Below are 72,089 nucleotides of genomic sequence, written 5' to 3' on the forward strand. Positions count from 1 at the left end.
TGACATCTGACACAAGATTTCATGTATTTTCAATAATGTGCGAAAACTTTATTGAGTTCACTCAACATCTATGAGGATTTATGCAGGATATTAAAAAAAATCAGTTCCTTTTTTACTTTTACCTTCAACAGAAGTACAGTAAGGTTTCTGGTGTCACAGCATTCTCATTCATTTTCATGCAATTTTTGGTAAAAATAGGATTCAGACCAAGGCTGAGTAAGTGCAGGAAATCTCTGAGGTATTTTATCCTTCTACTTGACAAGGCATTAAATGTTTGTTTTTTTCTACAATGCAAAAAAAGAAGACAGGTGTTTTGTCCATAGTTTTATTTCACCAGGAAGGTTTATACAGTTCTGCATAAAGGTCATTGTATGCATAGCCTGAAGTACAAAGCTCCCTTTGAAAACTCCAGCACAAAGACACTGCATATTGACAACATTAAACAACGATGTGGGTGGTATAGGGCAAAAAAACCCAAAAAAAACAAACCAAAAAAACAAAACAAAACCAAAACAGCATTCTTTCTATTGGAAAAGCATAATAAAACAAGGCACTTTCAGTAAATAAGTGAAGAACAGAAAAATGCTGTATCAAAGATTCCACAGAACTGACCCAGAGCGCTTTAACAAAATTCTGCAGTAATGAACAAGTAAAATACAAAAAGGCACTACATAATCCTCTCCCTGCAACTCCCATTTCTCAACCAATTAGCCAACTGAACTTGGCACAATGGAGTCTTAATTATAAAGTGCATCTCCTGTCGTAATACATTTTGAAAAATAGGCTATACAACATAGGAAACAACATCCCCATGTGTACAATATATTGAAACAAAAATACACTGCAACTAGATTCAATCTAGTTATGAACTGTGCAGGAAAAAATATGGCTTCTTTACAAGTCTTTCAATAGCCTCCATATAATCTGGAATATTTTTAAACAAACATGAATGCATTAGCAAGGCGGTAAGAGGTAGTGTTCTGAGTAAAAGGCAAATTTACAGATTTTGTTGTTACATGTTACAAGTATATAACAAAGATATCCCAGATTTTCAAAGCAGCATTACTGAACAAAAAGTATTACAGCATGCTATCTTGGGATGAAAATACACAGTGTTTTGGGGGTCTCAGATCAGTTCTTTCAGCAAAAATGACCATTTTACAACGTCCAACTATGATCCCATTGTGTAACTGCTTTTCTCTTGGTACTGGAAGTTTTCCTGTTGCATTGCATAAAACTTCCAGAGAAGCTTTCTTCAATTTTAGAATTGAAAACAAACATTTTTTCCATTCCTATACAAATGAGTCCATTTTTACTTTAGCAAGCATTATTTTATGGCTATAAGAAAACACAAATACCAAACAGATGAACACACCAAATGTGTCACAACAGTGGCAATATATGACATATGAGTTAGATGTGTTCCATGATTTAATGTGAAACTTTTGTCATTCTGCTAGGAAAGTCAGCCAAATTGTGTATACACACACTACCTAAACTTTAGCTGATTTTTAGCCCTTATTAGACTTCAATATATTAAATATATAAAGGCTAGATACAAACTGAAATCAAAGCAGCACTGGATATATTTCTTACATTAATAATTTGTAAGGATTTATGTAAACATTCAATATGTGCATTCTTGCTCTTTGCTGTGAATTCTTCACAGCTACTCTATGATCCTACCCACAGACACACCCTTAACATGAACCTTTCCCAGGTAACAGCCGCTGCTGCTCAGCTATTCTTCATCCGTGGTATAGGCGACTTCAGCAACTTCAATTTCTGGGACAGAATTTCCAGCCAAAGAGCCACTCCAGCATGGCTCATGGTTCTCTTTGTCTGAGCTGCAAAGACAGATCAATAAGTGCAAACTGGTATGATTTTCTATAGCCATTTTAGGCAGACAATCCACAAGACATTGACAAAGCTTTTTTAACTTATCACTTATTCCAGATGTAAAATTATCTATCCCTGAGGGCCTTTAGGCATCAGAGAGGTGCAGTAAAATGCTGAATTTCTCAGCTGTGCAGAATTGATGCAAGACTAAGCATTTCAAAACACATACTTTAAGAATAACTAAAATACAAATAAAATAATAGTATTTACCAGCTGTCCTCACCCAGGGTACCCTGGTCTGCTTCTACTGCAGAAGACTCCACCTCACCACTGCACTCACTCTCTTCTCCTGACATTTGACGAGTCATTTTTCCTAAAGATAAATCCCTACAACAGATAAGAACAGAGTACCACCAATCCATACAGCAAACATTTGTCACTGAAGAACTCTTTGTTTCATTTTAACCCTGGCAGCTTCTGCAAAAAGACTGGAAGTAACCTTTCAGTCTCACTCCTGCATGCCCCATTTCTTTGACTAGTACAGAGATGGCAGGGCTTGCCCTGGATAGCTATTTAAACAGTTCATTTGCTCCAGCTGCTTATTCCTGATTTAATTTCAGTCCTCTAAATCTCTGAGCTGCCAAGATGATTAGAGGGATGGAGCACCTTTCCTATGAGCAAAGGCTCAGAGAATTGGGATTGTTCAGCCTGGAAAAGAGAAGGCTTTGGGCTGACCTAATTGCAGCCTTCCAGTACCTGAAGGGAACCTAAAAGAAAGATGCAGAGAGACTTTTTACAAGAGCCTGTAGTGACAGGACTGTCCCTCAAGGGAGAATGGCTCCAAACTGAAAGAAGGTAGGTTTATATTGGGTATTAGGGAAAAAAATCTTTATGGGGATAGTGGTGAGGCACTGGTACAGGTTGCTCAAAGAAGTTGTGGATGCCCCATCCCTTGAAAAGCTCAAGGCCAGGCTGGATGGAGCTCTGAGCAACCTGGTCTAGCAGAAGGTGTCCTTGTTCATGTCAGGGGGTTGGGAATTAGATGATGTTTCAGGTCCCTTCCAACCCAGGCCACTTCATCATTCTCTGGTTGCATGACAATTTGGTAGCTTCACAAAATTCAAGTCCCAGAAAAGTGAGTATGACTTAAGGTAAAAAATTACATTCAGACTAAGCCACACACATCTTGCCTAAACGGCAGAAGGATTATAACCAAAATATAGTCAAAAGGAAGACAGCAGGATGACAAAAAGAATTCCTCAATAGTTTCTCAAGTTTCTCACTGTAACTTTACAAAACCACACACTAAGTTTCAAAGCAATACAAATACATTTTTCCATTAGTAATAAAGACAATTTTTTTCTTAATGGCAACACAAGATAATGGTCCAGCTAGCTTAGCTACAAATGGTCATGTAGATTGACCAAAGAAATCCTTTTTTCCAAACCATTTCTCTATGTGGAAAACTTACATCAATTTAGCATTGAATTGGAAACAAAAGCTTGTGATCCACTTTGCATTTAAAGTGATACTACTGCATTTCTTTCTTGTTTAAAATTGCTCTAACTACTGTTTTTATTATTTTATTTTAATGCATTTATAAAATGCATGCATTTTATGTAAAGCCTTATCAGCACTCTGTAACATGACTACCAGCCTATGTTTGAGCCAAATCCAGCAATAATATAATAGTAATCCTGCAGTTCTCAGGACCTGTCCTCTTCTGCCACACATCCATTGTAGGTACTTGGCCTTTAGAGCATGTAGGCATAAGATGCTTAATTATTGCTAGGCCATCAAACAAAAATTATACTTCAACAAGGCCAAAGACAGACACATTTCTTTTGGGTTCATTTACCATCAGCCAAGCTTAAGTTCTTCACTGAAAAAACTTGTGATCTTGTTTATTTTTACAGCCAGAAGTCACAGAAATTATTTTTCATCAAGATTTCAGACACTATGTGGCTGACTTTCACTAATTTTACAGGTCTGGGAAATTAGCAGTGTGTTTTTTAAAAAATGTAATCTATCTTCAGGGAAAACATTAAAATATCAAGTCCCTTTTTGCTATTCATGCCTTTTTATTTTCTGTCACACAATTTCCTATCATTATGTTTTAGCCAAATGCAAGTTATTTAACTTTTCCTGACTATTTCACTATTTAAGGCAGCAGCATGTAATAACTTTCTTATCAAACAGGGGAAGGATCTTCCAAATGTATTTATTTGCCTTCAGGAGTAAGCAACAAACTGAATATGGTATTCTGATCAGAATTTTCAGTCAGCCACAATAATTGCATTTAAAGCCTTTTCCAAAGGTAGTTCGCATTTTAAGGTGTGATTTGTTAGTCAACCTGGATATGTTGGACTCAGCAACCCATTCAGGTATTAAAAGTTATTTAAATTTTTTTTACAATAAATTTCTTCTCTGTCTCTGGTCTGACACACATGCAGAGGGGATCTTTTTTCATCTGATCTCATGTCAGGAAGAGATTCTTTACTGTGAGGGTGGTAGGCACTGGAACAAGTTGCCCAGAGAAGTGACTCCTCTATCCCTGAAGGTGTTCAAGGCTAGGCTGGATGGGGCCTTGAACTACCTGGTCTAGCAGAAACTGGATGACCTTTAAGGTTCCTAAATAATTCTATAATTCTGTGAAGTTCTAATGGGACCATAGGAATTCACTCTTTTGCTAAGGAAATGCTGCAATACTGACTCAGCAGCTCTAATGGGACACTGGATAGCACAACATCAATTCCTCAGCTCCTGCTACAGAATTTAGCAGACAGGTACTGTTTTCCCTTAGGTTTAAGTGGACAATCTCCCATACTATTTAAATGGAGCTTACAGCACCTCATTCCAAGCAATTCAGAACAAAACTAAATTATTACAGATATATAACTGCTTGATCACTATGCTCTGTCAAAGCTTTGAGTACAGACAGAATTTTATAACTCAAAGCAATTTCCCCACTCATCTCTAGCAGGGCATTTCACATTTTCAGCATTTCAAAAGCAGAACAAAATCTTGCTCTATCTTTACAGGAGTTAAAGGATTAGGAAACAATCACAGTTACTTTAGAGGGAAAAGATAGGACAAGCTTCTCAGTCATTTGTACTAAATAGCTTTTAGCCAGCATATGAGAAAGAGCTTACTGAAAATATTGCTTTGTGTGTGGTTATGTAGGGAAAATGGTTTCCAAGATACAGCTAAAGCTGGTTCTTGTGACTAGACAGAGAAAATGCTTTCATGGAGATAACGTCCTAAAACCCTTAAAATTTCTACATACCTAATTCTTCTTTCAACAGCATCGATATGAAGTTGCTTTTCAGTTAATAATTTCTTCAGTGATTCAACCTCCCTTTGTTTTTCAAGCAGTTCTTTTTGTAGGCGATAATTTGTTTCCTCCAGAGTTTCACAGAAAGCCTAAAAGACAAATTTAAGTGCATCTTCAATTTAACTTCAGTGAACTGCCTTTACTGACTTTTCTCTTAGAAATAACAACCTGTAACAGTATTATTGCTGCTTGTCTTCAGATTGATTACTATAAAAAGCTATGTAAATTAAAAAGAAATTCTTATCTTTATAAGGCTGCTTTGCTTTGAATGATGAATTTATTATGCTAAACTGCAATGCAAATACTTTAATCACATCATGTGGGAGAATGGATTGTAAAATAATGGAGATGGTGCTGTGGGCAACCTCACCCTGATGAGTTGCAGCTGCACTAACTACCAAAGAGTGGAAGTAGCCTTGCCCTTAACAGGTCACAGCTGTGTCCAGTAGGGATGTGTGTTATAAAAGAGTGAGCTGGCCAGCAGTGGAGAGAGGAAGGTGTCAGTCTTGCTGTCTGTGGGAATTCACAGAGGAAAGGTATGAATTATACTGTAGAGTAATAAACTGCTGATGCTTGCCTCCATTTTTGGTGTCAGTTGTGTGACCCCACCATCAATATAGTTTATTTGTCTCAAAACAAGAGAGATACCAGAAGAGTAGTTCCTGATTTTGAACCTTTTTGCCTATATGGAACATAAACTGAACTTCCTGCTTCCTTTTCTCACCCTAAGTTTTGTTTCCACATGACTTGAAAGTCAGTTTCAAAGTATCTATGTATTCCCATGATGCGAGGAATATTTGGATTAAATACATATTCTTTCCTTACCCAGGATAAAGACAAAGCTATACAGTTCTGTACCAAACACCTGTGACAAACAGGAAATCATGACAATCAGAAGATCAGGAAAAAAAAAAATTTGAAAACCTTTAATAGGATGCTGTGAACACTAACTACTCAGCCATGACAAATATGATATGCTGGCTCTCTGCTGAGCATGGCACGTCTGTATCACACACCCTGATGGATCTGCCAGTGAGCAATTGCAAAACCCAATGTGACGAGCCAGTGTCTAATGCAACATCCTCTGAATGCAGGAAGTGACAGAAGAACTGGCACAGAGCCTCCTCATCTATTACTGGAAAGCACAAGTCTTGCAATAGTACTGTGCAACTCTGACTTAATAATTTACATGTGCTCTATAAATAAGAGCCCCACATGGGAGGCTTTCTTGGCTTGCTATTACCTGCAACTAACCACCAACTCAGAGTCTACTGAATACAAACATTTTATACGAGCTCAATTAAGAGCAATGCTTTTAAGATCCTGTTTGTCCTGAAGTTTTAAAACAGGCTACAAACATCAAGAATATACTATCCTTTGCTTTAACTGAAGCAGTCTCATGATCTTTAAAATGTTAAGTCTTCCTGTAATTATACAATACAAACTAATGAGGAGTTTTCAATTCAGTAACCATATTTTTTCCATGGAATTTTAATTTATTTTAGACTCAGATAGCAAATTTATCTTTGTTGACAGGCACTTGAATACCAGTCATGAGTTAAGCCATAGCTTTATTCATGTCTACTAGAGCCAAGAACATGTGTCATGCAACTCACTCTTGACACAGCATTTATAGTGATTGCTTTAGCTATCACTCTGGTTAAGCAGTCATCCCATTTCAGCCAAGTCACTTAAGTAAATTTTTCTGCTCTTGGTAAAAATATTCAAGGTTGCTGATATCCTAACAGAAAATTGTTCATAATTTCCTAAAGAATATAATTAAGTTTATTATTTCAATCTTTAAATGTATGCACGTGAAAATTTTTCTACACCCAAAATAGATAAAAATATTGCACAAGTGTTGAAAACTGTTTCATTGTTGTGAGAACTGAATAAAGCCTTTGGGAAAAACTCATCTCTATCTGCAATCTGGGTATGAGCTTCCCAAGCAAAGACAGGCACTGTTCAAAACTGAGTAAGAAATCATCAATATATTCTGAAGGATGCTGCAATACCAGAAAAGTGAACCAAAGCTGAGAAAGGGAACAGTGTCTACTGAGCTATCTTGTTCTTTAGATAGCTGGACACCTGGAATCTGGAACAGTTCTATTACCCAGGCTGGACTAATTTTTCCTGAATTTCTGAAAGGACAACCAGGAGACAACTTTGCTTCTTTCTTCAGATCATGAAACAGAGATGGCTGGGAAAAGAGCTGCGGAAACAACTATCAAGGATATGACCAAAAAAAAAAAATTAGTGAATATTTTGCCTACTCTTCTGTGATTAAATTTCCTGACCTAATCAGCTTCTAATGGAGCAGGTATCTGTATCTCTCCCCTGGAAAAGATGTGTTTTGGCAAGTCCTTGGGATAATGGAATAGACATGAACCAAATAGAAGATATCCATATTTTCCATTATTAGGAAAACAAGATTTTTCCTGCAATGCTTTGGATGGTAATAGAAAGGCAAAACAGAAATTTTGAGATATCTTTAAAAAGGAACTCCAGGAATAAGTACATGAACCTTGGTGCTTTTCCTTTATAAGGCAGTTCAGGGCAAGAAAAAAAAAAGCAACAAACAGTAAGGGATAGATATAGATGCTTTTAGTGTGCAGGAGTTTAGGATTTCTCCTAACAATCAGAAGCAAGATAAAAAGCATGGCCACAACCAAGGATTTCAGGCTGAGCAGACTTCAAATCTCTTCAGAAACCTGCTTAAAGAAGAATCCATGGGAAAACACCTTGGAGCAAAGAGGAGTCCAGGAGAGCTAGCTGATATTTAAGGATCACCATCTGCAGGGTCAGTAAGGTTGCCCACCTGCAACCTTTGCTTGACTTTCGATTTCTCCTAACAATCAGAAGCAAGATAAAAAGCATGGCCACAACCAAGGATTTCAGGCTGAGCAGACTTCAAATCTCTTCAGAAACCTGCTTAAAGAAGAATCCATGGGAAAACACCTTGGAGCAAAGAGGAGTCCAGGAGAGCTAGCTGATATTCTGATATTTAAGGATCACCATCTGCAGGGTCAGTAAGGTTGCCCACCTGCAACCTTTGCTTGACTTTCTACTTGTTGAGAGAAACTTGTTGAGTTTCTCTCAACAAGTAGAAAGTCAAGCAAAGGTTGCAGGTGGGCTGTGTAGATGAGCAAGAGTCTCCTGAGCTCAGACATAAAAAGCAACTCTACCAGGAGTTACAGCATGGAGAGATGACACAGGAGGAATGTAAGGTTGCTGTCTGATCTTATAGGGACAGGATTATGTAAGTGAAGGACAACCTGGAGCTGAATCTGGCAAGGCATGTGAAAAGAAGCAAAAAAAGGATTCTACAAGTACATCATCAACAAAATAAAGATGGGAAACCATGGACTTGTTGTGTTGATTGGAAAAAACAGCCTTGAGTAATTCCTTCCCTGCAGCCACATGGAAGGTCAAGACAAACTCACCTGCAGGGGGGGGAAGACCAGATCAGGGAGCACTTAAACAAACTGGATATACTTATATCCACGAGACCTGAGAGGTTGCACCTTTTTACTGTGCTGGTGGTCAGCTACTGGAGCAGGCTGGACAGAAAGGCTGTGAAGTCTCCTCTGTAGCACATTAAAAACCTGACTGGACATGGACCTGAGCAACCTGCAGCAGCTGACCTTACTTGAGCCAGGAGGGCTGGAACAGATGATTTCAAGAAGTCCCTTCCAACCTCAGTCACTCTATAAATAAGGTGTGGTATCTCTTGGAGAATTTTATAACAGCAGTCTCAACATTTCACAGAAATGGGTAATAGCTAAAACTACACAGCACAGCTATTTTAATGGTTTGATTAAATTCCAGTGGAAGAAGAACGCAGATTTCACCACAGCATGCATGACTGAAATTTCAATGAAGAAGGTACTTAAATTTTTTTAAATTATCTGAACAAATAATTATGATAATTTAAAAAAAAATCATCAGCTTAAATATCAGTAATGAAAAGGGATTGTACAGAAATCAAATATGAGCTTGTGACACAAAAAAGATACTAAATCTTTCACATGCTCATAGCAATGTAACAAGAACCAAGGCAATCCTACTTACATGTAAAACAAACTGGCAAATATAAATTTAGTTGAATGAGCATCATTTAACATTCATAATTTCTGTAAGACTAACAATGTATGTACACTTCAAAAACACAGTTATTCTATAAAGTAAGAAAACTAAGATCATCTGCTCTAGACAACCTTGATACTGCTCTGCATGTCAGTAAAAACTTATTTCTAAGAAAACAGACTGAAACACACAGTAATTATTTGTTCAGTGTGCTCATACGCATGTTGAAAGGCTCCTGGTTTACAACACTACTTGACAATACTTAGTTTTCTGCAAGAACACTATTTTTAGTAGTGAGAAATAATAATTTAACTGCATTCATTACATGAGAAGGCATCCCTTCCCATGACGGGTGTTGGAAGTAGGTGATATTTTAGGTTCCTTCCAACACAAACCATTCCTTGCTTCTATGATACTGTGATTTTTACAGCAAGAAACATTTCCCTGCAAAACCTGAGATCTAAGGTATAAGCACTGTACCAATGTGCTGAAAATAAACTTATAAAATCTCTCCTTATAGTCAGTAGGTGCCTTATATAGGTAGTTGCTTTACAAAGCAAACTTCATCCATGTCCCAAAAAAGGGCAAAAAAGATGATCTATATTTTGGGACAGGGATGAAGTACAGCAGTCAAAGACAATCAGTGTGCACCAATTATTAGACTACACCCATTCTAGAAACACATCCTTTTGTGATTAGTAGTTGCTTTACAAAGAAAACTTCATCCATGTCCCAAAAAAAGACCAAAACAGATGAACTATATTTTGGGACAGGGATGAAGTACAGCAGTCAAAGACAATCAGTGTGCACCAATTATTAGACTACACCCATTCTAGAAACACATCCTTTTGTGATTTTTGTGAAAGAACAGAAAGTGTTTAATTCTGTATCATTACACAGATTCAACAATATGCTAAAAACATCTGCTTCTTGCATTCTGTTTCTATCCTACTACTTAGCACTTACCCTGCTTTCTTCTAGACTGTCAAAAGGACCCGGAGGATCATCCAGACAAAGAAATTCTCTCACTGCAAGGCTTTACCAAACAAAAGAGAGTGAATTACTGGAAGTACAAAACCAGCAACAACACTTAAAAATGATCACAAAATGGAGGTATTTCTTTAAGTGACACAAAAAGTTACACCCTCAAATTTACTCCCAAGTATTCACAACAAATAACAAATAAATGGTTAACAAACTATTAAGCCTCAGTTGTATGTGTTGACCAGGGACAGTATTTAGAATGTAACTTATAAAGATGAGTAACCAATTTTAGAACAAAATTTTTCAAGATTTTTAAAAATTTTCATAGAATCTGTTGCTATATGATAATTGGCAAGTTTATCACTTTGGTATTGAAAAGGTTTGAAAAACTCTCCTGGAGAAAAATAAGTATTATAAAATTAGTACTATGTGATGGATGGAAAGTATGCTGTGAAAATCCATATGCAGATCTTCAGGTAGTATCAGGGGATTTAAGCATGAGTATTGCAACCTGTACACCTGTCTCCATTTTGCTAAGATCATAATCCATTGACATATACACATCATGTAATTTTTATATATACAGTGTACATTTTTATATAAATAAGTTATAGAATAATAGAAGACAATATGTCATGGATCTACTACACAGCCATCTCTGAATACACATTTCAAACTAATGCATTCCGTTTGGATTTGTGTAACAGTTGCCATTTCTCTCTGTGCGTGTTTTGCAACGGCCAGATGAAAGAAGCAGGTGTTATCCTGTGGTTTACTACAGAGTATTTTAAGCATCTGCCTCATTCTGTCTTCCAAATTTAGATTACTTTTCACAGAACTCCTCAACATCTCGAAACATGTTCCTTCAGCCACCTTTTTAAGACTTTCCTTTTTGGTTGTATTCATTCTTCTTCAAATAACCTCGAATCAGAAAACTGTATTCACAATTATTTAGCAAGTAGTAACTTAGGAGCAATGCTTTGCTTGTTCTCACTACTATAAATCATTAAATCTGCTCCTACTGCAATGAGTGCACAAAAATGAAAAATGTGAATCCAAACTTAATTTCCTATCTTTTCCTCCCACCTGGGTCCCATGGAAAAGGTGAGGGCATGTTTTCCAATAATTCCGCATTTGACATTTTCACAAAGCAGAAACACAAGAAACTTTCATCCACCTGCCATCCTAATCAACCAGCTTCAGGTGTGGCAAGCAAAATGAGCAGAAATTTCTTCAAACACTAATCATTCATTATATTATCACTTTTATTTTTAAAAAGACTCTAAAGAACATTTATTTAAAATACACTGAATCTTTACTTTGTTGTTTCTTTACCTAAAATAGGCACCTGATGGCATGAACATTTACTCACAGCCCAGCTCTGCTTTGAGATTCTGCTCTGACCCTGCTCTCCTCTCCATGTGTTATACCTCTTCCTTTCACTTCATGAATGGAAGATTCTGCCTTTAAAGTACCAGGGGATCTCTCCTGTCCTGTGACAGAGCTTGGTGTACTCGTGTGCTGGCTGCCATCCCTCTCCAGGGAGGAGCAGTGCCAGCTCTAGGGAGGGTAGCAAGGGGCAGGGCAGCACATGGGATCCCTGACTCCAAGCTGACCGAGTTCCTCCCTTCCAAGCTTCTTATACAGGGTGGAGACAGGACGGCTCTCTCATCTATATACAGCCAGATGATGCTTCTGTTTAGCAGGTTAAACTTCTTTCTCCCACTTCATGAGTTACATGAAATTTTCCTGACCACTATTTAACTCTGCAGGTGGATTTCAATTTGATCTTTCACTGAATCTTCAATACAACATAAAACATGAGAAGTCTATAAAACACAAACTCTAAATTTAGCCACCTGCATATATTATACTCCATTTTATCTTGAAAATACTTTGTGAATCTAGTTTTATTAAAAAATACATATACCAAATGAGGTCTCCTATCCCCGAAGAGCAAATTTCCCACTGTCAATACTGTACATAAAGTATAAAGAGAAATAAAACAGACTTCTCTACAAAGAAAAAAGGCTTTTTTGGTTTAGGTCTGACCCAAGCAGTTTGACTTCTTTGCAAAATGGGAGAAGTAAATGGTGAGCTTTAAAGGAGAAAACAGGGTGAAATGCTCACCACTGCTCATGTGAGGTACAAGTATTAATTCCCATTAATAGTAAATTTATTCTCTGGTAAGTAGGTAAATATATTAGATGGATCAAATCTCCCTCATTCTAATCACTTCTTGAAGAATTCAGACCTTCCATAGATCTAAACATTAGAATCATACCAATAGGTTATAAAATTTATGAAAAAATGTTGTTTTCATGCAGAGCCCTACAAGGACAAAAGTTCTACAAACCATTTCAATTAACCATCTCTTCATTAGCCAAAAGACACTGATTCCACAAACATTTTATTTTAATTCCTTTTTGTATCTGATAAACAATGCAGTCTAAAAGTTACAGTTTGGAGTTTTTTGCCTTAAACTATGATAAACACTATTTTGTCCAATATGGTCCATCACTAAGATACAAACAAGCCCGCTGAAATGCTGAACTAGCTGCAACAATATGAAACATAAAGACTTCAGATCTATTAAGCAAGTCCATTCCATTTACTAGTGTGTCTCCAGCAGCATAACAAAAGTTACATTTAGGGATGAGATTGATTCTTTTTAGCACACCTATTATTATGTAATTTAATTATTAGGAAGTTTTTAAACTTCTCAGCTGCATACCTCACCCATATAATCATATTTAATAGCTACTTACACAGAAACTCATAAGTTGAGCCCAATTTCTTTTCTAAAGCCTTTAAGCTTTGTCTCTGACTCTCACAACAAAGCTTTGCCACTCAGCATGACATACGCTAGGATGACTATGAATCATCAAAACATTAACATTCTGTACTCACCTTCCTTCTCCCCTTTGATGATTTCACACACCCTGTTTGCTCACGTAAGACAACAGACTAAAGAGAACTCTTGCAGGGAAGTTTTTCTGCAGCTTCATCTGTTCTTGCTTGTTTTCTCTGTACATCTAACAGACACCTCCTTTGAGAGGGAATGCTGTGTTTTAGCACTGAACTATGTGGAAGTACAGTTCAGATTCCCAGGGCAGTAACTTCTTTTTCCCCTTTTAAGTTCCTCTAATGATTTCAATGAAACTTTTTGACTACTGCTGATTCAGAAAACTAGTGGTATCAATATCAATAGTTATTTTCCAAGTTGCAAAACCAGCTGAGTTCATATATCTGTATGGGTGTACTTACTGCCACTTTCTACTTCAAGACACAAAAATTGATGTTAGTCACTCAGCACCTCAGGATCCTTCTACGATAGTTTGTGATCTCATTGTTCATTCCATTCCCCAGGTAATTTCAAGATGTCCTGAATGTCAGTGTCCACAACTGTGATCTAACATTCTATTGGTACCACCCCTAAATTTCCATCAGTCCTCTTCCCCTTGTCTTTTAACCATTTTGTATGAGCCCTGTCATAACTACTTGTTTGTCTCTACAGGAAACATGGTATCATTTTTATTTACCTGCTTACCACTTTGAGAGGTATTTTTTTTACTACAAGCAGTACCAAAGTCAGACTCATGTAAAAATCCCTATTTTCCAGACTCAGCAGTTAAATGTCTTATAAAAACATGTCAAATGTAGTAATACCCCTTCTACTAAAAAGTAAAGTAGCTATGAGCACTATATGGTCTCACAGTCCCACACCCAACATGAAAATTTTAAAATTTTGTTCCTTTAAAACTCTTGAGATAATTACGTTTGCTTTAGAACACTTCTTACTCTTTCTTTTGAATGAAGTTTCAGATGATGACAGGTTCTCAGACTTATTCCTCAAAGAATCTCTAGTATAGCAACCTTAACTTTTTTATTTCTGGTCCTGGCAAAGATTTTAAAACTAACTGCTTTGCCTCTAGCAAATTGCTTACTTAAATTCTCTTCTCGTCCGTAATAAGATTATTTTACATTTCATTTGTCAGAATTACATTCTATTAATTTTCCTGCTTTGGAAGCATCTCTCACTTTGTATAAAACAAAAGATACTGTTGGAAAGAAATCTTTGCGCTTTGCTGGCTTAAACACATCAGGTTTTCTAAACTATTAAGACTTTCTTGATTTGTAGTTTACATTTACTTAAGTACAGAAGTCTGTAAATTTTCATGTCATGTCAATGAAAAACCTGTAGTTTAATACACATTTTAAGAACTAATTGCATATTAGTGTAGGTACTCTCCATTATGGAAGCCTAACACACCTAGTATAAATTAACAATATTATCAATTCTGCATTAAAATCAGGAAAGTAATGTTTTAGGAATAAACATGGGATTATTCTAATATTTCAAACATTACAGCTTTTAGTTATCCCTGTACAAAATACTGCAATTCCACTTTTCTTTATGCTAAGATGGGACTAATTTAAAAGGACACCGAATAACTCACATAATGAGCAAACACACAACATGAATGTTACTGAAATCCCTCTCCACACTGCCTGAAGGTACACTGCTGGAGTTTAGGAGTTTTATAAGAGGAGCAGGGACAGAAAAAAAGCCACAAATGCACCAGCAAAGGTTAATCACCTACCAGTTAGCAATATCTTTGTGAGCTACTAGGTTCTGGAGGAAGGCCTGCAACCCCAGCTGTCGATCTTCCAAGAAGTCATGATTGTAATTATCCTTGAACCAGCGCTTTGGTGGAAGGGCCAACCGAAAGCCTGGAAACATATCTTTCAGCTGAAATTGAAATTACAGACAAAAAAAGGAAAAAAATTTGAGAAAAATACTGATTTTGCCACTGGCACTGACTTTACTCAGATATATAAGATATTTTTGACTTCTGCTAAGTTCAAGCACAAGGTAAGTCTCAACCATAAGTACAATCTAAATTACAACTTAAATTGTGGACACAGCTCTGTCTCTTGCTGCCTTATGCAATAGAGTGCTTTGTATTTTTCCTCAAATTTAACACATAAAAATAGGAATGAAAACCTTTGCTTTGTTTTTTAATGTCTGAGTCTGCTATTTAAGGCCTTTGAGTCTGTAAACCTAAGAAAACTGAAAACAAAAAGTATGGAATGAATAATAATTTCAGTGGTATTTCTTCTAAAGTGCTCAGGGATAATAACTACTACATATACATATATACAGAATAAAACCCCATTACAGAGCTACAACTCTGCAACTTGTCTTTCTTGGGGGGCTAGAAGAATAAATTACAACATATGCATGAGATAGTTATTGTAATGAGTAGTTCTTTGTACACCCAGAATAATAACATTTCAATATGCAAGTATGGCTCAACCCCTAGTAATGTGCAAAACTGCATTTCTGAGTTACTTAAATAGCAATGAGGTATAGTTGACATCAGAAATACCCAGATTTTTTCTTTGAATTCAGAAATAAAATATACAAGTGAATGAAAGCATAAAATTAAACAACAATGAACCTCTCCAAGGCCGCCAATTATTCTTCGAATATATGCATGATAATAAAAAAAAAAAACTTTTAACACTTTGATAAAAAACAATCTTTCAAAGTTATGCTTGACAAAGAAAAATCTGGGAGAGGATTTACAACCAACATGAAAAAGCAAATAGGTTTTATAAAATTTGATATCTCAGCTGCCACAAGAATTGTTTCATCATTTTTTCTCAACACAGGATCTAGCCAACTTCTGTCAGAGATGTTCTGAATACACTGATTATATTAATATGAATGTTTCAGTGATAGAAAATTCTAATGGGCAGCTCTTTCACCAGATTAAGTTTTAGAAAATTTAGAACAGATACTGCACTTCAAATAGAATCTCTCTACACACTCTGAAGGAAGAACCACACTAATGGATCACCTTTGCTTATGTAATTATTGTTTTACAGCATGAGGTGCTTTTTAAACATCACAAATATTGTTTATTCAAACAGCCCATGATAAATTCTGTTTCCTTATTTACAGAATGGTTTATGGTCAAAGCCTTGCTCTTTATTTCTGAATTTAATTACTTAAGTATGTTTTCCTGTTACTGTCATTAGAATGGACATTAGACCCTTCTTTACATCTTTAAGTTTATCTTTGGTCCTCCAAAGTTCCTTCATCTCCTACCAAGTTATCATTAACACCTTATACATAAGAATGTATCTGAATAGGACAGAACCCACAGAACATAACAAAATGAGGTCCTGTTAGTTGTACAGAAGACTGCAGATAACCATTGCTGGGAAAGCTTTTCAACCACACAGATTTCTCCTTAATGGTACTTTTACTTTACTTGTCTGGTCACATGGATCACGTAATTTAATTCTAAGGAGAGAGTACACCTACCCACAGATTACTCCTTTTGTGCATGAAGAATGCAAGACTCAGCTGCTGTCAGTGGACTAATTTTCAACAGCACAGTCCTGGGGCATTCTTTCTTGAGCACTCCTCAGACACAGCAAGAAAACCCATGGGTCAGATAAGTTATTCTGGCTGTGATTGCTTGCTTGGATCCAGCACCCTTCCTACATCACTATGTGACACACTACACATCACATGAGTCACAGTCTTGGGGACACAGGGTGAACTTCTTGGTTCTTAAGATTGGCCATTTCATTATGTGTTTTCAAACTATTATTATGTTACTATTTTGTAATTCTCTACTATTTCCTGAATGGTGGTATGTTTAAGCTCCTAGAGATGACATTTCTCTATTATAAAAAGTATAACGTCTTACAGACCAAAGACTAAATGGTTTAGATGTGTACTGAAAGGTGAAAAAGCTTCAGACAGTGACATAAATTTAAAAAAATATATAGATTTTTTTTCCTTTAAACATAAATACTAATACCTATAAATAATGGTAAAAGCCAAATATTTTTGTCAAACATTTGATGGCAAAGACTATGTGTAAAATTTAAATACTTATTCTAATAGCTATTTTGTAATTTTAAGTTTCAAACCATTGACAACCACACTAAAAGTCAACAGAGGTAAGCCAATTCTTGAACTATACCTGATATAGCTGATGAAAATGCAAATTGCTGCACGACTTGACTTCCAAAATCTGAGTTGAAATACCAAGATCATTGTCTCAAAAGAAGTTAGGCTTTTGCCAATATCAAGACATTCCTTAATTTAAGACAGACTGTATTTAAAACAGGAATTTCTTCAGAAAGAAATCTCTGAACTAATTCACATTTAGAAATTTAGTTTTAGACACCACTGGTGTTTCAAAGGTAGCCTAGAAGATATTCAAATAGGTCAAACCAAGAACACAGAGAAATTTTTAAGTTCAAGTCCATTTTCAAAATTTCAGCTGAATTTAGCTCCTAGTTGATTAGGCACACAAATTCAAAGTGATAACCTGTACAAAAAAATCCCTCACAATGGGTAAAGAAATAAGGTTCATGTTGAAACATGGAAGAACATTCTAGCAGAAAGCGTGTTGAACTGGCAATGAAAAGGGCAATTGTTTCTCTACTTTTGATAGGTGAACACTATTTACCAATCATAAAAATCTGTGCTTTTCAGACAAGTATTTTTTCCTTTCAAGTATTCTAAAAATATTAAGTTGTTGGCCCAGAATTCCTATTCATCTGGTGTTTCCTCCGTCTTTAAAGATCTGATATTGTATTTCACTATTAACTTTGAAGACACTGAAAACAACTGAAGACTGACCAACATACAAAAAACATATTTATGTTCATGAAACTTCAGTTTTGTGATGAACAAAACTAGAGTTTGTTACACAGAAAAGAACTAAATAACTACTGGATATTCTTGCAAGAGAATACAAGCCCCTAATTCTATTTCCATGCAGGGGATAAATATTGAAGAGTTAATTCTTTTATCACATAAACTAGGAATAAATATAAAGTTTGAAGCACACTAACAGCTTCAGATGAAGCTGTTACATCTTCTTTACATCAGCTGTTTAATGTATCTTTGAAAAAATGAGGAATTATATTTTTCCAGTCATTAATACAGTATGTGTTTTATATGCATTAAAATCAGAAAAAAAATAGAAGATATAACAAAAATATAAGACATGAAAGAAGTGAGGTTAAGATAGCTGAGAATTTACCAGTTTATAATTCTCACCTTGTCATTAAGCCTGGAGAAATCTGTGTACCGTCTGAAAACAACCCAGCTTTCCTCTGGACTTCTTTTCACCAGTATTTTGTACACCTGTGTGGAAAGACAGAAATATAGGAAAAACGTGCAGAACTTCAGACTGCATTGTCTGGAAGGCTAAAATGATTCTCTATTTCTTAATGAAACAAAATTTGTGGATAAAAAAAATCTTAATTAGAGTTAAAGAAATGCAAATAGCAATTATCAGTACAAGGAGTTTAAATTAATTTCAGAATTTAAGGAAGGAGTTCCTGTAATTCCTAAATACATACAACTATTTCTGTCTGTAAGAAAGAATGTATTGCCCAGCAGAACAAAAGGCTTAGTTATCAAAAAAGTAAGGGAAGTGTGTTCCCATGATCTACTTTTAACCTTTGCTAAATTACAGTTTTACTTATTGATCCTGGAGGCCTCTCTATTTTTAAGATGACTGTTAATAATCAAGTATTTGATTATTGTTAATAATCAAGTACTGTGATATTGAAAATGTCTCATCTGACCTGCTTCACAAGGAGAAATGATGCAGAATAAAATTACATCCTCCACTGCATTTGTCTTGAACATTAGGTATAGTCTTTCCAGGCAAATATGATTTCACTAGAAAGCTGCACCAGAATGATTATACCATCACTGTGTAACTGAAGTAATGGATATTTGAATCAGATTTAGCAAGACAACAGCACAGCAGTACCATACTCCTATTTAAAGCAAATGGATAAAGAAACAAAACAATGATGATAATAATACTACAATTACTTTTTAGGAGGATTAATATTCCAATGCCTGAACACAATGATCTAACAACACAACTTTAACTAGAAGACATTAAAGAGTGTCTAATGTCATAACCTTACTCTCTCCAATGTAGGGAAAGATAGGTTCTGCAATTGTACTGGGTTATTTTTCCCAGTCTGTAGGTAAAAAATATAATACAAGACAGAAAAAGGTACTTCTAGAATCACAATGATAAATTATCACTATTTTACCAACTTCTATTTAAAACATTTTCTATTCTGTTACATAGTAAAATCTTCTCCAGTATGTCATGCAGTCACAGCAGGTTGCCTTAGCTGATAAGTCTATTTTTCTTATTGCAGTCCCAACATGTGATAAGCTCAGTGCTAGCCAACTTCTGTACAGGTCTGAGACTGTTTCTAGCTATTTTGTATTCCATAATATATTCAGTTCCAGATAATTATAGAAAATACAGATAACTATGGTGCAAATCAAAAGCACTTTTTCAGCAAGTACTTCTCTTATCTATGTTTTAAACACAATTTCAATTTCAAGACACATCATCTGTGAAATCATGGATTTTGACAGAGGAAAAAGCTATTAGCTTTTAAAATTCAAGCTGCAGGACATGCTTACAAAACTAGCATTAAAATATAATTTTTCTGCCTTGTATTTTATGTATAAATGCTTATTAAAATATTTTATTACTTTACTGTCATACTAAATGTATACACAGTTTTATTTTCATAAATAAAATTAATAAGTAAATGCAAAATTGTGAAGATTCTTTACTGGTACACAATAAACCACAGAACAAGAAACTTCGGAATATGTGTGTGAATTTACTGGCCAATTGGTATTCTATTCTTGTATTCTACTCTAAGTTCTGCAAAAGCATTGTTTAAACATGTATACAAGAAAAAAATGGAGTGATTTCCAAGTGAACATTAGAAAACTTTAAAAAAAAAAGTTCACCAATTACAGTGAACTTAACTGCAACAGGGAGTGCAATCAACTTGTGATTAATAGCCTCAAAATTATGGGAAACCTGAGACAAACATGTTTGGTTTTCCTGAAAAAGCTAAAAAAAAAGGTGGTTGGGTGTTTTTTGGCTTTTCTTTAAGGTCTGCAATTAGTGAGTAAGAATAGAGTATTACAAAAACACCTCTCAGCTCCTTCATACAAGATCTTGAGAAAAAACACAAATTAATTCAACAAATTCATTTTATTCCACTCAATCATGAATTGCTTTATTCTATAAATAGAAAATCATAAATGAAAATACACCCATATGTGGCAACATTCTCTGGCTGATTCAGCATTTTATTACCATTTCTACTTGGCAAAAAGAAAAAGGAAAATTAAAAGGAAAAGAGTGCTAATTGAACATTTCACGAGTCCAAATTCATTTAAGACTAAATGTTTACAAGGAGATATTTTTCAGTCTAGGTTTTCTCTCCCATAAGCTTCAGCAACCATGTACTCTAACATGCACTAATATCTAACTCCCAAAACTTGGACATCATTCAGCTTAATCAGATTCTTATTTTTGGAAACTATGAGATGTGACCAACAGTAAAAAAAGAATCCAGCAATTGAGTCTCCTCTCTTTTACATGGGATTTAATTTGCTTTCCACTGTCTTCCGCTATCTTCTAAATCTCACTGACTGCAAAAGCAACTCAAATTCTTAGGACTAATTACTTGCTGGCTTTAATGCACAACAGCAAACTGCATGCAGAACATGCAACTAAAAACAAACAGTTAATTGTGTGGTTTCAGAAACCAGCTCAGCAATAGAAGTGAAAACAGGAAGAGCAAAAATGCATCCAAGCATTTTATGGTGGAAGAATGCTTCACTTGTACTGTGACCTGGCCTTCCACATACAATAATGAGACAAAGTTGTCATTGTTAATACAGAACACCTTACAGGCACACTGGACTATGTCTTGGCTATGTCTTCAAGAAAGACAAGAAGGGCAACAAGCTGGTGAAAGGTCTACAGGGTAAGTCATGTGAGGAGTGGCTGAGGGAGCTGGAGACATTTATCCTGGAGAAAAGGAGGCTCCCTACAAGCACCTGAAAGGTGTAGCCAGGTGGGGGTCAGTCTCTTCTCCCAGACAACCAGCGACAGGACAAGAGGAAATGGCCTCAAGCTGCGCCAGGGGAGGTTCAGGCTGAACAGCAGGAAGAATTCCTTCATGGAAAAGGTGGTTAAACGTTGCAATGAGCTGCCCAGGGAGGTGGTGGAGTCATAGTCCCTGGAGATGCTCAAGAAATGACTGGATGTGGCACTTTGTACCATCATCTGGTTGTCAAGGGGGTGACCAAAGGCTGGACTCGATCTTAGAGATCTTTCCCAACCTAAATGATTCTGTGGCATTTGCAGACTAATCCTTGTACACATAACAATATCAACTATTGTTTGGTTTTGAAGGCTATTATTTAAACCAATTTTTTAATATTACCCATGAAAAAAATTTTGCTCTTCTCTTATGCTAACATGCATGAAGATGTTAGAAGCTGAAAATCTCAGGAAAAGATAGAGTATCATTCTCAAATAATTAAAAAGCATCATTACTTAACTTTTTGCTAAAAGATCTTGATTTCATTACTATTTTAACTGTCATAAAGATTCTGCACTTCTCTAATCTAAAAGAAAATAGGAGGAAAAAAAAAAAGCTTGTCTGCTATTTCCTTCTCCTTATCTATTTCTGATTAATATTGTTCATCTTAAGTAATATAATTAATAATCAGTAACAAACAGCCATCAAGCCCATAAGCACTGCTGTACTATCTCAAAGAAATATTTCAACAACACGCACAAAAACAAATATAGGAGTACATTGGAAGTGGATATATTTATGGCATGCAAAAAAAATGAACTGCCAGCTACAGTGCACTTTGAGAAAAATCAATACAAACCAGTTAAGCTGCTGTTCTGGCACAAGATATGGCATAAGCAACTTCACAGTCTGTTCACAGAACAGATTTCCCCTTACTAAAAACTGAGCTGGACAAGAAGGTGAAACTGACATGTCTGCACTTTAACAGAAATATTCTAAGCTACTTATAACTACAAAGGGCTAACGTCAAGGTTTCTTATCATTCACGTTAAATAGAAGACTGCATTTTACTCAAGAAGTTTAACTACACAGAACTTACTCAAGTTCAATTTCACAAGGAATTGTAGCTGCAAGGAATTCCTGACTTTTCCAGCAGAAACTGATACATGAAACAGAATTAATTCCTTCTATTCTACATACACAATTACAGGAAAGACTGCTTGCTAGTCCCAGTTTTCCCACCTGTACAACAAGAATGGTATTTTCCTGTCAGGAAGTACTTTGAAGCTAAACTGGTAACATCCCTGAACTGCAGGATTAAATCCTGAAAGACAACTCAAAGCACATTCAATTGCTATCTTGTCATTACAGGATCAACTATGCTATGCCCAAAACTTACAGTGAATTTTGCCCTCTCCTCCATCACCTCATAGCCCAGAATAGTAGGTGTGGATGGTCGATCTTCCCAGGTCCTGGAATCTTCATTCTGCTCTGTTTCTTCTACAGGCTGAGTACTGTATTCTATGGACGTATCCAGACCTGTAAATTTAGTCCTAACAAGGGGACTGCTACACGCAGATGACGTGGAACCAATCTGGTCAGGCACGTTCATCTTTTTAAAACTATCAACTGTAGAGTCCTCCAGCTGTCCTTTTGAGGAGCTCGAACTTGTTGAAACGCTCCCGAAGGAAGAACTTCTTTGGTTTCTGTTTGTAAAGCTGGATGATGAACTTCCAATAGGAATAGGAACAGGAACATATGGTGTTGCCATCCTTCATGAAAACAAGCCCTCAGGTTTTGGTCCAGGAATTTAAGCTTCATTCACCGTGTAAACCATGTTTCCTCTTATTTTCAGGAACAGTACCTGCAATCAAGGACAGAAAATATTGCTGTCATTTTTAAGTCAAAGCAACAGAGCTTTGGGAAAAAAATCGGTATTAGCTCTGAGATGGCACATAGCAGTACTGACGGTAAAAGCATTTTCACAAAGAATCTGGCTTCATATGAAATGGTGCTTTTAGGTTAGATCTCAACCATTTGACAGCTTTACAAGAGTTCTGTTTTCCACAACTACTAAAATTAAAATGGCAGAGGTAAAGCAAGATTACAAAAGAGAAAAATCCTTTCATCTTTTAAGAATTAAGTGTTATCTGGTTTTATCCAAAGAGTCAGCAAGTTTTCTGGCATACAAGAAATAGTTTCAGTGACTGTTTCATCTAAACAGTACAGAAGGTTTTCTCAGAATTGGTTCTGTAAGACATCCACTGCAGACTATGTGAACCAAACACACAGGCAACAATATACATGACATGAATCAAAAGACATGACAGTAAACAACGTAGGTGAAAACACATTTGCATATTTACACATTCACTGAAGCATAATGGATCTATTTTCAATGCAAAATATTTTTTCAAAACAATTCTGTTGTATATAATGCTGCAGACATTTGTCACAATGTAAAATGTGCACATTTTCTGGAGCCTGAATTGGAGCAATTAAGTTTTACAAACATGCACATCAAAAGCAGAGTTGTTACAGCAGGTAGTTTTCCATTCCAGAAGATTAAAATGGGGGAAAAAAAAGTGTACAGAAAAGAGATAAATAAAAAATTTAGTATTTTTTCTTCAACAAAAGCATTTCAAATGAGTCTTTTATGTGCATGTGTATATATTTCTGGAAAAAAAGCAAAATAAAATTAAGACAGCAGTATCAAACTGCCAAAAAAGCACCATCTCCTCATTTTAACAAAGTACCCAAAGAAGAGCTCCTACAAGATGCAAATTAAATGCCACCTCTTTGGATTAACAGGATTTGAGCCATGATCCATTTACCCAGGAATAAACTAATCAACCAGGAGGCTGCAGGAAGCTGTGAAATGGGAAACCGCCAACCTGATTCACATCAGACAATCAATCATCTACTGCAGTAAAACCAAACGAGATTCCTAATTGTGACTATGAAGTGATGCTTTCCCTGTCTTGCTCTAAATTAATCCCAGAGCACAGGAATAAAGACATAAATTTTAAATGAACCAGCATGAGGAAGACTGAAAAATTCTCTAGAACAAAATCCTTGAGTGAAGGAAAGAAGAAACTTAGTCATCCTTTCAGCTACATCAGGAAATCTTCACACACTGTCTATCAGAGAACTCAGTTAACTTGACCAGGAGAACAATTTCAAACTGACAGTCATTTCTTCGGAATATCTCTGCTTCACTGTGGCATGAGGCTGGGCACTCAGCAGCATCTGAGGGAGCTGAACTGTCAGTATCACAAACCCCTGCTGACTCACTCAGCTGGTCAGGGATGGGATTTGAAGTATCCAGCAGCTTCTGTTGCAGCACAGTCCTGTGCTTGGTTGTGGGAGTGAAGCCACGTGTCAGACATCTGACCTGCTTCAGCCTCACTCCGTGTGAGAGAAGCAAGTCACACCTGTCCCTGAGACAAGATGTTCTCCTGGAGCTACACCATAGCTAAATCCCTCTTTTCACCCACATCTCAGTAATAAAATCTTGCCTTGAAAAATAAATCAGAGCTCTGCGATGATTTCTTTTTAATGCAAGGTGTGAAGCATTGTCTGACAAATTTTCTCTAGCAATATTCTCTGAACAATATCTAAATGAAACACTAAAAAAGGTAACTACTTTTTCACTTGCCACTTCAGTGACTCTTCCATACCACCAGCACAAGGAATTGAGAGCATGCATTTAAACAATGTACCACCCAGTTACGTTATTGGGAGGTACAGGATTAAAATCCAGTAAAAGGAAGAACCTAAGTGAGTCCAGACTGCAAAAAAATCAAACAATCTGTATGTAAAAAGCGATTACCCTCTGTTGTGTGACTGTGAACCTGGAGTGGAAAATAAAGTCACATCTCAGGGGCTCTCTGTTGAAGCCAACCTAGGAGTTAATGGAATTTTAAGATGCAAAAAAACCTTGTTCTGTTGATCACTTCATGAAAAGAACCTAACTAAACCTAAAACTGCACAATGACATGTCCACCACTTACAATAGCTGTGAACAGTCTTTCCTAGAAGAACTTCTTCCTGTAAAGTGAAATGCCAGTCAAGAACTTACTATCTTGAGCTTGTTTACTTATTACACATTACTCTTAACTGCACACGAGTTTCTGAGCAGCTGCACCAATCTGACAAGCAAAAGAGCTCAACACAGACCACCCTGAGGATAAAGCCCTTGGTGTTGAGAGGCCAACACCTGCACTGTACATGCTTCAGCAGCTTTCATTTCAGACCAGCTCTAATTCGGTACCACTGCCTGGATGCTCATTAGCAGCTGTTCTACACCAAGCCTGCTCCCAGGGTACATTTTCTGGTTTAGTCTCTTTTGTACTCTGCAAGGCCACCCCAAATTGTGAGTCGATGAGTATTAACGGTGGTGATGACACTGTTTTCTTCTGAAGGCCATTCTTGACTCAGCCTGACACAGTAAGCATGCCCACAGACAAATAAAAGGGGCTGATGCTACCGGTGTCACACACAGATTCCTCTAACTTTAAAAAGTAACAGGAAAGTATTCTCTGAGTAACAGAAATGTCAGGTCAAGTGAGCAAATAGCATACAGCTTCACTTAACTTGAATTTTTTTTTGTAAGAAAAGTTGAAAGAAATGCACAAAAATATTACATTACTAGACTCACAAACACATATATATTCTTAAATACATAGTAAATCCATCTTCAACTGTAGAAGTATCACAATTTCCTAGTATGTAAGATGTTTACAGGTTCTGTAAGACAGAACCTGTAAACATCTTACAGGGTTCAAAATCAAATCAATCTGCACTTTATGAAGGCTACTAAATATTAGAAAAAAATACAATGCTCAAACAAGGTTCACAACCCTAGGAATCCAGCCTTATCTACTAACACAGTTTACTGCCAATTCACGCAATAGAAGGAACTGAGAACAATTTCATTAAAAAAGAAGAATCGTTTTAGACAAACCATGTCACCCCCTACTTACCTTGGCGCAGCAGGGAGGGTTTGTGTGCTCAGTTTGCTCCCACACCAGCTGCACAGAACCAGCAGAATCATTGCAGCATACCAACTTTAAGAACAAACTGCTCATGATACCTATGAGATACCCCAGCTACTGCACTTTCTTGTCTAGCTACTTAATTGACTTTCTGCAAGAAATTTGCTTCCTATTCGGGACATGTATTTTGTTTAGTTTGATTCCCAGGTGTGAGTTAAGAACGAAAAGAGAAGGAAGAGAACATTTGCTGGAAGCGCTAAACTGCAAGACCTGAAACAGGATAGGACAGTCCCGGGAACCCGGCTGTCACATGCTACAAGAGCAGCGTGACACCAACTTACCCTGGTGTTTACAGCAGCCACCTCCCTTTCTGCGGGAGAAGCAAACAGGCTGTAATAAAACCACTTAAAAAGGGTTTGCCTGCAGCTTGCAGCTATCGCAGTACCAAATCTTTTTAAACTAATGGCTTGTATATTCAGTGAGAAAGATGTAAGCGACACGATTCCAGGATAATAGATTAGAAACAAAACAATCCACACTTAACAGGTGTAATTGGATTTAGAAGACTTTTAGCTATGCAATACTATTTGTGATCTGGTTACATATATTCTGCCTCTGTTTGGACAACGCAGGCAAGCTGATCTCTGATGTTTAGGATTTAAGTGCTACTGAGAAAAGTCAGCTATAGAACAAGTGGTATAAAGAAACAACTTCCAAACTTAGGTTTCACGATTTTTTAAATAGTCATTTTGTGCCCATTTCAGCCAAGTTACCTAGCAACATTTTTTACCTGCTTATGGACTCAGAATAGGGGGGTCTATTTATCACACCTGACACACAGAGGAGTAATTGCTGCCCCGAAGAGTTTGTTACGGAACTAGAAACAACTGCGGGCACCTCGCACCCAAAACCAGCAGGTCAGGGAGGGCCACTTCTGACGGTTCTGAACCCGAGGAGAACCAGACCAGACCAGACCGGCCGGCACCGCGGGGGCAGCGCCCGGCCCGGCCCCGCCGCCGAGGGGCCGCGCTTGGGGAGCGCCGCCGCCGCTTTACGTAACTCCAGGGGCGGCCCCGAGCCCGTGACACCGGCGAGACCCGGGAACCCTCCCGGTACCTCCGCACGGCTGCGGGGACCGGCCAAGGAAACACCTGGAGGCGCGGCGAGGCCCCGCCCCTGGGAACGGGGGGTTCCGCACCCCGCGGTGCCGCCGCCCGCCGCCGCCTCCCCACAGGTGCGCGGGAGCTGCGACAGCTGCGCGGAGGCGGCGCGGGCCGTTCTCGTCCGGCGTGGGACGGGCAGCAGCGAGGTTACACTCCCCCGGCCTTCCCCGCACGGGCTGCCCACCGCCTCACTCCCTCCGTGCCCGCTCCCCTAATTCCCGGTGCTGGCGCTCCCGCCCGCTCGCACAGCGGCCCGGCTCACCTGCTCCCACCGCGCGCGCCCCGCTCCGCCGCGCCACTGCCGGGCCCGCCCCGCGCGGGGGGCGGAGCAGGGGCGGGGCCCGCCCGGAGAGGCGGGAGGGGCGGGGCCGCACAGGGACTACAAAGACCGGCGTGCCCTGCCAGCTAGCGTGAGCTCCGTTTTCCGGTGTCTGAGCGTGGTGTATTGTGGGGTTTGTAGTTCTGAGTGTCTCGGTATAGTCGTGCGGGGTGGGGCCGCCCCCTGAGGGTGGCTACGCCGCCGGGCAGGGATGGAAGGCGCTTGAGGGTCGGGCTCTCCGGATTCCCGGGTGCTGGGCACAGGAGAGACCCCGGTCTCTGCCAAAGGGCATAGGAAAGCCAAAGCCTGTGCGGGCTCTGCCCTAAAGCCCCGCTGAACCGCGAGTTGCGTGCGCCGGGCAGCGCAGCGGGAGTGGGTGTGGAACGCCGTGTGGCAGCGGGAGTGGTTGTGGAACGCCGTGTGAAATTTCACGGATGAAAGGGATCTGGGAATTTCCTGGGTGATGGGGGGTGGAAAGCAGTGTTCGTAAATAGCGGTGGGAATAAATCAGTACCTCGCTATCTCTTAATGATTTAGGGTGCGTTAGTAGCAGTGTGATGCCCTGGAGAAGATGAACACAGCACGAGTTTTGTTAAAAAACTCTTCATGCGTTTTACGTTCTTTATACATAACTTAGGAATGCAATACCCGCTCCCCCAGATCTCCCCTGTGTTCATGGCTCTGGAAAATACTGCACCTCTTGTTTGTGCTGCTCAACTCCTCTGCTTGTTTATCATAAACTCGGCACCTTTTGCAGGGCACGGCGGCTGTGAGGTGATCCGGTCTGTGCCTGCAAACAGGCCTGGGCCATTGCCCATGTCAGTAAATACTGCCCTGGGGGCTGCTTTCACCACCGGAGTGTGATTCTTTCCTTGAGATTATATTCTTACAATGTTAGGGAATCTTTTTGTCTGTGCTTAGTGGTTTGGGTTTTTTTGTTTGTTTTTTCTTTTTTTTTTTTTTTTCTTCTCTCTCCTGCTCTGTCATGTTATTTCAGCACCACGTTGGGTTGTCTGGAATTAATGTTGAATTCAGTGGTTATTTTGCATGCTGGACTTTCAAGAAATAGTCCCAGATTTGGCAGGGTAGCTCATATTCATAATGAGTAGAATTAATACATTCAAAAAGCATTTGTGAATGAATAGTTCAGAAGCCATGCAATGGGGAACTTTTTTGGATCCAATTCTATTTTAAATATGTAGTACTGGAAAGACGCAATGTACTAGGTTTTAAAATGCCATATTAAATCTGAGGAAATTGATTAAATTACATTCTGAAAATTGCACTGCCAAACCAAATATGCTAAGTATACATTAACTTTAAACTTTGTCTTACTCAGGATGAAATTATTCCTTAACGTAGAGCAGTAGAAAAGAAAAAAAGTTACAAACCAGAGAATTCTAATTTCTAGTTGTTCACTTTGTAGTAGTTAATCATGTTTGATCATTACAATAATTTAGTTACATGTTCATGTTTGAATTTAACTGTAAATAGTTACTTACAGAGTTTCCTACCTATATGAAGCTCCTTTTTTAAAAATATGAAGTGTTTTTTTTCACATCTAGAATCATTTGATAGTTCAAAGTGCACGTTTTTCAGCTTGCTAGTCTGCTTTCCTAACAGTTTGGGACATTATTTTATTGTAGAGGTTAACACAAAATTTTTCCCGGCCCTGAGGTGATAGTGAGGTCAGTTTTCATAATGGCACTCTTGAGTGAACGGGATTCCTATCCCATACCCTTTGAAGAGAACAAGATCTATTTTGTCACAGTGAACAGGTATAGGAGTAAGGCGTGAGGCTGAATTTTCTTGGCCATTTGGACATTCCCAGGAAGTCAGTGGGATTTTTGGCTGCTGAGGAATGTGGGCTCATTGCCTTCGCGTCACAAGGTTCTGCCCTCCCGCAAAATCATCAGGAATGATTGTTGGCTCACCGGCGGGAGAGAAGCTATGCAGGGCTGAGGTGAATTACAATTACGTCTGTGCTGTTCCTGGTTTTCTCTTTGCAGTTGTTCTTCCTGTGTGCTCGGTCTGTGGCAATCCGGCTGGGAGAAAGAGCGGCTTTGCTCCGGCTGCTTGTGTAAGCTGAAAGGGCTGAGACTCGCATCGCAGGCGTGATGAGCCACCCTGTGGCAACACCCTGCAATTCTCCTTTATTGAGGGGAAAGGACGACAAAACTAGTTGCTGAATGTGTAAAACAGTGGAAAATACTTACTGCTTTTTTTTTTTTTTTTTTTTTTTTTCTCTCCTTATATTGGTACCAGATGTCGCCTGTGTTCTGCCTCCATTTGCTAGTTATTTAGTTTTCCAAAGTATTGGTATATGTGTTATAAGCCTGATCAAAATCTGTGCAGCCATTGTAACCCTGTGTGCCAAACCCATGATTTTTGCTCATGCTGGCTGGCTCACTACCTTTTCTTAACCTTGTTTAGGGGCTAGGGCTTGCAGAATCAGGAAAGCCTATTAATGTAAGCGAACTTTATGCCACCTCTGTGAATTTCCCAGCACTTTCTCTGCTGGCAAGGAGAATGCAGGATCTGCTAATTGTGTAACACTGGTAGATCAGCAATGCCACCTTCTGTTGTAAAAGAATAAAACCCAAGAAAATAATCTATAGGTGAGAAGGGTGAGATAATCTTATTGAGTTAAATGCAGCTTCTTGTGTTCTAGTTGAGTCATAATGTGATATGTTTTCAAAGTCCCACCTGCCCCCATGATCCTGTGAAACACTGAGGGTAGACTTTCAATTAGGTTATGGGATTTAGGTACTCAAATCTGATTGCATTCCAATTGGATGTAGGCACCTAAATTCCATTGTAGTTTAGGATGTATTAATTCAATCCCGTTATATTCCAATGGGATTTTGACCTTTCTCTGTAAGGATACTGAGAAATCTGTGACTTGAAGAATATTTGTTTTATGACAAAACAGCCAGTTTTCTTTCTCAGCTGTAGAGCCTTCAGTGTTAGAAGTGATGGAGCTTCTTCTGAAGGCAATTCTTTAATTCCTTCCAAATTCTAAAACCTGCACAATTTTAGAAATGTACAGCTGGATGTTTTGAAAGTAGACTTAAGCAACAAAACTGGGAATTTTGTACTAGCAGGAATTTCATGTGGGCATCCAGATCCTAAGTTGTGATCCTTGTAGTTACTTCCAGCAGTTGTCCTGTCATTCTAATGTCTCCACTTCAGAGGGGGTGTATCAGTGTGCGTGGTTGTTGTATTTTAATACTTCCTGTGCCTGTGTGATGTCAGCACATGTTCAGAAGGACCTTGGTTTTTGAAAAGCTAAAGAACCATGACCTTTTTCACACATCCTTTGAGAGCTCCTGTCCTTGGGAGGTTGAAATACACCATTTCAGATATCTAGAAAGGACTTGGGGAGAGGTGAGAGAGAGGATTTGGATTCCATTGTGGGCTGGTGCTTTGCAGGTTTGGTCTGACTCTGTGATTCACTGCTCTGTGGCTGACTGTATTCAGGTTTCCTTTGAAATCATTGTGGGACAGTGTAGGCTCCTGGAAACCTGCAGTCCTTGTTCAGAGTTTAACATAGAATGCTGAGGACTAGGCTTTCCCAAAGTCCATTCTTTATTAGCTGTAGATCTTTATGGTTTCTAGCTCAGGTGTTGAATTTCAGACTTGACCCCTGACCCTGACTTCAGGTGTAGGAGACTGATTACCTCTATGACAACTGACTGATTACTCCCAGCCTGGTAACACCTCTATAGTGTCTTCTGATGCTTGTCATTAACCTTACTCATAATATCCTGTTACACCTAAATTGGTTCAAATGATGAGAATGGTTCATTCATGGAATAAAGGTAGACTTGATAGGCTTTTTATGGAATAACAGGTTCACATGTGGGGTTCAGCTGTTGTGTATTATTCTGGGCAATTCACTGAGTTATGAATGGGACTTAGTTTTATGTTCAGGTATGCCTGCTGTGCTTCTCTCTTAGATGGGAGTCCTTAAGTAAGAGAGCAGAAGCCTCTAAGGAGTTAAAAAATTCCTGTGAGCCGGAGGCTAGGTCTGCTTTGAATTATAAGGAACATGTCTCTCAGGGATTGCATGTGGGTAGAGAAACTCATGGATGTTATGGGCAGAATTTTCAGATGAATGAACTATAAATGTGAACTTTAAAATAATCTGAATTATAACATTTGCTTCGGGCCAGTAGCAGTTATTAAAATGCCTAGAAAACTGTGTCCTTCCTTCTTCCCTCTTTCTCATCCTTACCATTAGTATTTTTGGCCCCTGTCCTTGCTGGGTGTATCTTGCTTCAGCTTTAAAATACACAAGTAGTTATGATCACCAACTGCTGATAATGATAAATAGAATCATAGAACCATCAATTTTAGAAGAGACCTTCAAGATCATCTAGACCTACTGTCCACCTAACACTAAACTGGATCATCCAGCACCAGATCTAGATACTTCTTGAGCACCTCCAGGGATAATGACTCCTCCTTTTCCCTGAGCAGGCTACTCCAGTGCCTGACTACCTTAACAGTGGAAGAAATGTTTCTAATATCTAATCTGAATCTCCCATCTCAGTTTATGGCTGTTCCTTCTGTTCTTCTCACTCCAGGCATGGTAGAGGAGGCTGGCCCTCACCTCACCACAACATCCTTTCAGGGAGTCATAGAGAGCGATGAGGAGCCCCTTGAGCCTTCTTGAGACTGAACAAATGCAGCTGCTTCTCATAATACTATAATTTTCTCATAATTTTCTAGACCTTTCATGAGCCTTGCTGCCCTTTGCTGGACATACTTCAGCACCTCAATGTCTTTTTTGAAGTGAGGGGCCCAGAACTGGACACAGCACTTGAGATGCAGCCTTGCCAATGCCAAGTTCAGGCAGACACTCATCTGCAAATGAAAGCTGGAATTGTTCAGCCTGGAGAAAAGCAGGTTGAAGGATGCCTTGCCCACGTGCAGCAATACCTGATGGGAGTGTGCAAAGAAGTTGGAGCCAGGCTCTTGTCAGTGGCTTGCAGTGACAGGAAAAGAGTCAGAGGGCACAAATGGAAATAGAGAAAATTCCATCTGAACATAAAAAAGCACATTTTTATTGTTAGGATGATCAAACACTGGAATAGATTGTCCAGAGAAGTAGTTGTTTGATGATATTTAAAACCTGACTGGACACAGCCCTGAGCTACCTGCTCTAGCTGACCCTTCTTTTAAGCAGGGGCTGGACTAGGTGATTTTGAGAGGGTCCTTTCATCAGCAACCCTTCTGTGATTTTGTGGTCTTAGAGACCCTCCATCCTGCTGTTGCTGAAGAACAAAAAGGTGCCAGCACCATTTCTATTTCTGTTTTCTTAAAAGCACCTACTCTTCAAAGTGTATGGGAAAAAAATTGTTCTCATTTGCTGTTGTGTGATGAAATAAAATTCAACTTGTGGCAAGTTGACAAGTAATCTTTGAATGTACTTTCTGACACTTATTTTTTTTTCTGAATAAGGTTCTTTTTTCTTGCCTTCTTTTTTCTTCCTGGTAATCATTGTGAAAAGAGCATTGTAAGGAAAACCCAGGGAGCAGAGAATAAGGAATTGTTGTTAATTTAGTAGACTACATGTTTTCTTTTCAATCTAAATAAAAGTATTGTCCATGAATTACAGGCATTTAGGTTGAGGAGTCATATTCATATACAATAATGAGTTCTTTACATGGCTGTGAAGCTTCGAGTTTAAAAATAGTTGGTTTGCTCTTAGCTAAAAGTAGTGATTTTAAATGGTCTTGGTTTTACAGCATTGAACCATTTTCTTGCTTTTGCTGCAGGGAAGATGTGGTTCTTTCCCAGTAATACCCTTTTGGATGCAATGGGACCCTGGGTTTTAATGTGATGTGACAAGGCTTCTGGTCCTTTGATACGGTTTTTCTTGAAGGTTTTGTTTTTCCTTCCTAATGCTCTACAGCGTACTGTTTTGTATAGTACAGTGTATTTTAGTATTGATTTGTGACAGTCTGAAAAGTATTTCTTTCTCTGTGGGGTAAGGAGAAGAAATTTGGTCTTGTCAAAACATGAACGGGCACACAAGTGGGACAGACTGTTAATTGTTTCCAGTGTTTCTCTGTGACCTTGGACAAATCACTTAAATTTCATTTTATTGTCGATTCCCAGGTTTTGCTATAGGCTCATTCAGCAGACTAGCAAAGTTGCAGTGAATATAATCTTCTAAATCTGAAAGGCATCACTATTACTTGTGCAACTCTGTGTTCTGAATTTAAAGTGATGCTTGTCTTTCCTGCACAACACAGCTCTGTTACAATGCGTTGCTTTTGCCCAAAATCACTAATACAGCCCTACAAAGGACAGCGTTCTTTAACTGTATCCTGTGCACAAAGGATATAATTTGTATTGTTTTTTAACAATAACACAGAAACCTTTCCATTTATTTCCAAAGTTCAAATAGCTGCAGTGGTGTGAAACAGCTTTGTCTGGGAGAAACGTGTCGCATTGATATGGAAATGAGCACACCCTGTGCTTCAGTAAGTGCCAGGGTGGCAGTGTTCAGTACTGCCACACTTAAGTAAGCTTCTGCGTTCTGCTCAAATTCTGTTCAGCCAGCCAAAATTCTAGTAGCTTTACCTACTATGTTAGAAGTAGAGTTTGAAATAATACTGCTGTACCTGACATCCACGCATGTAAAGTTGGGTAGAATCATACCGTTATCTTTTTCTTGTGAAGTAGCAATATGGAGTTAGTTTTAGATGAATATTATAAAATAGTGTACTTAATTTATGGTGAAAACCCTGCAGATAATTTGGACTTCTGGCTTTGAAGAAGAACAAAATCTCATATTCAGAAGAACTTCCTATTGTTTTCTGTTTATTTAGCCTTTTGGTCTCTTTTTATTTCTATTTTCTTTGTGAATTGCAATGAAAGGATATGTTGCACACTGACGTGTTAATTAAGCATTAACATGTGCAGGCTATTCTAGGGGTGGAGGCTACTGTTTAGTGGTTATTGTTCTTGCTATCTTGCAGAGCCCGCAGGTGTGCTAAACATTTGCAGAGACATTGAAAAACATGATCATTTTCTACAATCTGGGTGGATTTGTAACTTTATATTGAACAGGAAGAAACAAGCGATGTTAAAAAATGTTTCAGACAGTTGATAAGAGAGAGCAAGGGTTATCACAGGAAGATCAATCAGTTACTTACCCGAGGCCTTGACATAGAATTTATTATGAGACAGTAGTTATTTATGATGGATGATTACATGCAACAGCCTTTTCTTAGGAGAGATGAGCTCTGGAGGGAATGCCTTAGCAGATCTCAGCTGTGTCAAGTCTCACCGAGGAGTAATGGTAGGAAACCTCCAATCACAGAAACTGAGGCAGGGCTGCCTCAGTGTTTTCTGCACTACTTGTCTTGCTGTCATCTGGACATAGTTCCAGGTCTGGAATGCCAATACCTTCCTTCTGAACTGCCCACATGCCTAATTTCCCAGGAAGTGTAAGAGTATGGGAGGGAAGCAGAAGTTGGGATGGTCCCAGCTTGCTGGCCGGATACAGCCAGGTCTCACACCAAGACTGGGGAGAAGAGCCATGGATACCACATTTGAGAGGCAGTAGTGGTAGTTTCGCCTAGGAACATAGACACAACTGATTACTGGCATATTGCAGCATTCCTCAAAACTCAATAATTTTAAATGAAGGGGAAAATTAGACAATTGTGTGAGTGAATAATATCCTTTATGTGCTCATGCTGAAGGCAGTCATTAGGATGCCTTTTGAATGAAAACATTGCTGTGGCTGAATGTAAAGGGAATGGCTGGTGTTGCAAGTGTAGGGTAAGGTGGCAAAAAACAAGAGTGGATGTAAGAAAGGTATGCAATGTTAGATGGAGATTTGCTGTCAGAACTGTCACAGGTATTTCAAAGGAGACAAAGCCAATATTATAATGGTCAGGTTTTAATCAGAAATCAATATTGTCTTTCACCACTATAGTCATTAATACCCACTTCCCCACAAATGCATACTACTGGCATAATTGGGGAAAAAAAAAAACCACCTCTTATTTTTGATGGTGTTACTTTGGTAGGTGTTCCTAAATGGTCTCATGTTATTCTGACTCACTGTATGATAGTGAAATTTCAGCATGAAGACCTTGGCTTATTAGGTCCACAACTGGCACTGCAGATTGTTTTGGTCTTTTAATAAAGATATGGAAAAAAGGAAGAAAAATAGTTGGAAAATTTGAGGTATCATTTAAGTGGGATTTTTAAAGCTACATTTTAAAACAAAATCTGTAAAAATATGTAATACAATAAAAAGTAAGAATTTTCATTTAATCAGCATCCCCTAATTGTTTTCTTTTGTGTAGAAAAAGGTTTTAAAAGGGAATTCTTCTAGTTAAACTATATTATGGATAGAATTATAGACTTTATCAAATGTCTTTTTTGGAAAAAGAAAATATACTTGGAATGGATTCAAGATATTGTTTTCCCCAAGTTTATGCTCTGATATCATTTTGCTGGGAACCAAACAAGACAAATAGACACAGAAGAGAAGAGAACAGCAAAAGCTGATGTTGCACCTTTTATTGTTGATGCTGATTTTTATCTTTCAGCTTCATGAATTAGAATGACAAGTACATTATACCATTGCTGCAAGCAGCCCAAAACCCAGGCTAACCTGCATCAACCACCTTTCAGGGCATGGATTAACAGTGAAATAAAAAGAGGTTCTGTCTTGATTGGCTAAAACAGATTTCCACCAAAAAGAACAAGTGAAATAGGAAAGAAGAAAAATAAACCAGAGCAAGGAGGAAAAAAAAAAAAAAAGAAGAAATGTTACATATAGGACCCAAATGCTGTGTTCTGGATGGTGTTGCAGGTTAATCTAAAGAGCAGTGAACAATTTGGGACAAAGGGAGCTGGCCTTTTCTTACTCTGTACAATGTAGACTACAGGATTTTACACTACAAGGCTCCTTGCCTGGTATTAAATGGAGCTTCTTTGGTGTGAAATGAATTTTGTGCTGGAATTTGAATGTAGCAATCTGACTATTGTGCAAGAGAGATGGTTGAGTGGAGGCATAAATAATAACCTTACTATTTCTTTCTGACTTGTAGATCATGCTGCACATTAGATGATGAAGATCTTTCTGTTCTTTGATATCCTGTGCTCTCACAACAAATTATTATACATCAAAGAAATGAGCTCTGAGTCAAAATGATAGTAAAAGTGATGAACTAGAAAATAATGTAAAGAGGTAGCACCTATGAAATTACTGCAAGTGTCTGAAGAAATGGGGTAAAGGAAATTGCTCACAAAGTTGTTCAAATAACTTAAGCTGCTGTCTGAAAAATAAATAACCTGGGAGATGACTATTAAAAATGAAATGTGATTAGAAGCTGAAGTTTTTGGTGCACTGTATCTGATACTGCATTACAAGCCATCTTTCCTTAACCTCCTTCCCTGATGAAAGTTTTAGAAAGATTGTAGTGGGGACAAGTAGAGGGCAAAAAGATTGCCAATATCATAAAGCATCTTTCTTATCTAAATCATTAGACCTTTTCCAGCTATATCAATAGTGGTTTGAAGTTGTCTTCTCCAGGAAATTATTCAGTGGTCTGTTTGGTATGAATTGATTGCTTTGTTCTCATTCCTTTTAAATATTTACACTAAAAAAGATTGCTTGGAGTGATAGATCCCAACTGATACCAAGAAATAAGCAGTGGCTGAGGATTCATTGCACAGAGAAGATTTAGTTAACATGACAGTCCTTTTAGGAAAAAATTAAGTGAGTGATGTAGAGTGGTGGGAAAACTTGTCCTTTTTGCTGACTGGTTTCTTGTGCCATCTACTGTCACCTCTTTCCTACCCATTCAGGAACAAGGTTTCTTCTTACCTTTGTTTAGCTGTCTAAACAAAGTTCTGTTCAAAGTGGATATCCCTAGTAGCCTGTACTAAACCAAAGCATTTTCAGAAGACTTCAGTTTTCTGAGATATCCTTTCTTTGAGGTTCTTTTTGGATCATTTTGCATAGGTTTCTATGTACATAAATGTTGAGCTCCAATCCATCCATGGCTGGGTCTAAGTTTTGTTTGTATGGCCAGAGAGGAAATGCATGCAAGAACTCTCAAGTGAAATTACATATGGGTTAAACTTTTCCGTGAGAGCTACAAGATTAAGAGCAGAGATGAACAGAAGATGTATTATGTATTCTTGGGGGAACTCTTCCTGTTAAAAAAAGAAAAGCAAAAGAGGAAAATGTGACATTTTAGTGAGTGTTAAGTATTCGTGCTGAAAATGTTAGTGATGAAACTCACTCTGAAGGCAGAAAGCAGTGTGTCCTGTTACTTAAGAGCATGGACTTTCCATGACTTCCTGCAGTGAAAGCTTGTCTGTAATAACTTTTCTTTCGGGTGTCTCAAATTAGTTGTTGAGGTGTCTGTTTCAGTTCTGGAGTCAATAAAATGGGAAAAAAGTAATTTCTGTCTCCCTCAGAAAATGTTACTTAAGAATTCAGTGTTGAATTACAGGTCAACAGTGGTAGGTATGTGCTGTATGTGTTCAAAGGCCCAGACTAGCACCAGGATCTCTTGAAATGGGTGTTACAGACCTAGATACCTAACTGTCACATTTCTGTCAGTCAAGATAGAAAATTTTCAGCTGCTGCTTTTGAGCCCTCCCTTGTGCTTTCTTTTTTGCATTAATTTTTTTTCCTTTTTTTTTTTTTTAATTTTTTTTTTTTTTCCATTTTCAGAGGGAAAATGCAGAGGAGAAGGGTTACTCTGAGCTGTGCTCTTGTTATATATTTGGATGTTATGGGAAATTGAAAAACAAATTATTGCCATGTTTTGTTCAAGATCCATGTGTCTGGACCAGATGTTTGTTCTAGAGCCAGTGCTGCTAATGAGGAAAGAGGTAGCTAACCATAACATGATTGATTTCTGGGAGAAGGTCCATCTTTGCCTCTACCCCTAGCAGCTGTATGTACTTTCTGTATTGCAGAGAATTCACATTTTCTTTATTGAAAAGAATATTATACGGCCTGTCCACTACTAGGACTTAAGGAAGAAAATATGCTGGTGAAGACCAACCAACGGATCAGCACTCTTTCTTTAGGACCACATCCATCCTTTTTTATTACATGTACCTAGACAAGCGAGTTTCTTTGATGATACTTATTTTACTGCTTCTATTGCCTTGAAGTCTGAATTGTGATTGCTTAGATAAATGCACTGAAACACTCTCTGTTCCCACTTTGGCTTCCTGAAATAGCTCATTATGTTTTTCAGTGAGATACTGTTTTGCAATTTGCAGCATCAGTCTCAATTGTGTGAATCTCTACACATATCTCAGCAACCTCTTCAGGAGCAATAGGAATGGGTGCCTTTTCCTTCTGCTTTACAACAGTGAGAGAATAATGCTCTCACAAAGCTGTGTGAAATTAGAAGACTATCTTTTTCTGTGCTAACATCCTATTGTCATGTGTGATTTTTAGTCAGTGTGGTTAAAGAAAAGGATGAGGCATCCCGCTTTCTGGGTGGTCTGAAAAAAATCTGTCATCTCCCCTCAGGTTTTCCACAAACATACTTGAGCTTTCCTTTAAGCCTCATATCTGAATTTGAGAATCCCCACAGAGGAAAGGAAGATTTAAGAAGTTTCTGAATGCAAGTTTTGAAAGCTGTAAATAGGACTAATGGAATCTCTGTGGGTGTCCCTAAAAGATAATATAGTGGTAGGTGCTGAATAGAGCATGCTGTGTGATTTGCTGATGAATGCTGGGATATTTACTTAGATGTAGGATCAACCACACCGAGAGCAGATCAATAATTCAAGCACTTCTCCTGGGTGACAAAACTGCTGTCTTCCTGTGGGTGAGTCAGTGCTGAAAGGGGCAACAAGCTATATTTTCAACAGGATTTTTAAAATAAAAGGCAATAAATTTATTATCTATTCTATAAAGTCATAGAAAAGGAACAGTGTGTAATAAATTGTCCATTTATTTCTAAAAAGGGTTTCTAATGAAAGATTAGCACTAACTGAATTTAATCACACTGGGGGAAAAAATGGACAATTTTCCAAAACTTTTAGATCTTGTTCATGGTTATTTAACACTCTAGATTTCTATCTCAGCTGCAGTGTCTCCACTTTTAAAAAAATTTACTTTTTCCTAGAGACCAGAAACTACTTCCATTATGAACTGTAAGTGTTTATAGGCAAAGTTTTGAATCTTGACTAACTAGTCCCACTTACAGAACAAACTTTTCTTTTTTATTACAAAAAAGATATGGTCATATTAACTGTTAGCCATGTATATTGCTCTCTTTAATCTTTCTCCATATCGGCCTATTGTAGCATTTTCCTGTTCAACAGAAAAAGTTTTGAGATTTTGGAAAGTTTGGGGTGGGTTTTTTTGCTGCTACTCTCATTCTAAATTTATCCCCAATTAATTGCATGTGCTGTCTGCTTGCTTAGTTTAATGCTCTTCTGTTCTTGATTGCATTTGCTATGATCTTTGGCTATGTTTTCAGTTAAGTATAATCTGAAAAATTTGCCATTTCTATTTTTGCCTGCTTTCTTTTCTAACTCTTAAAACTAAAGCAAAGCAAAATTTATGTGATCTTTTGTTAGGTTAACATCCCAAAAAGGAAAAACACATTGTTAAATAAATGGGTTCATGTTGGTTTTTAGAAAACTGTCTTCTGTTTCTACTTAATTTGCTTCAATATGTTTGAGTCCATTAAATTATTTCCATTGGGAAAAAACCCAAAAACTTTGTTTATTGCAGGGTAAATACATTGACACATGCAAGTTTGCATTTGATGCAATTAAATGCCCTTTACTTTTTATCCTCTGTGCAGAGGATGCTTTCAAGGACTGTGACAGTAAAAACTTAGCACCAGTCAAGTACATGAAATTGACTGGTTTACTTTTAAAAAGTCTTTAAAGATTTCTCTAGACACTTCTGTACATATTTCTGCAGGCTGAAAAGACTTCTACCCTCAGAAACCTCTCTGTAATGGACTGAGACATCAGTGCTTTTTAGCACTGATAAAATAATACCCTGTCAAATACTTGATGACAGAGGAAAGGTAAGTTGATCACTCAGCTGACTGACAAAATCACAGTCTTAAGATTTCAAGGTAGAGGGAAAATGTTGCTTTTGTTAATGCTTACTCTCACCTTAAGGTGCCAAGAAGTCAGGTGATGTGAAACAAATCTTTTTAGGAGGTAGTTTTTTTGCCCAAACCCACTTTTACATTTCTGCCTTTTACGTAGTTCATGCTTAACTCTTTTAACTTAATCTTGCATATCATGGATAGAACATGAGCTAATTTCCTTCGGAGTGAGTTCTCTCAGGTGGTGCTTACTTTTTTTCAATGACAGTTTTCTCATGCTGAGTTTTAAGCCATGCTTCTTTGGGCCCCAGTCATGTCTCAGTGCTTATGACAGACTTATAAAGTTTGTAATAAAGCATAAGGAAAGCTCCTGTGGTCTCAGTGACTCTCACTGGTGGTCTAAGAGTTGCTGCTGTAGGGCATTTTTGTTCCCCTCTTTCTCTGCAAGGATCTACATCTGGACATTTGAACCTCTGATAAAGGGATGGAGCACTGACTGTTGGGTTCCTTTATTCCTGTTACTTAGCCATGCACGCCCATCAGTCACTTGTGGTCTGTCTGCTGTGCACAGGAACACCACCTGTGTCCATCGTTCACACTCTGTGCCTTGCTAATGACTGTGCAGTATGCATGCACAGTGCTGGTTTGGATCTGACATTTGCATTTGAACCAATTTCAAGGTCCTTTTTACTGCCAGAGCAGTGCAAGTGGGCAGTGGTGACGTGTATTCTACAGATGTAACCGCCTCTAAATAGGAAGGGTTCGGTTCTGTCACCTGACTCATTTCAGGTAAAAGTGTTTGTAGGTTCAGTGTATTTGTTTACATGCCAACGTGCTGTTTATGTGGGAAAGGGTGACAAAATTGGGTTGTTTGTGCTTGAGCCCAGTGTTAGGATATTAACTCACTCTGCTATGGAAGAAGAGTTGTCATAAAAGAAATGTTTGATTCTGGGAGAGAACAAGTCAGTAGGATAACGCACCTTGAGGAACACAAGCAGTAATTATACTTCATTGTTTTTCATATTCTGCTTCTGTAATATAGAACTGTGTTGGCAAAATTGGTTGCAGAGCTCAGGATTAGCTCTAGTGCGTTGCTGGCATTCAGGTAAACTGGATGGCTTAATTAATGTGAACTGACTGTGATTGGTAGCAGGCAAACAGAAGGCAATTTGGCCAAAATGGCTTCTATGATATTTTCAAGGATGTTCCCCATAGAAGAAAACATTGCTTTGAAGTGTATTTGTTTAGAAGAAGTTGCATCCACAGGGTTCATATTACCTCTAAACATTGAGACTAAAAGTTTGAGAGGAATCTCTTGTGCATAAGAGACTCTACACTTATGAGCTACATTTTCCCAGCATGCATAATTCTAAATATTGAGTGATGGAAATGACTAAGGGCATTTGAAGAGTGAGACATTGAGGAGTGTTGTCATATTATATTAGTTATGGGTAATAGCTGCTGACTTTGGAACAGTGATATGAAAATTAGACCACTTCAGAAGCTCAATTTGGAAGCTTGGAGAGTCATGCAAGGTGACAGATCTGTACCAATGTAGGAAATGTCTTGGAGGCAGATAACTGCTGTTTCATGCATAAGTAGTCAGAGTCCCAATATTTTTTCTATGCAAATCAATGTCAAAATTCAGGTTAACCTGATTAGGATCATCTCCTTGCAGGAAAGGATTTTCTGTTGCTACATCACAAATAAGAGTTATAATTGCATTTTAGATGGAAAAAAGTTATGAATTCCATAGTTTGCATAATATGTTGAATCTAGTGGCCCTAGGAGAGTTCTTAATATCAGTTATTGTCTGTATAGAACAATTCTTGTACAGAGAAACAAATGAGGAAGGTGCTCTTCTGTGAATTTAGGAAGGCAATTTGAATTGGTATGCATGGTGTGCATTTGTGCTGATCCTGCATTATGCATTTCTCATAGATGTATCACGAACTTTCCTTACATTTGGTGAGAATACTTTGAACATTCCAGCAAACTGCTTGCTCATCTTCGGTAGTTTGCCTAAAATAGTGTGATCTCCATAGCTAATGATGCTTAAGGTTTTTTTTTGTTGCAGCTCATCCCTCATCTACATGGGGTCATCTTTGCCATTTTTGAAGAAAGACTCCCACAAAAGAAGGGTGTTCAGGAGACATTGACAGAGACCTGCAATATGTCTCGGGGAGGAAGGAAGATTCTCTCTAATCTGTGCTATAAGTAATAAAATGTGGCCAGGCAAATAATTTTTCTTCTCTGGAAAAGTTCAAATAAACCATAAGGGAGATATTATGAACTCATCCAGCATATAAAAACCCTCATATTCTCATTCATTCACAAGGCGACAATAAAGAATTTATTTTGTGTCTTGCATATTTATAATTTTTGGATGTCAGAAGTATTGCTTTCTGTTATCATTTTAAAAGATTTTCTGGTAAACCCCTCACGTCTTCCAAGGAAGAGATGTATTATACCAGGAAAAGAATTCTTTTGCTATCATAATATAATCTGTATTTTAGTATGGAATTAACTGTATTCACAAAGAACTGTTTTCAGCATCTGGTTATCTAGATTAGGAGTGTTGCCAATATAAACATAATTTTCAAATGGGAAAATTTTATAGATATGGAATTACCATGCACTATATAGTGGCTTTCTGAACATAATAAAGTATGTCAGTGCTAAGATTTGCATAGGCTGTGTCTAGTTTGGAAGAACTATGTGTTGGAGTGAGGCTGCTTTAGTAGATTGTTTTGCTCAATACAGAAAACTCAATGGTCTTGGCAAATACATAATTTCAAAGTTACTTCCCCTGACTTTTCTGTCTTTTACCTCATTCACCTTTCCAAATGGTGAGACTCCTATTATAAGAATGGATCTAGTGCTATCACCAAAATTAGTCCTTAGCTGATAAATCCAAACATTAATGCAATTTTTTGACCAGTGAAAATTATAGAAATGCTTTTCTGGATGTGCTCTTTCAAAGTAATTTCTTTGCTTCTTTGTTCCAGTGCCACTTTTTGCTTTTGTAAAATCTGATTTTCTTTAAGTGGTCTGACAGAAAAATACATAGCCTGCTGTTTAGATTATTGCTCACGTTATTTTAGGATTAAAATGGGAATGTTGTGTTTTAGTGTGCTATCAAGTATTTACAGTGATATGCATCCTTGATTATTAGGTTTTTTTTAAGAATGTAAAATGAAGCAAAAGCAGAAAAATGAACAAACTTTGAATACATGAATTCCTATTGTTATGTCTTGTATATATCTCCATTCTCTAAGAAGTAAGGGTCATGCTGATTATAAGTACACAAGGACTGTGCAATTTTTAGAACTTAAAGTAAGGGTTGATTTTGTGTCTTTAGACAGCTCTAGCCCCTATTTATTTATATTTCAAGCAAAGTATAATATACCTAAAACTCAGAAATAAAAATGGAGCAAAATATGCACTGAAGCTCTATCCATTATATGATGGTAGGTGTTGATTGTGACTGGATTGATTGTATTATTACCTGGCTTACTTTTTTTGTAATTTCTATATTGATTTTCGTAATCTTTCCCTTTCTAAGTATTTGTCTAAAAGGGGTTTTAGAGATGAAATAGTGGGGAGAATTTTTTCTTTTCAAGGCAAACACTTGGCTTTTCTCTTAGAAAGTGCTACTGGTCTATTTACATTTCTCTTTTGATTACTGGGGTAGACGGGTTAAACAGCAGCAGATCTTTAGTGTATACTGTATTGCATGTTCAATTATGTCTGTTCCCTGATAGACAATAAGAACCTTAGCATTACCAGTTCTGCAGTCTAAAGTTATTGCATTTTTTTTCCTAAATGAATAGTACAATGAAGCTTTTTTTCTGGAATCAGGTTGTTGATTTTTGCCACCATTTGAGAATCTTGAAAACAATAGGAAACTCTTGAATTTGGTGCATTTGCATGTACGTGGAGAAAGTACTTTTAAATAGGACAGCGCTGTATCATTTTAAAGCACTGAAGAGGAAGTAATACAAAATCAACCAAGAGGATAATCTCTGACATTTACAAATATTTATAATGGCATTAGTTCCAAATAAGTTAGCTGAGGCAATTTGAACCTGTAGACCCGAACAAATAAATAAACATGGCTTGCCATAAGCTTTTTCAGAAATGTACCGATGTTGCTATGGAGTTTTGTGCATCCAAATAAGTAAGGAGGTCTACCAGATTTCTCTGGGTCTCCCTTCAGTCAAGACACTGTCTGCTTTATTAGGAAGTATTTCACAGGTAAAAATATTATGTCACAGAATTTCTGGGCTTTCTGGAATTTGTGCTGCAGTGTTTTAGAGCTGGTCTAAAGCTAATGGGTTTCCTGAAGACTTGGAGACAGGACTTAGAAATTAGTTTTAATGAAATGTCCCATTTTGGCAGGTCTGGCAATAGTTTCCCTTGCTTGCCCATGAAATAACTTTGTTCTTTATGCTACTCAATGCAATGGTTAGAATGTGCTGCCAGTGTGGGCCAGACCTTGGACTTGATCCCAAACTGATTTTGCCAAATTCACTGACCCCAAGCCAATGCTGAAGCAGTTTCCCACAAGCTCTGAGGAGAATACTAACTGAGCTGTGTAAATTTTTAGCGTGAGTGGAGTGTTCACTTAGGATGGAGAGGTAAGCATGGGTGTGCCTGCTTTTGCTCAGCATCTGTTCCCTGCCAGAAGGCCAGTGGCATCCTGGCCTGTATCAGGAACAGTGTGGCTAGCAGGAACAGGGAAGTGGTTCTTTGACTATACTCAGCACTGGTGAGGCCACACCTTGAGTCCTGTGTCCAGTTTTGGGCCCCTAAATTTAGGGAGAATGTTGAGATTTTGTATTGTGTCCAGAGAAGGATGAAGCTGGTGAAGGGTCTGGAACACAAGTCCTGTGAGAAGCGGCTGAGGGAGCTGTGGGTCTTCAGCCTGGAGGAAAGGAGGCTCAGGGGAGACCTTATCACTCTCTACAACTGTCTGGAAGGAGGCTGTAACCCATGGGGGTCAGTTTCTCCTCCCTGGCAACCACCAATAGGACAAGAGTACGTAGTCTTAAGCTATACCAGGGGAAGTTTAGGTTGGACAGTAGGAAAAAGTTTTTCACAGAAAGAGTGATTGGGTGTTGGAATGGGCTGCTCAGGGAGATGGTGGAGTCATCATCTCTGGAGGTCTTTAAGAAAAGACTGGATGTGGCTCCTAGTGCCATGTCTACTTGACATGGTGGTGTTACATCACTTAGGTTGGACTAGATGATTTTCCAGCCTAGTTGATTCTGTGATTCTGTGTGAGTCAGGACTCTGAGGGCCAAAGGAGTTTGAAGACTAACCAGAAGACATTGTAACAAGTTATGCTCAGAGACTGAAGTGTGCTGAGTGGGACTGACCACTAGCAGAAACCCTTCATAGGACAATATGCATCAGGGTCCTGAGTCCCTGCATCAGCTGTGCTCCTATAACCTCTAGCCCTCCAAACTCAACTCCAAAACCTAAATATTTGCCCTGAGAATCATCTAAGATTTAAATTAACCTGATGTGGTGTCAAAACTAGAAGATTGATTTAAAAGTAGGGAATTTACAGAAGCACAACTGAGAGTTAAATGTCTTGTGAAGCCTTTATTTCTGGTAGTAATATTTTAAGATGGAAAAAACCCAGCTTGACTTCCTGTTCCCCAGTGAGTTTGTGGTCCTGAGATTTAGAAGAAAAAGTAATTTTGCTGATATATTGGTATATTTTGCTGCAAATCTATAAGAAGACAAAAATGCAATTCTCACAATGCTTTGGTTGCATGTATTTAGAGGAAAGCCACATTTAGAAACTACAAACAGTGCTAAATGCCAGTTGTAAGATGCATGCTTTAGTGCTGATTTCCTGCTACCATCTGTTCTGTAACAAAAAGGCAGTCTCAGTTTCTGGGTCAGAAACAAGGCTCTGGTAGTAACTTTGTACTTGGAGAATGTCATGTGCTTTAAACCAATTCACTCCTGTGGTGCTGTGCAGTAGGAGGTCGTCTGAGAAGTTTAAGATAACCAGGACAGTTTAAATCACACAGTTTTAGGGAGGGTCTGTTAGTTTTAAGCACTAGCTCAGTTTGGCTGAGGACGACCTGGAGGCTTGTTGGAAATGGTTTTATGTTTATTCTTTTTCCAGACTTCTTTATAAAAGTTTCTAACTGGGTGATGCTTTCTGGTTTATACCAAGCTTTAGTAATGGTGAAATTTAGAGTACAGGATGATCATACACCCTGTCTGTAACTGCAAGTGCAGACTCCTGGAATATAAATCAATTGTCCCATTTTCTGTATTATTGTTTTAATGAATAACAGATTTTTATTTTTTTAAAGATGTCACACAAGTAGTCTTCTGAGTTAAGAGTATACTAGGTATTTAAAATTTTTACAATTGACTTTTTATAGGTACCTGAAAGTGCAAGCTATTCCATTGCCACAGTGTGAGATCTAATGGTTTTGTGTGTATGGGGTTTTGTGCGAGCTGAAAGACTTCCTTTTTGTTACCAATTTTCTAAAATTATTCTTCTGACCTATTTTTTGTTCTGTTGTTCTTTTTCCAAATGAAGTTCATATATTCTTCATGAAATAAAAAAGACACTACCACTTAAACATTTTCATTTGCTGAAGCACTGCTGTATCAGGTTTAGTTTGTGTTGTTTAGAAGAAACCCAGGAGATCAATATTTACAAATATCACCACTTTGGAAATGAATTTTGAGTATTCTAAGTAAGGGTGGAAATGTCTTGAAATTGATATAAGACAAGCCACCAGCATTGAATGAGGATCTGGTCTTCCTAATGTGAAGTCTTCCTTCCTCTCTCTACTGGCAGCCAAGGGAAGGGAGCATCCCCAGCATGTGTTGGATTTCACTTGCAGTGAGATGTTTCATCTTAGGATATAGGAAACCCACAGGATACACAGGGTGGTCCTAATTTCCAGTCTGGTGTTGGAATTGTCACCCATCTTCCACAAGAGTCAAGGAACACTGAAAGTCAACGTCTTCTGCACAAGAATCAAGGGAAACAGATTTCAGGCCCTGTTCCTGGGGAGTGGCATGTGCTTTGCATGGCTGGATTGCCAGATAAGCATAGGGAATGGACTGCATGGACCCATTTCCCTTCATCTGTGGAATGAGTGGGCTTCTTGGAAGCCCCACTGCCTGTCATGTTTCCCAGGATGGTGCCCTGTGGGCAGGACCACTATCCTTCCATTGGATGGATCCTCCCATGCCAATGTCAGTAAATCACTTGTAACTTTCTCAGGGACTGGAGTACTTATGCTTGTCTGCCTTGTTTTGTCTTGCTCTAGATCTTCACTTTCAGGTTCAGTGGTGGCCTCCCAGTGCATTTAGGCATCTGTGATGTTGATAGGTGGATTTAGTCACCTAATCATATGTTATGGTAGAAAGTAACAGCTTGGGTTGCAGTCTTTGACATTCAGTGCATTTTCTGGAATGTTCTGAGTTATTTTCTGTCTTTTTTTTTTTTCTTTTCCCTCCTATTAACCTTTGAATGCTAGTAATTGAATCCTATCTTTATTCAGAGAAATATGGTCAGTGGCTCAGTAAGGCTGCATATGTCACAAACAATTGTGAGTTTACCTTGCTGTAATGGAAGCTGAGGACAGAATCCAAATGGAGAGATTAGAACTAATCCTTGGAAATGAAATTAAGTTCACAAATTGTTTATTTGACAATTTGGTTTATTTGTCTAGCTGCTACCATCCTATGTAGTCCACCTGTTCCATCTTGATAAAGTGATCATCTATTGTTCAGAAACATGCCTCAATTTTTTCTGTGCTTGTGCACACAACTAATGCATGTCATTAATGCCATCCAGAGGGAGCAGTTTGGAAGATGAGAGGATAATTTACTCACCATGTGCATTTAGTCCTTGGCCTCCTTGCTGAGATACCCCTGCTGGTTTGGAGTCTGTTTTTGTATACAAACCTGCCCTGCCTGTGATAACTAGAAATGTAGTGAGCCTACTAGTTTAATTCAAGGATAGGATGGTACAAATTCTGGTTTCGGTCTTTGGAAATCAGAAAGCTCTGTTCTGTTTTAATCTGCAGACAGATGCCTAGTTCTGGCATTGCTACCTCAGTAGGAGCTGAGAGCTATATTAGGAAAGACTGTGAGATAATTACAATCAATAAAATATGAATAGACTTTAATTTATATTAGAGAAAACAAGCACATGTACAACAAGTAGATAATAGTAATCTAAATGCTCAGTAAACATTATCTAATAATATAAGTGGAAAAAAGCTTAAAAATCAGTTGATGTAGAGTGCTGGCATCATATTAGTGTACTCTGGTCTGTGCAAACACCATCATAAGCAGTAGCAGTCCATCAGGAATAAGTGTGTTGCAGTGAAACGTTTAGGATGAGGGGAAAAGTCCTCCTCCTTCATCATCCCTGGAGACACTGTCCAGAGGATGAGGCTCACCTGGGACCCCACGGCTGCCCTTACTAACTGGCCTTCAGGAGTTTTTTCTCCCCCTCTCTGCATTTTACTCTCTCCTGTTATTTTCTCTGCCCTTCTCTGCTTTTGTTTTTGTTTTTTCCCTCTAGATTACTTTGTCTATTAGAGTCGATGTGTGTCATCAGCGTGGATCCTGCTAATAAATCTTTGTGCACATTACCCTGCCTCAGCATCCTTTGTGCAGCAGGGAAATTGATGATCAAGGCTGAAGGAAAAAGCTGTAAGAGAAAGTGAAAGGTGGCAATTCAGGCAGGTGAAAGCTGAAGACGAAAGAGAGGTCAAGGTGCAGGACTTTAGCCCAGACACAGTGCTGGTATGGATATGCTGGTGTGGTGGTGCTGATCTCTGCTGTCAGAGTGTTCTTGCTGAGGGGATGGTTTTTAACAGGAAAATTATGGGATGCTTTCAGCACTCGCTTCAAGATTGCAGTTTTTCTGGAATAAACACATCTGGCCAAGGACACTGGGGCACTGGTATGTCAGGCACAAGGACTCTTAGTGCCAGCAGGTGTTTGTAGGGGACCAGAGTGTGTCTGTGAATGTTAAAGAAAGTACGGTGGCACAGGCTTGCATCCTCAGCATGGTCCAGCATGTTTCCTGTGACAAAATGGCATGCAGAATGTGTCAAAGTTCTTCTTCAGCCCCAGAATAACTCTGGCCTTTCTAGTTTGCTTGTGTCTGTTAAATTGCTTCTCCTCCTTCCTGCTGCAGAGGGTTATGGACATTGTGTTATCATAGTATCATAGTCTCATAGAATAGTTAAGGTTGGGAAAAACCTCCAAGAGCATCAAATCCACCATTAACACGTGCAGTGAGGTGAGCACCCGAGTCAGTGAGCGCTCCTGAGGCTGTGTTAGCCCAAAGGCTGGCTCATGTGCAGGTGCTGCAGGGCTGGGATCCCTACTGTGGCATGGGCTGAGCATTGCATCACACCAGCAATCCCTGCCTCTGCCTGTAACTCTCAGAGAGCTCCCAGCACCCATCGGAAGCCTGTCTGCAGACCTGTAGGGCCAGGAGCCTCTGTAAAATGACCTATTTCTACATTTGCTACTGTTTTTGCTTAGCAAAGCAGTCTTAGCATGATCCTTATTTTTAGTTTTGTTTCTCTTGTGTGTATGCTTAATTGTATATTATACGGAAAAATATGTGACATTCACAAAGACATACAATATCAAATATAGTGTTATATTTTTCCCTATTCATAAGTATTTGATAGAAAACAGCAGGTGGTATATTTTATCTTCGAGCAGATAACATTCAAGGAAGAAGAAAAGAGAACCTCTCCTTTTCCCATGGCTATGGGACTGATAAATTATTCCAATGATAGATAAGGGTAGAACTCACGCAGGTAACAAAGCTTTAGGAAAGAAAATCACATAACAGTAATAGTGATAGTAATAATAGCAACAATAAAAGATGAGTGTATGCTTTCACTGCTAAAGCCTTGTTTGGATGCAGAGCTCCAAAGCCTTGCATGTTATTCATTCTAAAAGAAAACTTTTTATTGCCCTTAAATTAAAAGAAGCAACAAAACCAATCTACTGTACAAATGGAGTGGATTTGAGGCTTTGACTGACAGTAGATGCCCCAAAGTCTTTCATTACTACATGCTTTTCTACACTCGTGTGTGGCACAAAACTAAAATCCCAGTATATAAGAGGAATTTGTAACTCCAGCTATCTTTGCATCTATCAAATAAGGAGAATAAATATCCAAATACTTCTAAGACCCAAAAAAATTCTCATGGGAGGAAGTTGAAATAAGAGAAAAGGATCCACTTCCTACTGTTTCCGTTGGCTTACTCTTGATCATGAGGGGTATTCCTTCAGCATGTTTCTCCTACTGCTCTTGAGCTACTCTTATTATCTAATAAATATGTCATTTACTCAATGAGTTGTCAAGATTCATTCAAGGTTCCTGGTCTCTTCCACAACATCTGTAAGCACATTCTCAGAATGCCTGGCTTGAGAACAGCATCACAGTTTCCACCTGTTCTGGTTTTGCACTGGAGCCACCCCATTTTTTGGTCACTCTGAAGCTTCCCTTTTTATTTGCTGCTCCTCAATCCATTCTTGGTGACTTGCTGGCTGCTCTTGCCAGGGTCTGCTCTGCCTGAAGCTATGTGCCAGGTCTGGGTCTGCTATGCAATCTGCTCTCCTGTGCCTGCGATCTGCTGTGTTGCTGGAGCTGCTCTCATGGGCTGGAGAATGGTGAGAAAAATCCATGTGGGGAGTTTCACCAGTGAAATCCACACCTAGACCCTAGCCAAGACAAAATTTACCAGATGGTCTGGGTGCTGGCTAGAGTCTGTCATTGTCATTGGAATAATTCTGTCAAGAAAAGTAAAAAAAAATAAATCACTGATTTTTATGGACTAGGTCATGGGCTCTGTGCTCAGACTTATACTATTTAAAAAGTTTTTTCTTGTTCCCTCCACCCAATTAATCAATATGAGAAAAAGAAATGATTGAAAATTGTTCATAATGAAATACAAGATAATTAACTCACAAAATGGGTCCAAGTTCTTATATATTCATGCAGTCCATTGCTGATTATGTGTTTTTTCGATATCCATCTGAATTGTTGATGAATTTCTTCTGTGTATTCTTCACTCCTTACCTACTTCAGGTGTATTTAGATAACTAGCTGACTGTGATACTGTGCAATTAATTTTAAGGTAATGCTGGATATTGGAATAGTTCTGGTGGTACAAAATAATAAGTGGAAGCAGCTCTGAGGTCTGCTCAAGAGTCTTTTAGAGATCATTGTTTAGTCAGACCTTGAGGAATTGGGTACAAATCTGTTCAAGTCAATGGAATTGCTTATGCAGAGCTGTGCGTGGTATAGTGAGCTATGAGCTGTGTTTGCAAAGCTTCTGAGTGCACAGAACACCATCTGAAATATGCCTTACTTGTTGGTCTTGGTTGAACATAGGCAACACTTTAGATACTTTGTGCTAGACAATAATGAATGCAAAGGTGAAAACCTGCTATAATGGAACAGGAACTATTCAGGTGTTTAGGACACTAAAAGTACATAATAAAAGTCTGAATAAAAGTCTGAATCTCTGCTTTCCTTGGCCTGAAATAAAGATTTAAACATTGTTGTCTCTCTTTTCTGAGATCAACACAATATAATTTGCCATTTAGCCCTTCTGTTAGGTCATTCTTCATCTGTTCTCTGACATGGCAAACAAATCTAAGACATGCTTCTAACACAAAAGTACAAATGCTTCATTCTGGAAATCTTTTCATGTAATGAAGTTTTTTTAGAAATTAGGTTAAGCTTAATATTTTTTTTTCACCTAGCTTGCTGGTACATCCTCTTACCTGAGTAAGGTCTCTGACCTGTGTCTTCAAAACAACTGAATTTTGTGTTAGGCATTTACTGACTCCTTGGAGCTAAAAATAAATGATAATTTGTGATTTTAAAAATTGGAAATTGTAGTATGGATGTCAACACTGATGTTTAGACTTGATGATATATTATGTAGAAGTTCATTGCAGCTTCTCCAGTTATTAAAAAAACCCTATTGTATTTATCCTGGGAAAATGACACCTCTCTGCTAATGTCTGTATATTAAAGACAAAGATGGGCTTATTTTGAATTTAGCTTATTAGCAAAAAACTCAGGATCTACTCTCTTTCTTGGACTGATGGCTTGTAAATAGGCTCAGAACTGAATCAGGGATTTTGTGTTGTGTTGCCATTCATTAAGTAGACTGAAGTGAAAAGAAAGGGCTGAAGGTCTGACTTGCTTGGCAGGCAGCGAGGGAGAAATCCTGAGCTTGCAACTCTGCCATTCAGTTTAAAAATGTTGAATGCATCTGGCAAAATGGAACATTATTCCTGCCTGGTTTAATTATTTCTAAAACTTTTGTAGTCTGGCTTTCCCCAACAAAATGTGAAGGTTTCTCCTCTTCTTTGGGAGTGTCCTGGAAGATACCTATTGTTCCCAGCTGCCTTTGAACTAACTAAACTGCAGCTCAGTTAACAAAACTCAGTTTTGTCAGTTGTATAATTTGAACTGGTCAAGCAGGTGAGAAGGGTAATTAAAGTAACTGAGCCAGAATTAAATTTTTGTGGCAAAATTTGACATAAGGAAAATGTCCTTTTATGAGTTTTACCTGAAGAGGAAGATTTATTTTATGAATGTGAAGGAATTTTTGTTGAACCATTCTTGTCCATTTTTCTTGAAGTGAAAGGAGGGAGTCAAGTTTTGAAGCAATTTATTTTAAAATCAAAAATGTTACTAACAGGTTGCAAGGAATAAAAAAAATAAAAGTATGTCTGTGGCTAATTGGTGTACTTGGAAGGTTTTGTCAGTTATTTCCTTTGGTGTGGTCCTCTGTTTACCTGAGATACTACACAGATAGGAATGTTTCACTTTCTTGACACACACTAGTACAGATGTTTGGCATCATAACTCAGAATTTTTAAAATAGTAATATTTTAGTAATATTTTGCAGACCCTAATGATTATTTTGATTTTTTTACAGTCTTGGTCTGTTGATAGCTTTTTTTTTCTTATCTGATCAGTAGTCCAAACATTAAAAAATGGGCATGTTATAGTAAAACATTTATATTGGCTTTCACATTTTTTCAGTGATGGAGGCATGGTTTCTTATTGTTGGAGTATTGCGTTTCACCTTATTGCCTACTCTTCTATCCAGTTGCGTGCTAAAATTACTCTTCGAATACATAAAATGTTTTGATGTTGAAATTATTAAACTTACCAACAGTAAGACTAGTACCAAGCGCTCTGCCATAAACATTTTGACTGGTCCTGGGTCTCCTTCCCTGTCTGTTAAAAGGAAGGAGGAGTGTTGATAGTTCATCCTTTCTCCCATTCTTCTTCTAGAAAAAGCTTATTTTGCAGAGTGGTTAAACATAACTTAGATCCCACTATATCAGAAGTTTAAGTATGTGTTTACAGCTTTGCTTAAAAGAGCATAGATATATGCCATTAAATCCTTTCCTGGACCAGGATCATGGACTGAAGGTTATTCAGGGTAAGAAGCACCCTGAGAGTGTGCCTGTGCTTGTACCCTATATAGGGCACCTGCAAGGAAATAGAGTTCAGAAGGCTTAAGTGGTACAAATGGTTTGTGAAGGGTGTTTAGTACAAGGCTGCTTGGGATAATCACCACACAGTGAGAACATTTCGTTTTAACCCGGGTTCCCTTTGGAGAAAGGATTTCTCTTCATGTCTGCGCAAACGCTTTCACACATTGGCATCACTCTTCAGGCTGTTCCTGGTGCTCTGGACCTGCATCAGTTCTGCTACCACAGTGTGTCTGGAGCTTGGGCTGAGGTTCCTATTTATCACACTGAAGGATTCATTTATGGTCTGTTTCTTTGATTTCATCATGATTCTACCATGGCTGAAAGTGAAACTACTCTGCCGTCCTATTAAACTGGGAATGACTTTGTCCCACTGTCTGCAAAGGAGGAGTCAGCAGCTACTGTCAGAAACTACTGAGAAATTGAGATAGTGAGTTCTTCCCTGTTTCTGTCTTGCTAAACTGATGGTAAACTAAACAGCCCAGCTGGGAGTCAGGTCTGGTCTGGTGTCTTTGCCAGTCAATGCTGACTGTGAACATGGTATAAATAACAACCCGAGATGCAGTCCTAGCAAACACTGGCTTCATTGCAATCAGTGTGAAAGCAGTGTACTTGCTTCTTTGCAGAATTGGGCTGCTTATGATTGGAGTTGGTGGAATAGAGGTTAGACTATAATTTTACTTACTTAATCCCATGCTTGAACATTAATTTAGAACTTCATTTTAGTTCCCTGAGGAGAAGATTATCTGTTTGGCTTAACATTCAGTGGTGTTTACACTATGTTTGGACAGCTCACATAATTTCATTTTAAAATCTGAAACTAATTCTTTGTTTTGAATCCCCTTTCTCCCCCCACTACTAAGAAGGGAGCTGGAAATTGTCTGAGCTTTCTCATCACCTATGGGCAATTGCATTATGTTTAGTTTTAACCAAGTTCTGTATAAACAAAATGCTTGCTCTTAGGCATTTCTCCTGAACATTGAGTAGCTAGGATTCATATTATTGTGTAGGAAATATGAATTGATAAACACATGTTTTTCCTCAATAAATGATTAGTAGGAGCCATGTGAGGGTAGTGAGAATTAGAACTATCCAAACAGCAAAGAAGTAATATTTTAGTTATACAGGGACTATAACAAACTGTATATCTCTTCTCAAAAAAAAAAATCTTATTTGTATTTTAAAAACTTTGAATTGTATTTGGTGCAGCTAAGTGTTTCCTTCAGGGACTACATATGTTGAATCTGATTTGGACCAACTCTCTGTGTGGAGCAAATCATCCTTCTTGAAGACAGTAAACACACTTACATTTATTTTTCTCATGGGGAATCACCCCTCCACCTCAAACTGCTTAGAAAGGTACTGATGCTTCGTTTTACTTCTTTTTAGTTACATCATGTTTAACCCGTGTTCCTTGGTGTTTATTTTCCAGTATAAACTATGTGTGATTGATACTCTGGGGTGACTAAAAATTAAAGCTTGATGTAACTAACTCTAATTGCACTTTCATTTGTAGCTCAAGCTGTTGTCTCCTTATGTCCCATGGGATCAAGATCTGTCATCAACTCTGAAGCCAATTTCCATCAGACATTTTAAACAAGACAGAGAGAGTAATGTGTGAAAATCTGTAAATTAAAAAACAAAAAAAAAGAGTTCCTCTCAGAGTTGGAATTAGTTTCTTATTTTTTTTCCCCAGTCTCATGTACCATGGTGAAAGTGTTTCATTGTAGATGAGTGGGTATGTGAAACGGTATGTTGTCCCTTTAGACAACTAGGTTCAGTTTTGAGTGTAGATGAAAGCATGCCTGACATTTATTTCCAAGAGTGTATTACCAGACAAGGCTACTCTATTCAGTGACTGAGCTTGTTTGGGCTGAGAGTCAGAGCATGCTGATATACCTCAGAACCCTTTCTTACAGGTTCTAAATAAACTGCACTTGGATTACATTGACATAGTGTATCAGGCTTCAGCAAGGTAAACTTTGATGAAGTCTTATGCATATTCAGTAGTGGATGTCAGTGAGTGGTCTGGTATATTTATTGTGATGGTGAAAATGGAAGCTTTCAGAATGTGGAATTACTGTGCTCAGAAACCCATGGAAGAATACTGGTTCTTTAAATCATCTTTAGAATACAGAATTCAAAGCTAGGTAGTTTTATTACACAGAAATAACTTCAGTGAACTATCAAAAGCCCACATCTACCTCCAGCAAATTTTGTTATTGTTCCTAATGGACAAAGGATCAAATCTTTCTCGTATGGATTCTCTTCTGCTGTGTGGAAAAGGAAAAAAGGAGGATTGCTCAGCTGGCATTATTGGTGGTAGGGCAATATGAAGCTTGAAGCTGTTTTATGATTTTGTCATATCTTCTATACTAGCTGGAGATTTCCAGGAAATATTGTGTTCCTCTCAGTCCCCATCACTGTTTTTAGAGCCTTTTGTAAAGTTGATGCTGTTTCTTCCGAGATCTCCCTTTACCTGGGGAATTATGAGAAGGAGGAATGTACAACTCATTTCTTCACACTATGAACATGACTGTAGAAGTGGAGTATTTGGCCTTACATATTGTAAATGTATTAAACTGCTCCTTGCCCTCAGAAACTGAGAAAATGTATATATCAAAGTTAAGTTCCATGTCATTTAGATGTCTGCTCATGAATACTCTGAAAATGTCATGGTTTAACCCCAGCCAGCAATAAATCCCCACACAGACTCTTGCTTACTCACCCCTGGTGGGATGAGGGAGGGAATCAAAAGGGTACAAGTGAGAAAACTTGTGGGTTGAGATAAAGACAGCGTGACAGGTAAAGCAAAAGCTGTGCACACAGGAAAAGCAAACTGAGCAATTGATTCACCACTTCCCATAGGCAGGCAGGTGTTCAGTCATCTCCAGGAAAGCAGGGCTCCAAGGCACATAGTGGTGATTTAGGAAGACAAGCACCACAACTCTGAATATCCCCTCACTTCCTCCTTCTTTCCCCCAGCTTTTTATGCTGAACATGATGTCATATGGTGTCATAAATCCCTTTGGTCAGTTGGAGTCAGCTGTCCTGGCTATTTCCCCTCCCATCATAAAGCCCTTTGGTCAGTTGAAGTCAGCTGTCCTGGCTATTTCCCCTCCCAGCTCCTCATGCATGCCCAGCCTGCTCACTGCTGGGGCAATGGGAGAGATATAGAAACCCTTGGCATTGATCAGCAATAGCAAAAACATCCCTGAATTATCAACACTGTTAACATAGCCCCACACTATGAAGAAATTTAACTCTACCCCAGAAAACAACCAGCAAAAAAAGTCTTTGCACTGTTGACTTTCAGCCAGAAACCTTCTTTCCCAAAAAACGTGCAGGCTAAATCCAACAGAAGAAAGAGACAATGTGTGGGAAAGACATACAACATATATACCATCGCTGTGCAGTGACTTCACTGACTGTCCTAGGTAATTTTACTATTTATACCAGTTTTTGGAAGAAATCAAGCTGTGCAGGGTGGAACACTGCACAGAACTCACTGGTTCTGGTGACTCTGAGCCCATGTCTCAGCTATCCCAGACCTAATTGTGGAGCCGCAGCTCTGTCATTTGTGGAGATCACAAAGGGAGTGCCCTCTCAAAACCTCTTAATTGAAACATAGGTCAAAAAGGGAAAAAAAAAAAAAGCACTATACCTGGTTGTAACACGTGATTGAAATTTTTGGCATTCAAAATTTTTTGAAGGAATAGAAAGAGACCCTTGTTTTCCACCTCTACTTTATAAGCTTATCTGAACCTATAAGTACTAGGGACAGGTTGACCTTGGAGTCGTGGAGGTTCCTGAATATGGAAATATCTTTTTCTTGTGTTTTGGTAGACTGTCTCTAGCCCTGTAGTTCAGGGCTTGTCCTTGTACTGGTCTCCTCCCTTATCTTCCCTGAGCCTGAAGTGTGCTCCAGAAAATAAATTTTCATGTGGGGAAAATGTGTTTCCAATCCTTTAGTTGCAGAGGCACCTTTAAAAGTACAAGCGAGTTAAATCTGTGTGAGCTCCCAGGCATTCTGGCTATATCTAAAATGAAGATATAACCAAGCTGTCTTTGAACTGTGTAGAGCCCGTATAACAAGGATAGTGTGCTGAATTAAAGTAGCTAATTAGCTGTGATGAAAAGCTGATACACAGGGCTGGGTCAAGGCAGCTGCCTTGCTTCTGGACTGGCTTGTTCCAAGGAGCCTCGGGGTTCTCTCTGCAGCACTGCACCACGCTGAGCAGGCACACCTCCAGCAGTGAAAGGTTGTACAGCTGTAAGCTGCCATTGCTAATCTTGTTGAGGGGCTGTCAGAGACTGCATCCTGGCTCCTGCTCAGGCTGTGACCCTGGAGCGCTGCTTCCTCCTTTCATCTCATTGCTCTGATTTCTGCAGAAAGGAAAACCAAGTCCTGGAAGATCCCAGATCAACAATCAAAATCCTGGGGTATGCCCTGTTTTTTTCTTGGTAATTAGGTACAGCCTCAGGCAGTCAGGGTGGGAGGCATCTCATTTAACTGAAGGTGTCGGAGGGTTAGCTATCCATTCTGGACTGGTTGGTCACCTCAAAAGGAGAGAGGCAGGTACTTCCAGTGAATACTTTCTCTCTCCTGGAACAGAAGAGATGAATCACACTCTGGAGGTGTCTGTCTTTCTCCATTGACTTCAGAGAAGAAGCCTCAATGGTAACATTGAACTTGATGCTAGTCTTTGTGACAGCTGGAGTTTGGTGAGGTGCATCTTTTGGTATTTGAAGTGTCACCTCCACAATGTGCTGGAACATTTGATGCTCAGGGTCTTGTAAAAGAAGAGGCATATTCCTAGTCTGAAGAACTGTACCACCTAGTATAAATAGCAGCTTATTTATTGAAGTGATGAGAAGGTGATATGTGGGAATAAACCATCTGAGACCATTTAAGAAAAAAACAAACATGAAAATCCCACAAAGCCTAGGAGTTCAGACAAATCAGTCTATAAATCTAGCTGAAGCAATAGCACAAGTAACTAAACTATTTTCTTATTAGATCAAGTCAGCAAGGCACATATTATGGGTAGTATTGTAGGGAGTATGCTGCTTTGTTTTCCTTGGTTTCACTCTTAATCTAGACATATATATACCAAATGCCTTTCTATTTAATTTCCAGTAGATAGCAGCAGTTCACAGAGAGTATTTTTTCTTTTTTTTTTTTTTTTGTCTTCTTTTCCAGTGAGGGTGCCTGTGATTCAAAGAGGATCTTAAAACGTTTCCTTTGCAATCAGAAAGTTCAGTAGCATTTTAATACCTGCAATATGTGCTGGTTTTGTCACCACAGCTAATTTCTGAAGAGTGTTGTTGAAGTATTGAATTTACCTTGAGACTGAGTCAGTTAGAAAAACTTTTATTCACAACACCATGGAATAAAAAAAAAAAAAAAGAGGAAAACAGGGCTTTTTTAAGTCAATTCTTGTAAGTTAATATTCCATTAAGTTCATTAGTTGAAAGTGAGTGTATTTTCCTCAGAAACTTGATTAAACTCAAAATTTGTTTTAGTAGCAAGAATCATGAAAGGTTTGAAATGTCCTGACAAACTGTGTCTGACTTGTTGAACCAAATTCTTCAGAGTTTCTGAGTTTGGTGCACCCTGGCTGTGGCAGAGGGATAGTTTTAGGATACTCAGTTGGAGTGGCTATGTCATCATACAGCTGCAAGGTGTCTCTTGAAGTGATTGTATGGACCAGGTGGGAGCACAGAAGTGTGCTCTCACAGGAGTTGGTTCTGTTTGGCTTTAGCCACCAAACAGACCCTTTTGGAACATTTTTTTTTAGTAGATCTAGAGCTAATTTAGGGAAAATGATGAGAAAAATAACATTACTAGATCAGATCTGTAATCAGATCCCAAGAAGGTAGGAAAAATAGATTGTGAAACAGGAAAGTGAGTCATTATCACTCTTGTGTCACGCTGTGCATTTATTCCACCTAAACTTCTAATTGTACTTAACACATTTTTGATTTGAATTTCTTCAGTCTTGCCATTTTTAAGGTAATTTTATCTACTTTAGGTTTTTAAATATGTTCAGAATTAAAACTGCTTTTAATTCACTTGTAACTGTCTGAAATTCCTGCATAGAATTTTTTCTCTGTAAAATTGGGTTCATCTGGGTTTGGCAGAGGCAGCATGCTGTCTACAAGTACCTCACTTCCAGTAACCAAAAGCAGTTGCATAGAAGTCAGTTTTCTTTCATATCTGCAGAACAATTTTGGGAATCTTAATCCAAGCCTGTGTTCTGAAAGTATGCAAGACCTTTATTCAGCAGAACAGTACAAGATGAAAAGCCTTAAAATCAAGGTCAATCCTTAGGTTTTTTTTTTTTTTTTTTTAGTTGTAGTTAATTTATCTATTGCAGTTGTTGTTATGTATTTATTGCAGTGGTGAGTTGAAAACTGAGATGTAATAATAACGGCTTAACTGTTAATGTTTTTTCTGTCTTCAGACCCTGTATGAGTTGTGAGGAGAAGGATGCTGCATATGGTAGAATGCTTTTCTGGGCAAGCAGTTTCCCTGACATAAAGGATGAGAAAATCTGACTGAGTGGAAATAGGATTGAGTTATTTTTGTTGTTGAAGTTCCCTTGATGAAGTTCAATACATAAGACTGATAAATGACTGAAATCTGCATTTCTGGTACATGGCCTAGAAATGTCTGAAGGCCAAAGCAAACAGTTTAATTTGCAGCATGCTCCGGACTGAGCCTGGACTGAGATTTGCTTTACGATGATCTGACCTACCTCTCTGGCCTATCCTTATTCCAGTTACCAAGCAAATAGGTTAAGTATTTGGGCTTACTTTTTCTGATGCTTTTGAAAACACTGTATACATGACTTAGCTTATTTGCATTAGTCAGCTATATTAAAATTTTAGGAAAATGAGAAGTACTTCTTTCTTGTACAGTAGTCAAACTGATTTCATCATTGCTTGAAGCTTGGTTGGAGAGCTACCACTGAGCTCTGCCTCAACCACTTCCTGGGCAGAGACCCCACCATCTTTGAACTAGTGTGTAAAGATCTAGTTTTAAGAGAGCAGAATAAAAGCCACTTGAACATTTTAAAAAATTGTCCAAAAATGTGAAGGACAATTGAAAAAGCTTTGAATTGGTGTGTGTCTTTCTTGGCTAGGTTTATCAGAGCTTATTGCACATGATTAATAAAAATTTTTGCTGAAAAATAAAATGGTAGTCAACTGCACATCCAAGAAGTGAAAATCCTAAATGGGTCAAATTTGGTCCAGTAACTAGTTCTTATTCCATTATTTTCAACAGAGTGACTGAACTGGCCTCATTGTTCCTGTTTCTGCAAACAACGAAGCAGTTAACTCCATGTATAAACCATGAACAAAATACATGGAAAAGCTTATATATAACAGCTTGGAGGATTCTTCCATACAGTTCTACAACATCTGTGTGATTTTTTTATTCTCAATAAAAACTTTTTTGATATAAATTTATTTATTCTCAAGCTCCATGGATACATTAATAAGCAGATCTTTGTGGGGCAGAGTAGAGCATACATTTAGGTGACAGCAGCAGTACATTTTAAGTGATTACTATAATTTTAAGTAGATTTAATTACAGAAACACATTAATATCAAGTTAGATTGGAAGATATAGGCTAGTAAAAATCCGGCCTAATGGTTGCATTTGCTATTGTGGAGTAGATTGATTAAAAGGAGAAATTAAAAATAATGTGAAGCTAGAGAAAAAGTGAAATTAAATATTTCATTAAAATAGTAAATTTGATGTTTGGAATAGCTCCTGGCTATCAATTCAAAATCCAATCCATATGGAACAGGGAACCCTTAGAATTTAGAAGATTATAAATCCTCATGAGTGATTTCTTTTCACATTTTCATCAACCCTGTCCCTGAAGATTGCTAAATTCTTCTTATGAAAGGAAGAGACTTAATCCACAAGTATTCACAGAGCATTTATACTTGCATGTAGTATTGACTAGTGATTTTTAGAATTTGTGTACACCCCTCTCATATGGAATATAAATCTCTGTTATTAGCAGAGGCAGCTTCCATGTATTTAAATGTCTGGAGTTCCTCACAGATAAACTTTTCATGATTATTTTGGCGAGCAGCAGCTACCACATTTAGTGAGATGGCTCAGTGATATGGGTAATTCAGCACTTATTCACTGAAAGGGGAAAAATAAAACTCCTCAGCATAATGGGTAATGAATGTGTCTGACTTCAGTGGCTACAAGGGGCGGATGGTGAATCATCTTCCTGCAAGACTGAATATAGCTTTTTCCCCCAATACTTTCTGACATCTTTCATACAAGAGAATACATAAATCTATCTCCTTTTTTTCATGGAGCTTAGCTTTAACAGCATCAAGCAAGTTATGCTGAAAAAATCAGTCTTACTTGATGTCTGTTGTTAAAGAGTGTATTATTCTTTCAGTTCATCATGCAAGCTATTAATTGTTACAATTCTAAGAGCACAGCTTTGTCTATATTCACTTAAGCAGTTATTTTGCATTGCTTTAAGGATGTGACTGATTACAAAACACATAATACATTAGGCCCTTGATATTACCTTGGAAGATAGAGAGTTTTCCTATCTTATTTCAGATTGGAGGTACATAACTTCTAACAGCTTCAGAATTCCTTCAATGTACACAGAGCTAATTCCTTCTCTTGCTGACTGCTGGTTTTGCTTTCTGTGTCCAGATGAGTTGATCTATCCTGCAGCAGAATACAATCTGTTCACTTACACCAAGCAATTTTGTATCAAAACCATACCTTTGAGTTCTGACAAATTTTTTAGGATTTGTCATGCAGCTCATGTTCATTCTATCAATTCTGTTCATTCTATCTTGCTCCATGTTCTCACTCTCTCCCAATCTTCCCCTCTCCCTGTCTTGAGAAGATTCCTTTTTCAATCTCTTTCTCTGTACTTCCAGCACTCTCCATTGTATCTCTTAGTGGTGCATAGTGGTGTGTATCTGTGACTGACTTTGCTGCTGGGCAGCGTGACTGGCGCTGTGCTGCTTGTCTCTGGACTGCAGTGTGGACTCTGTCACACATCCAGTCACAGCATTTATAAAGTGTGTTCTTCTACAGTAATGTAAAACTTAGTGTAATTGTTTCAGTCTCACTGTTTGGCCCAGACAGTTGCATAATTTGCATTATTACTTATTAATCTTATTTATCTGGGATGGTCTTTTTAATCTAATGAATCGTAGCCCCTGACGAGGTCCCATAGGACAGCACAGGGTTTTAAAAGAAAAGGGCCTTATTTTTCCCTCCTACAACACTTCTGTTTTTCAGTGTCAAATACTGTCAACCTGCCAAAAATAAGCATATATATATATATTACATTTATTTATCTGCTCATCTTGATTATCTAAAAGACATGTCAGTCTCGAGCTTGGAGCTGGAATCTTACCTGCTGACAAGCTGATGTGAAAGTCATCTGAGTTAAGAAGAGAACAGATAAGGTCTTGATGTATCATCCCAGTAAAGGCCTGGGGTAGGAGCTCATGGGAGCCATCTAAGCTGCAGGATCTAACTGGCCATGTGAGCCTTTATTACCAACTTAAATCCCTTCAATGCCAGTCCTAGATGCAATTTGTAGGTGAGACATCACTTGACTTTGAAAGTGTTCCTGAAGGACACAGCTCTCACCAAAATGCAGTCTAATAGCTCTGCTTTGGGACTCTAAGAAAAAGGGATTGTCAGCTTGGTGAGAAATTGCTTATAGACAGAGAATTTTTCTTAAAGCAAATTGATATTTATTGATCATTCTGTTTACAGGAAGAAAAATGCTCTGTGTAGTCTTCACAAAAGGCCCTTCAACACAGGATCAGGTGAAGTAGCTTTGTTCCTCTCTGAACCGCTGAATTTATCTTTTTTCTTCTTTATCTAAAACCAGTTTTTCTCCATCTGGTTTCATTTTCAGGGTCAGGGCTTAATAGAAATTTGTGGCTGAGATTTATTCTGCTTCTAGGTTCCACTTTAGAAATGAATTATATTATTGTGATTGCACAATGAATTGGTCAGTTAATAAGCTCTTTAGCAGTTACTAAAAACAAACAAATTAATACCTTACAGAACTTAATAAAGGGCATTAAAAGACCTGATTTAAAGGAAAGATTTTTTTTTTTTTAACATTAAAATTTCAAAACCCAGCTTGATATTTGATGGCAGATCTGAGTATTTCGAGAATGACAAAAATTGTTTATACCAGTGTTTGTTGAGTTTATCTTTTTACCTAAGGAAAAACTAAATATCATGAAAGGTGATATAAATTAGAACTAGCCCAGAAATTACATCAGGATTTTGTTAATTTGGACTGAGTATGAAGCAAATAGGAACAGAGTATTCAGTCCTTGTTCTTCACAAGTCTGCATTCAGAATCACTCATGAACAAAAGCTTCTCAACCAAAACATATTACAACCAAATATATAGGCTAAAACCTTTGACTGAATGGAATTTTAGATCCAGAAGGCTGGAGTTATGTGGGGATTCTATCTTACATTAGGAAGATCTTGGCTGATAACCTCCTAAACATCTCAAAGTCCTACCTGTGACTGTAATAAGGCATTGTATGTGTTGTGATGATGCTAAGTCAGCCCCACTCCGTGGAGATTACAGACCTATCATCACCTGCAGAAAGTTAATCTAGCAGTACTAAAGGCTGTAGGAGTCTAGCTTCTTCCTTGTCACTCTAAAATACTGATCTGGGAAAGACCCTTTTGATCTTAGTCCTTGGCAATGCAACTGTGCATTTTAGCTACCCACTTGAAAATGTAGACCAAAGCATGCTATGCATAATATTAGCTGTGATGAGATCATTGGGCATATTACTAGTGGTTTTGTAATTTTTGCATAATCTATTCTGCTGATTTATGTTATGAGAAATGATTGTTTGGAGTGTTGGAATTTGGAGAGTGAAGCTTTTTTTCTCTGTCCTCCTTCTGCTGCCCAGGACATGATTGGTTTCTCTTTGATTCTTTTTGGCACTCACACTCATATTACTCCTCTTCCCTTAATGTTGATACATGCTTTTTGTTTCTTTTTGACCTTCAGAAAAACTCTTTTAAGATGATTGAGCTTAAGGCAAACCAAGTGTGAGGATGTGTCTTGAATGAATGCTGCCCAAGGGACACGGGAGGGTGGAGGGGCAAGGCAGCCTAGGGGAAACATTCAGTGTATTTCTTAATTACCTTTTCACAAATTGTTTTTTTAATTGTTCAAAAGAAGAAAAAATACTTTGTGCAGAGAACACTACTTTATTAATTTTCCTTTTTATTTTTTGAATTTTCCCTTGAATGACCTCCGTGGGTTATTTCTTAGGTTGTGTTTATGCAACATTTTCTCCTTGAAATCTTAGAGATAATTTCTTTAAGTGAAAAACATAATAAATTCACAGTGTATTTTTAGACACATTTAGTCATAATAGCCAGACATGCCTGCAGCAAAATAACATTGGTGCTGGCAAAAAAAGGGGTAGTTAAACAGGTAGGTGGTAAATATCTACACTCGTTGCTTGAAAGCTATCAATTATTAGTGTTCCCAAGCTTAACTGTTACACTGAATATTTACCCTGCAAACTGAGAAATGGCAGCCAATCTAAGCAAGTCATTTGCTTTTCAGTATTAATTTTGCTTCTTGTGCCAGGCTCTGTAAATGTTTCCTCATGTATCATTGTGACGGTGCCATACATTTGAAATGTCAAATTATGCAGTGTCTGGTGTCATAAGAATAATATCAGCAGCAGGGAGAGACAAAAAATACCATGCAGAGAATAAATACTTATTTTTGGTATCTGCCTTGCCTGGTGTTGCAGTGCTATGGACAGAGTAATCTAAGGGTTGTTTGAATGTATACAAAATACATCCTTTGAGTATTTAGCCCTTGGGGAAACTTTTTCTTGTACTGAAATGGTTTGTGCAGTTCAGCTGCAGTATTTCTATCTTTCCCTTTGCTCTTGCATCTGAAGTAAGCATACCAGAAAGGACAGCAAAATGTTATTCTTTTTAGTGCTTATTTTCCAATTATTGTTAATTCACTAGCTTTTTGTGAGAGAATATAGTGCTAAAGCAGAGTAAGAGGCAAACTTTCAGATGACTGCATTTTGCATTCAGCACTTTATTCTGCTCTCCTGCCACCCCATTTACTATCAGATTTATACCACACTAGCACAGCAACTGAAGATTAAACAGGGATTAACCTTTTTGGTTATCCACAATTTCTCACACATTATTTCTAGAATTAATATAATTTACCAGTGTGTTATTATTGTGCTGGTGGAGTAATACTTCAATGGAGAAGTCAGGGCTGTGTAACAATCTATTTATAATAATAAGAAAAAAGTGATCACATTATTATTCTCAAGAGGCTTCACAGGAGGAAGGTCATGTTATGTTGTGTTTTGCCATTCAGACTGTGTATTTCTACCCAAAGTAAGAGATTCTGTGCTGTCTGTCCCTGGAGCCAAGCAATGCCAACTTTCTTCCACCATCCCTGACCCTTTTTCATGCCTCTTCCCACTCCATCTGAAGATTTAAGAAGGAGGTACAGAACTATTTCTGTCGGGATTTTCTCTTATGGTTTGATCATTTCAGGCTGGTGGATAAGTTGAAAGGGCTGAAATCCAAATTTAGTGTCCTTGGGCTTGATTAATTTGCTCATGCTTGAACATCCACTGGTGCCTGAGCTATTGAGAGTATCCAGCAGCCTCTAGAAGGAAATGGGTCTCATAGCGGTCTTGTGAAATATATACCAGCTCTTCAGGGATTTGTCAAATACTCTGGTGTGTCTCTAGTGACACCAAGGCATTCAAGTATGCATCACCACATCAGATCCTAAATAATCAGTTTTTGAATTGGAAATGTATCTTCCATTTTCTAAACATCCAGTCTGTAGGAAAGCAGGGAGGAGGCTGTGATGCTCCTGAAGGAAAAGCAATTGTCTGGCAAGATGTCTACAAGATGTCTAAATCCCCCACACTATTGGTCAGGTCCAGGAAACAAACACACAGGAAATTTTAGGCATCTCAACCAACTACTTGTGTAGGTGCAGGGATGAAGTGGAACTGTCATCATGGTTCTTCTATAACCTTATACATCTTATACAATCTTGTAGGTAAGCTCAGGCAATGTGGGCTGGATGAGTGGAGGTGATGTGAGTTGAGGACTGCTGAATGGCACAGCTCAGATGATGGTGGTCAGTGCTGTAGAGTCTGACTTGGACCTGTAGCTAGTGGTGTTCTCCAGGGATCAGGACTGGATCCAGTCATGTTCAGCCTGGAGGGAGAGACAGAGTGTACCCTCAGAAAGTTTACAAAACTGGGAGAGTGCTGTGCTGTCATTCAGTGAGACCTGGACAGGCTGGAGAGTTGGGTGGAGGGCAACATAGTAAAGTTCAACAAAGGCAAATGAAGGATTCTGCACCTGGGGAAGAGTAACCCCGTGTGCCAGCACAGGATGGGGGCTGAGATGCAGGAAAGCAGCTCTCTGGAGAAGACCTGGGGGTTCTAGTGGACAACAAGCTGTCCATGAGCCAGCAGTGTGTCCTTGTGGCCAAGAAGGCCAGGGGTATCCTGGGGTGTATTAGGAAGAGCATTTCCAGCAGGCTGAGGGAGGTGATCCTGCCCCTCTGCTCAGTTCTGATGAGGCCTCACCTGGAGTGCTGTGTCCAGTTCTGGGCTCCCCAGTTCAAGAGAAACAGGGAACTAGTAGAGAAGGGCTGGTGGAAGACACCAGAAATAATTAGGTGACTGGACTCTTTTATGAGGAAAGGCTGAAACCTGTTCAGCTTCAAGAAGAGATGACCCAGAGGGGTTCTCACTGACGCATAGAAACATCTTCAGGGCAGGTGTCATGATGATGAGCCAAGACCCTTTTCAGTGGTGCCCAGTGACAAGAAAAGGGGCAACAGGCACAAACTGAAACACAGAATGTTTCATCTGAATGTGAGGGAAAACTTCTTTACTTTGAGGATGGCAGAGCACTGGAATAAACTGCCCAGGGAGGCTGTGGAATCTCCTTGACTGGAGGCATTCACACCCCACTTGGATCCTGTTTGATCTTGTGCAACCTGCTCCAGATGAACCTGCTTTAGTGGGAGGGTGTGACTATATGGTCTCCAGAGGTCCCGTCCAATCCCAACCATTCTGTGATTCTCTTCATATCCACATTATTTCTAGTATCTTTTCTATATGCTGAAGCCCAGTGTCTGAGATTTCCAAATAGCACAGTGCTGGGTTTCATTATTTAAACATGTGGCACATCTGTTTTCTGTAGTCATATGAAACTTAAGGTCTGTAATGCAGAAGACATCTGTGAGCTGCTGTACACAATTCAGAATGAATACTGATGTGTTAGGTTCCTATTTTTGGTACCTTCACTGGCCCCTAGTGTTTCATTTTGTGATAAATCTTTTATTTTCTATAAAGTAGTCTATTTCAAGCAATATGATTGTATTACATTGTATATGTCAAGTTCTTTGGATGTCTTTGAGAATTTATAAAAGCCCATTATTGTGTTACTCAGGTTTGAAATATACAGATGTAAAAATACTACACATACTGAACAGTAAATATGTCTTTGTTTCATGTATGTTTACCTATTAAATAAAAAAGATGGTTGAGTATTTAGTATTGTTTTCCTTTAATATTTGTCTTGATTCCAGGGTGGTCATTCTCAGTGTTAAAAATTATGAGTCAAACTGGAAGCTGTGGAAATATCTTTGCCTTCATGAAATGTGAAAAAGAAATAACGTGCATGCATTCTTCTTCTGTATTCATATTCATACATTCGTATGTGTCATATTATAGTTGCAATATGGTCATGGCTTTTTAATCTGCCCACGACTAAAGAGATATTGATAAGAAATAATTAAGAGAAATCTGGACTATCACTGCATCTCCTGAATTGACACTGTAAGAAGTCCAAGTGGAAGTAGTCCAACTACTGCTGCATTTTTTCTTAAAAATCTCTGAACACAAGGATTTCTCAACTTCCCCAGCTGCTGCAGCACTTAACTCTCCTTATAAACAGATTTTCCCTACACCTTACAGAAATCTTCTTCTTTGCCAGCATTGCTGATTTCTTGTATAGCTGATACAGAGAAAACAATTAATCACTGATGTGTTTATGACAGTATTTCCCACAATCTCGTTATCCCTCTCCTCTATTTGAAACTAAGTCAATCCTATTGCTCTATACTCTCTCCTCACATCGCACTCTTCATCAGTCTTGTTGATTTCTGCTGAACCTAATTTCCTGAATTGTCACCTCTGTGTCTGATAGACCACATCCACATGTCCCAGATTTGCATTTGCCTTTTTGTGTCAACATTGTACGCGTGCTGCAGTGCAGTTTATAGGATCTCAGTCCACTTCTGCTAGAGGGTTTGGGTTTTTTCAAATTGTTGATGATGATTGTGGATGTGAGGTGCCTCAAGAAGGGACAAGAACAGGACCCAGCTGTGTGAGGTGTTCTGTGAGCAGAGCACATCAGACAGCCCTGCTCCCAGGCCCTGCCCCTGTTGCCTTCTTGCATACCCCAGTGCTGTTCTTCCTAGGAAAGTGGGGCATTTATTTGCTGTGCACTGCTTGTTGTAGCTCAGCTGACACTCTGTCTCATATCTACTACTTGAAGTTTGTTTGAATGGATTGATTGCATAAAAACTCCTTCTGTTTCCAGTAGTTAGTAATAGTTAGCTGAAAGGACCAGTTCTCTGGAGAATGTGTGCAGATGGTTTTTCTTTGTAGTACAGACACTGCTGCTGGTTTTATTCCAGCATGTCCTCAGGAAGAAGCACCTTTCAAACTATGTCTGGCATCAAACTCTTGGAATTTCTTTCTGCAGCATTAATTTTTGCCCTTGATATTTATAAAGCCTCAACTAGGAAAAATCTCACACAGTCATTATATCCAAACTGTGGATAGAGCAGGATAGTCCTATGGATTGGTGAAATCTTTGCCTTGTGGATCAGGATGGCCAAGAATCCACATGGCATAACATAAAGTACATTTTTGCATTCCTTCATTTTCCTTCCCCCTGTCTTAAAGAAGCACTGAAAAGATATCCGGTGTCTTCATCTGACATGCAGCTGGTTGGCAGAGTTAGTTAAATCATCCTGGGGAATTAGACTCTTTGAAAGCCAACTAATACAGTATTTCCTCTAAATCCTGTATTTTCCTGTATCCATCTTTAATTAAAAATATCTCTTCTTCCTCTCTCCCCTGCCACAGACATTAAACGAAAGTGAGAATGTTAATTTCTAAAGCGGTTTATGTGCCTGGCATTGCCTGGGACCTGCCAACATCACAGACAGGGAGATTGATTGAATGCGAGCATTTACTCTGTGTGGCTTGTTCTGCTGGGAGGTAACAGTCCTGCCTCTGCTCAGCAGTGTAGGTAGTTTTATCACAGAATCATGAGAATTGGAAGGGACTTTGAAGATTATCTTGTCTCAGCCTGCCCTACCATGAGTAGGGGCATTTGGCACTAGACCAGGCTGCTCAAGGCTCCAACCAATCTGGCTTTAAACACTTCCAGAGTTGGGCCATCCACAACCTCCCTGGGGACCTTGTTTCCAGTATCTCACCACCCTCACAGTAAAGAAATTCTTCCCAATATCTAGCCTAGATTTTATTTTTTTCAGTTTGTACCCATTCTCCTTGTTTTATCACTACAGTTTCTGACAAAAAATCCCCCTCCAGCTTCTCTGTAGGCCCTTTTCAGACACTAAATTTGCTACTTGGTCTCAACACAACCTTTCCTTCTCCAGCCTGAACAGTCTGAATTTTCTCAGGCTTTTTTCTTAGCTGAGGTGCTCCAGCTCTCTCACCAACTTCGTGGCCCACGTCTGGACTTGCTTCAGCAGTTCTCTGTCCTTCTTATGTTGGAGGCATAAGAACTGCACCAGCACTGTGCACGGCACTCCAGTTGGGGTCCAAAAGGGCAGGTCCCCTCTCTGGACCTGCTGGCCCTGCTGCTTTGGATGCAGCCCAGGACACTGTTGGCTTTCTGGGCTGTGAGCCCACCCTGACTGCAGGTAGTTTTCATCAAACATCACCCCCAAGTCCTTCTCCGCAGGGTTGGTGGCCACAGAAAGCTCCGTGCCCTTGGCTCTCGGCTTGAGCTGGCGCAGAGAAGCGGCGGGGCAGCGCTGCGGCGGGGCCGTCCCGCAGGTGGCAGGGCTGTCCCGCAGCTGGCAGGGCTGTCCCGCAGGTGGCAGGGCTGTCCCGCAGGTGGCAGGGCTGTCCCGAAGGTGGCGGCTGGCAGGGCTGTTCCGCAGGTGGCAGGGCTGTCCCGAAGGTGGCGGTGCTCGCCGGGAGACGCCGCGACAGCGACACGGTCGGAGCGCAGCGCTGGCACCGCCAGGGCCGGCCTGCCCGCCGCTCGGCTTGGTCGGAAACCGGCGTTTGCGGCGGCGTCCTGCTTTCCTGCCTTGTTCCATTCGTCATCTTTCCTGCCCTTCCTTGTCCCGCGTACGGAATGGTTGGTATAAGGCTGTAAAACACCTACCAGCCAGACTACAGCTTCTTTCTCTCTAGGTGCACCAGTGGGGTTTTTTTCCTCCTGGTAACCTTCTGGCTGGTTCTGGCTCTTTGCTGCCACATCAGTCCAGCTGTTTCACTGGCCACATTTTCCAGCCTTGTTACCATAGTATTTGATACTCGGGTGTCCCCTTCACCTCTGACTTGGGGCTTATACTTCTGTTTTCAGTACATTCAGAACATTCTGCAATGCACTTTCTTTGTAAAATATGAGTATCTTCTGCTTTAAACACTGTCAATTTTTTCCTTACA

At 38.7% G+C, this 72,089-nt stretch overlaps 1 protein-coding gene across 3 annotated transcripts; it reads right to left on the reverse strand.

Annotated features, from left to right (window-relative positions):
• Window positions 1-311: 311 nt before the first annotated feature.
• SNX16 (sorting nexin 16) lies at window positions 312-27,648 on the reverse strand. 3 transcript variants are annotated; one of them, XM_041412806.1, is made up of 8 exons: window positions 27,595-27,648; window positions 22,572-23,036; window positions 18,339-18,425; window positions 14,848-14,996; window positions 10,226-10,295; window positions 5,126-5,262; window positions 2,110-2,226; window positions 312-1,847 (listed from the first exon to the last, which is right to left on the reverse strand). In XM_041412806.1, the coding sequence occupies exons 2-8, from the start codon at window positions 22,941-22,943 to the stop codon at window positions 1,742-1,744; spliced, it is 1,038 nt and encodes a 345-aa protein (XP_041268740.1). In that variant the 5' UTR covers window positions 22,944-23,036; window positions 27,595-27,648; the 3' UTR covers window positions 312-1,741. The 3 variants fall into 3 exon arrangements, with proteins under 3 accessions (XP_041268740.1, XP_041268739.1, XP_041268741.1); XM_041412805.1 differs by lacking the exon at window positions 27,595-27,648 and adding an exon at window positions 26,158-27,570; XM_041412807.1 differs by lacking the exons at window positions 2,110-2,226; window positions 27,595-27,648 and adding an exon at window positions 26,158-27,571.
• Between the last annotated feature and the right edge of the window lie 44,441 nt (window positions 27,649-72,089).

This window comes from Onychostruthus taczanowskii, unplaced genomic scaffold (genome assembly GCF_017590055.1).
Source record: "Onychostruthus taczanowskii isolate IOZ18803 unplaced genomic scaffold, ASM1759005v1 scaffold4, whole genome shotgun sequence".
NCBI lineage: Eukaryota > Metazoa > Chordata > Aves > Passeriformes > Passeridae > Onychostruthus > Onychostruthus taczanowskii.

Excerpts from the sequence above, each read along its gene's own strand:
- SNX16 (XM_041412806.1), bottom strand. The coding sequence starts at position 22,943 with ATGGCAACACCATATGTTCCTGTTCCTATTCCTATTGGAAGTTCATCA. Across the intron at positions 18,426-22,571 it reads AGGAGAGGGCAAAATTCACT|GTGTACAAAATACTGGTGAA; the intron begins GTAAGTTTTGGG and ends CTTTCCACACAG. Across the intron at positions 10,296-14,847 it reads CACAAAGATATTGCTAACTG|CCTTGCAGTGAGAGAATTTC; the intron begins GTAGGTGATTAA and ends TGTTTGGTAAAG.